The sequence below is a fragment of the Papaver somniferum genome, unplaced genomic scaffold, assembly GCF_003573695.1.
Source record: "Papaver somniferum cultivar HN1 unplaced genomic scaffold, ASM357369v1 unplaced-scaffold_132, whole genome shotgun sequence".
NCBI classification, from domain to species: Eukaryota; Viridiplantae; Streptophyta; class Magnoliopsida; order Ranunculales; family Papaveraceae; genus Papaver; species Papaver somniferum.
In genome coordinates, this window is record NW_020622381.1 from 17,326,899 (window position 1) to 17,398,987 (window position 72,089).

Sequence of the window (72,089 nt, forward strand, 5' to 3'; positions counted from 1 at the left end):
CTCCAGTATTCTATCCACACTTCCCATGATACCCGAATCATCTATGGTTTCCGGAGAATCTAGCGTGCGAGGATACATCGTGAGATGAAGACCGAAAACCGAAATTGAACAGGTTAATGATTGAATCAGACCCAAGATCTATCCTAGAAATGAGAAGATTGGAATGAATATTGAGAATTCAATTTTGCAACCGAGAGATTAATCTCTCACTGTGGTCGCTAATTGTTTATGTAAGGGTTCTCGGGAACAACACAGGAAATACAAGGCTAATAAAGCATTAATCAATAATGCTATAAATCCACAGAAAATTGGGATTGTTGCTACATGCTCCGTTGTGGGTGTATTTAATTCAAAGGGATTGTTTCCACATGCTCCATTCTAGGTGAATTAATGAAGTGAAGAAGTATTCATCACTCGTATGGCTATATCCTTTACAGGATGTCAGCCTATTAAAATTCGGCTTTTATAATTTTAGCCTTTAAACGAAAATCCACCATCAACTTTAAGTCCCCTGCCTAGCACACAATGGTTACACTATTGCGGGGTAGGCATGATATGGTGACATACGCATACAACGTAAAAAGAAAAGACAAAGGAAGTTTACCTGGAGGGACTCTGGCCGGCCATGTTGGCAATCATCTATGTGAGTACGCCAGGTGTTACCACGACCTTGGTGGGACCGGTTTCCTCCTTCGGGTATTTGAGCCAAGAAGGGAATAGAACCTGTATGTTCATCTTCCCATAGAAAACCATGCATGTAACCCTGGACGAATGTGGACCCCACCATGTATATGCTTCGACCAACCGTCACCTTGTTGCACCTGTGTGATAGGCATGTGGGCCCGCCTACTTCGCTCAACCGTGGGACTCATCATGCGCCTGCTTGATCAAACATGGGCTTGTTGTGCCTGCTTCGGTTAAACGTGGGTTCACTGCGTGTCTGCTTCGGTCGAACGTGGGACCCGATAACGCTTGCTTCGAACATGGGAAGTTGTGCATGCTTCTATCAAACATGGGTCCACCGTGTACATGTTTCAAACGTCGGCCATGTCCCGTTCCTGCTTTGCCCGTATGGTTGATGTGCTTGCTCGAGTGGCATCCTTGCTACTTCGACCAAACACCGACCTTGTTATCTTGACCAAACAACGACCTTGCTTCCTTGACCAAACACCGGCCTTGATGCCTGCTTCGCTCGAACGTGGGACCCACCGCGTACCTATTTTGCTAAAAAATGAACCTTGTATGCTCAAATGTAAATGTGGGTCCTGCAGAAAGCGTTGAAGCATCTTCTGGAGCGAGCAGGTCCCGGAGAGCGTTGAAGCAGCTTCTGGAGCGAGCAGGTCCCGGAGAGCGTTGTAGCAGCTTCTGGAGCTAGCAGGTCCCGGAGAGCGTTGAAGCAGCTTCTGGAGCGAGCAGGTCCTGGAGCGTGGAAGTGTTGAAGTGACTTCTTCTGGAGAGAGAGCTGAAACGCCTTCTTCTGAAGAGAGAGAGCATTTAAGCGGCTTCTGCTGGAAGGAGCGTAAAAGCAAGCTCTTCAGGAGCAAACTTGAAGCAAGCTTCTTTAGGAGAGAGCGTTGAATCAAGTTTCTTCAGGAGCAAACTTGAAGCAAGCTTCTTCAGGAGAGAGCGTTGAAGCGGCTTTTCCTAGAGCGAACATTGAAGCAGGTTTCTTCAGGAGCGAACTTGAAGCAAGATTCTTTAAGAGAGAGCGTTGAAGCGGCTTCTCCTAGAGCGAATGTTGAAGCAGGCTTTTTCAGGAGCGAATTTGAAGCAAGATTCTTCAGGAGCAAACTTGAAGCAAGCTTCTTCAGGAGAGAGCGTTTAAGCGGCTTCTCTTAGAGCAAACATTGAAACAGGATTCTTCAGGCGCGAACTTGAAGCAAGATTCTACAGGAGAGAGCGTTGAAGCGGCTTCTCCTAGAGCGAACATTGAAGCATGCTTCTTCCTCAGTTTGATTTGCCCTTGTGAATTACATGCTTCCTGACCATATCTATCGTGTTGAAGAAGTCTTTGACTCTGTCCGTAGTGGTTGTTGCTATGGTGAAGCTCGGGCATTGGCAGTCTTCATATAGTGGTAGAGCTTGTCTCGTCATTAGAGGGAGAAGCCGGAACCGATGGATTTCTTGATGTTTCTTCATGGAATAGAGAAGAGGGAGACCGTCCCCTACCCGCGAGTATCCACTGAGCCTTCGACTTGATAGATATTGTCACGTTAGGTTCATGAGGCTGTCTTTACGTCTGCGTTGCGTTTCATAGACGTCCAGGATTATCACTGGCCTTTGGAAATACTTCTCTCTTGAGTATATCCTCGTCTTTGGACATCTTAGAACGATAACATGCTTGCATCTCTCTAAATTCACCATCTTTAAGATGGGCAGTGCTAAGCAGTCCCCAGTCACACTCCTTTGCCATTATCATCTTTGGATCGTGTATTTGAGGAGTGGGGAAGTTCCTCTTAAGTCCTTGCAGCATCCGTGGAGCATCCATCACCTCTTCCTGTGGATCGTCGTTGTTGTAGCATTCCATTGGGCGGGGAGACTGGGTAACAGTCTCTCCTGCTCATTGCTAACAACGGCGTCAATATACGGTTTTCCTTTTCTGGTCACGACTTTCCACAAAAGTCCGTTCTCTCTTAGCGTGAGCGTGGGTTGCGGCTTCACCGGATGAAGAAGAACGCCTTGTCAGCAAAGATGCATTGTGGGGCTTAGCCCTCAATGATGCGAGTGGTAGCTGGGCAAAGAGTACCTAAAACTACAACCTATGTTTTACCTACAAGTATACAGGGTCTTGATGAAGCTAGTGTGCAAGTAGGGGAAAGTCCACAGGGACAAGGAGGGTGATATGTTGTTTTCTAAGTGATTTCCTAAAGAATTCTAAATGGCAGTTATATGGGAGGGACTAGGATCTTGAATCCACCCTTTTCCTAAGCTAAGTCCTCCTAGTTCTAATAGAGTGTTGTTCCTTGTATAGATATTAGTGAAGTTCTAGCCTCATGTAACTATCTATATGGCAGTTGAGGTTCTATGCCTGCTGCTCATTAAAGGATGGTCTTAGGAGAATGGTTCAGTGTCTCTAAGATGATCCTAATCCTAGTTCTAGCTGCCTTCTCACAATGCAACTAACTATGGATTAACCTCTTAGATAGCTAAACAATCCTGAAGGATATTCTAATCGCAACTAAGGTGTTCCTACAAATTACTAACTGTCTGATTAAAGTACAATTAGTCAAACTTATGAACAACAATCTGTTAAGCATGAGTTGCAACACATTCAACATAGAAATAACCTGACTACAATGGATACAAGGCATACATTGTGAAAGTAAAATGCTGACATGTTTAGATTATATTTATCCACAACATTATATCACAACAAGAACACTGTCTAGAATATGAACAACTTAACATCAGAATTGGGGTTTCATCTAAACCCTAGACATGAAATCAGAACATAACAAATATTGTGCAAAATAATTGAAAATAACACAGTTGAGGAACTGGCTAGTCCAGTCCTCTTGGGTGAAGCTCTGGCTAGCCCAGGCATATCTTCAACACAACACCCACAACCCATATTTATACCCAAATTAATCAATTAGGGTTTACAGAGAAAATCCCCAAATTACACAGTTGAAATTAGGGTTCGACTTTACCTAATTTGACGTGACAAATCACTCAAGAAGGTCGACCCATTTCTTCTCTGACTCTCCTGCTCCTCTCCATGCCTTCCAATTGCGTTTCTAACTCGACCTATTCTATTGATTTCTTACCTAGGGTTTCAGAGAGAAATCAGGGAAGAAATCGAGAGAATAGATGGATAGAAGTTTAGGGGAATGATGAGTTTCGGTGAGGGATAGCCATGATGGCTTTTGGAGGTTGATTGTGGTGGTTGAGGCAGTGGAGTTGGCGGAGTTGGTGGTGAAGGTGAGGCTGTTGCAGACGGAGTGGAGAAGATGGAGGTGGATTCGATGGAATTAGGGATAGGGGTGTGTTTGGTTCTGCGGGTATAGGTGTTAGGTGTTTGGGTGTTGAGCGGTTTTCATCAAGTCTCGATGATTCGCGAAGCTGAGCCGTGGGATGCGGAAATGATAGATTGATCTAACGGCTACAAGTGAAGAGGCTGGTATCGACCGTCGGATGCCTGATACAACGAAACTGACAGCTCAATATGGAGTTAGGTGTTGTAGTGTTAGACAGGAGCTTTAGACTTTGATGTACTGGCGATGCTGCGACCATTGGATTCAGATGTGATCCAATCTGACGGCTGACGAAGGAGACGGGTATGGATATTGGAAATGGGTTTGGGTAAGGGTTTTGGACCTTGGGTATGCCAAGCCCATATCTTCTTTAAGAACAATTCTTCCTTGTTAAGCCCATTTCTAGCCTTTTGGTCTTGTGCACAACATTCCTCGCGGCTTCCTTGCGTAATTCCTCCCGACTTTTCACTACTTTTCTGCTCTTTTCGCTCCGCAATTCATCCAAACTTTATTTACAACCTAAAAATGCAAAATTAATTAATAAAAATATTTATTCTTGAAAACAATGAAAATACAGAATATGGGATAAAATGTAGAATTAATGCACAAAAGATGAGTTAAATGCCAAGAAAAATATATAGAAATATGCAATTTTTAGCACTCATCAAATACCCCCAAACCTGAATTTTTACTTGTCCTCAAGTAAAACAAAACTAAGGAAATCCTACCTATACCACTGTCGCTGGTCTCTCGAATGCATTTAGCGTATGCACTAAGCCTTTTAAACCACTAAGTGTCCCTAGTGGACGAGTTGAAGTCTCGTGAAGGTTTGCTTAGAACGTACCTACAAAGTTCTAGGACAAAATATAAGCTCAGATTCCATGAAATGTGACATGTGCAAGACAGTAGAAGCTCACAGCAAAATGGAGATGTCAATCTAGCTATCAAAGGCACAATCCTAGCACTGATAACAACTAAAGACACGTGATAAGAGTTTAAAGTTTTTTTACACATGTTTCTAGAATGACCTGAAGTTATGACTACTAATCACCAAGAGATAGTTTTTAGGCTAAGAACCGAATTCTAAGCCAAGCTAGCTGTCCGGATTTACGAGAATTGTGAATGTTCACCCAATGAGTTGGTGATATTTCAGTTTACCCGCGTTATACATCGATGGCTGCACCCTCCTTGCTTATTACAAGACTATTTACAACAAAAAGATGACTCTTTACATGACTCTTATTTTCATTGATTACTCTCTTTTATTTTTGGAACAAGAGAGAACTATTGTCTTTAACATGACAAAACATGGAATAAATAAATACTTGATTTTTTATTTTTTATTTTAATATTTTTTTTGATTTTTCTGAATTTTTCTGACTTTTTTTTTTTTTTGAAGAAATAACTTTGATCTTTACAACATAGTGACACTTTTGATACATGAACAAAAAGAAAAACATAATTACATGACTCTTAGCAAGAGGTGGCCCTTATTGAATGCATCGGGTCAAATTCTATGGCTGCTTTTCTTAACGTATCCTCCAACTTCTATCCCAGCCAACCAAAGAACAAGCTAGTCAAGTCTCATTCAGTATTCTAAAGTGATTGGCAATCTAACTTCCTATCAAACACCTTGAAGATCGAGGCTATACATGTATTGGTAGATTGTGCGTGTGCAAGTTTCTTATCACATGTAAATTGTGCTAGAATCAGGGTGCCTAAATATCTAGACTAAGAATCCTTATGTTTACATACATGCACAAGAGTCAACATTTCAAGGTAAATGAGCTCCATTTTTATGATTTTTTTTTTTTTTTCAAAATGAAAGAGTTCTGTTTTCAATTATTGCATGCTATCGTGGTATCTACTCTTTACCCCCAAACCTAAACTGAACATTGTCCTCAATGTTTCAAAAGATGAACAAAATTGTAATACAACATACGAAGAGGATCATGCTGAGTAGAGAAAAAGGAAAGAGATTATCCAATTTGACGGCGAAAGCAAGATTAGAACTCCGTTATTCAAGGCTAGAATCCAACATTTTTTAGCCGAGATCATATTGGATTAGCACAATATATACAAAAGAAACAAAAGATTTATCTAGAATATTATCTACTGGATTATATACAAGAAAATTCACCATACACTAACAATCTAAAGAGTTGAGGATCAACCCAAAAGAAGGAGTGTAGACATTTCAACAGCTTCACACAATAATAATAGGAAAGAAATGCAAGTGAGGCTGTGAAACAAAATGAGCTACCCCCAAACCTGGATTTTTGAACAGATATAATTTTGGGTACAAAATCTCGCAGTTTTGGGGGTTCATCATGCCCAAGGTCTAACTCGAAATGGACTTTGCTAGGGACGGGAAAACATGCATATTCCAACTGTGGCTCCTTAAAGGTATTGTATTTGGATGCAAAATAGTCCAAAAGGACTTGGGAGGCACACAGTTCTAATCCTAGGTTGGGCATTCTCAGAAAAATTGGTTTGACAATATCGGTACAAACCAAATCTAGGTTGGGTGGAAGGCCATCAGATTGTGACTTATGTAGGACGATAGGCACATCATTATTAATCACATCAACATCTCCTAAGTCTTCTACAAGTGTCACAACATGCTCACCATGCTCATACAAATCAGAATCATCAACATCATCAGAAGAATTATTCTCATGCATCGGCAAATCAGTGGAAACATCACAACGTGACCCAGGTGGAGAATCAGACACAACAATTATATTTTCATGCATATTAGTGTCAACAGAAGATTCTATATTACCTAAGTCATCTTCATAGGATAGATGCACATGCTCAAAATCAGTATCAACATCACATGTATATGGAATACTAGAAGAAACATCATTCATGAAGGTCGAGGCAGAGAATCCTAATGTATTTGAACCCAAAGGTTCCATAACATTTTCAGTATAGACATGTTCTTCTAACATAACATCATAATCATCATCATCATCATGATAGGGATTTTGCAATCTAGGATAATTTTCAATCCTAAGGTCGGAGCTATCACAAGAATAAGACTCTAACTCATGGGGGTGACTCATACCATGTGGTGTTGTCCCTGTTTCCCTAACATATTCCCATTGATGGGTTTTCTCTGCAATCTCAGCTAAAAATTTCCATGCATCATCCACAGATTTATCAAGAAATTTACCATTACACATAGACTCAACCATGGTTCTAGATTTAAAGTCTAGTCCCTCATAGAGGATGACGACAAGTCTCCACTTCTCAAATCCATGGTGCGGACATTCGCTCAACAAATCATTAAAACGTTCAAAATAGTGAAAAACAGTTTCCTCATCCAATTGGACAAAACAATTGATACTTTGACGAATAGCGATGGTCCTATGATGTGGAAAGAATTTTTTGAAAAATAGATCTGTGAGTTGGTCCCAAGTGTTGATTGATTGTGGTCTCAAACCGTAAAACCATGTTTTGGCCCTTTCCTTTAGAGAAAATGTAAACAAACGCAATTTCAGAGAATCTTCGGACATATGATCAGGTTGCATAGTCCGACAAATTTGTTCAAACTCTCTTACATGAGTATAGGGGTTCTCAGAATCGAACCATCGAAATATAGGAAGTATTTGTATCATGCTTGCATTTATTTTAAAAGGGTTATTGGTTTGAGGTAAGACAATACATGATAATGGAATTTTTATTGTGGGATACATGAATTCATGGAGAGCACGAGGTTGGCCCATATTGAAAAGATACAAAGCCCACTATTTGGTTTTAATGGGTTTTCAAAACTCCTTTTGGTTTTAATGGGATGAGGCCCAGCTAACTGGTTCAAATTTTCTGTGGGACAAGCCCAGCGAACGGCCTAGAGATTTGAGTACACGGCCCAACTAACGAGTTCAGCGAACCAAGCCCAGGAATGCACGAGGCCTGGCTGGGTATTTGATTTTTGGCCTCTCAGTTATCCAAAATACGAGACCTACTTGGGCCTAAAACGTTTTTCAAATTTTTGTTGGGTCAAGCCCACAGTTCAGTTCAAATTACAAACCCAATAGAAAATGGAAGCCCACAATTTGGGTTCTCTTAATGGGTTTAGGCTTACTCTTTAAGCACAGCCTAGCTGCTCTGATTTTGGTTGCACAGCCCAGTTGGGATTGGTTCTCAGCAACAAGCTCAGACCAGCAACTCAACAATAGCAGAAGGAAAACAACAGCAGCACCAGAGGCTGGCTGTAGCAATGGCCCAAGCACCAGCAGCAGCAGGAAGAAGTAGCAGCAGCAGCAGGGAGAAGAAGAAAGTAGCAGCACAGCTGCAGCAACAACAGCAAGAGCACCAGAGGCTCAGCACCAATTAGTAGCAGCACCAGCAGCAGCACAGGTTCAGCAGTACCTGTCACTCAACCAAGTTCTTAGTTCCAGAAGTTTCAATAACTTGAGAGCAAGATATGCAACTGCTACAAGATAAACATGGACAGAGATGCTTGCACTACACAACAGGTTACAGAGCTACTAAGATGCAAGAAAACAGATGATGCAGGATGAATATTCAAATGCAAGATGAAAATGCTCCTAAGTTATGCAAATTATGCAATGATATGAAAGTATGACATGACAGTATGCAATGCAGCTAAGTTACACTACACAGCAGCTAAGTTACACAAAAAAAAAACATCAAAGTAAGATAAAAAGAACAACAACCACACAACGCCAAGTCTCCGGCAGCGGCGCCAAAAACTTGGTAGCTGGGAAAAGAGTACCTAAAACTACAACCTATGTTTTACCTACAAGTATACAGGGTCTTGATGAAGCTAGTGTGCAAGTAGGTGAAAGTCCACAGGGACAAGAAGGGTGATATGTTGTTTTCTGAGTGATTTCCTAAAGAATTCTAAATGGCAGTGATATGGGAGGGACTAGGATCTTGAATCCACCCTTTTCCTAAGCTAAGTCCTCCTAGTTCTAATAGAGTCTTGTTCCTTGTATAGATATTAGTGAAGTTCTAGCCTCATGTAACTATCTAGATGGCAGTTGAGGTTCTATGCCTGCTGCTCATCAAAGGATGGTCTTAGGAGAATGGTTCAGTGTCTCTAAGATGATCCTAATCCTAGTTCTAGCTGCCTTCTCACAATGCAACTAACTATGGATTAACCTCTTAGATAGCTAAACAATCCTGAAGGATATTCTAATCGCAACTAAGGTGTTCCTACAAAGTACTAACTGTCTGATTAAAGTACAATTAGTCAAAGTTATGAACAACAATCTGTTAATCATGAGTTGCAACACATTCAACATAGAAATAACCTGACTACAATGGATACAAGGCATACATTGTGAAAGTAAAATGCTGACATGTTTAGATTATATTTATCCACAACATTATATCACAACAAGAACATTGTCTAGAATATGAACAACTTAACATCAGAATTGGGGTTTCATCTAAACCCTAGACACGAAATCAGAACATAACAAACATTGTGCAAAACAATTGAAAATAACACAGTTGAGGAACTGGCTAGTCCAGTCCTCTTGGGTGAAGCTCTGGCTAGCCCAGGCATATCTTCAACACAACACCCACAACCCATATTTATACCCAAATTAATCAATTAGGGTTTACAGAGAAAATCCCCAAATCCCCAAATTACACAGTTGAAATTAGGGTTCGACTTTACCTAATTTGACGTGACAAATCACTCAAGAAGGTCGACCCATTTCTTCTCTGACTCTCCTGCTCCTATCCATGCCTTCCAATTGCGTTTCTAACTCGACCTATTCTATTGATTTCTTACCTAGGGTTTCAGAGAGAAATCAGGGAATAAATCGAGAGAATAGATGGCTAGAAGTTTAGGGGAATGATGGGTTTCGGTGAGGGATAGCCATGATGGCTTTTGGTGGTTGAGGCAGTGGAGTTGGCGGAGTTGGTGGTGAAGGTGAGGCTGTTGCAGACGGAGTGGAGAAGATGGAGGTGGATTCGATGGAATTAGGGATAGGGGTGTGTTTGGTTCTGCGGGTATAGGTGTTAGGTGTTTGGTTGTTGAGCGTTTTTCATCAAGTCTCTATGATTCGCAAAGCTGAGTCGTGGGATGCGGAAATGATAGATTGATCTAACGGATACAAGTGAAGAGGCTGGTATCGACCGTCGGATGCCTGATACAACGAAACTGACGGCTCAAGATGGAGTTAGGTGCTGTAGTGTTAGACAATATCTTCAGACTTTGATGTACTGGCGATGCTGCGACCATTGGATTCAGATGTGATCCAATCTGACGGCTGACGAAGGAGACGGGTATGGATATTGGAAATGGGTTTGGGTAAGGGTTTTGGACCTTGGGTATGCCAAGCCCATATCTTCTTTAAGAACAATTCTTCCTTGTTAAGCCCATTTCTAGCCTTTTGGTCTTGTGCACAACATTCCTCGCGGCTTCCTTGCGTAATTCCTCCCGACTTTTCACTACTTTTCTTCTCTTTTCGCTCCGCAATTCATCCAAACTTTATTTACAACCTAAAAATGCAAAATTAATTAATAAAAATATTTATTCTTGAAAACAATGAAAATACAGAATATGGGATAAAATGTAGAATTAATGCACAAAAGATGAGTTAAATGCCAAGAAAAATATATAGAAATATGCAATTTTTAGCACTCATCAGCGAGTCGGTCCTCCTCCTGAATTGACGGGAGTGGGTTGCAATGAACTTTGTCTGATACTTCCTGCGGAGCTTCTCTTGGTTCAAGCAATTCCACTCCACATATCGGTGTATAAGGAGACAGCGATGCAGGGATATGAACGACTTCTTTATTCAACATAGTCTTCAAGCACTGGTGATATGTCGAAGGTACAATCCTACTGTCATGAATCCACGGTCTCCCCAATATCATGTGGTATTTTGACTCTTTTTATATGACTTCGGATTTCACTTTTGACTGGACGTGCCCTACAAATAAATTCAGGTTGACCTACCCGTACGTGTTGGCTTGGTTTCCCTCTTGTAGTAGGCTTTCGTACGATCTTGCCTGGGCGAACCTTGGCTGTCCTGAGAGTCTTGAGAGTAATCATATTCTAAGACGCTCATGTCTCGATAAGATCCCTCTTGAACTCTGAATCCTTAATGCGTATGGTAACATGTAGAGCACGGTTGTGACCTTCCTCTAGTTGATTGCAGCAAACGTCTCCCCCCGCTGATTCTTCGAGAGGTGTAAAAGTTCGCATAAACTTTCCACTAGAGAAGCCGCTTCCTGATCCACCAGCCTATGGTTCATAGTGAAACTATTGACTTGAGAAGGATCGTTGTGACGATCAGTCCCCAGTGTAGGAGTCTCCATGACAGGACCGCTCACATCTGATGTCATCTTGATGAGGAGATCGAGTACGCTTCTTTGATCAGGTCCATATAGGCCCGCGCCGCTGAAGTACCTTCTCCGGGTGCGTTGAATGCGTTCCTTGTTGGCTCCAAGGGCTGTCGCGGCTCTTGTGACAATCGATCAGTTAATGTCTTAAGAAAAGTGAGTACATTTTTCTGAGTTGTAGCCATGTCCGTTTGGGCCCTAGCGAGAACTTCTTGTCTCTCCACCAAATCCACCATGGTAATAGGGGGTTGTACTCCTATGGCTCCTCCAGCTCCTCGTCTTGATGGAGGAGTGGCAGTTTCTCTGGTGACGGCTGGAGGCGTTACACTTGAAGAGATGCCAGGGTTTGCGGATGCTCTGGCTCTGGTGATAGGAGGTGTCACGCCCAATCTAATATCTCCTCCTGCTCCGCTGGTGATGGTAGTAGAGGAAGTAATTCCACAAGATACATTGATGGTATTGACTGGATGCACGGTGACACCACTGATTGGGATATCAACACCGAGAGTGTTGTCAGCGCTAGTCCCATAAGGATTGGTTGATGATCCACCATTTTCGAAATCAGTAAAATTGAATTGGTATTGAAGAAATTGACTTCACAACCGAGAGATTAATCTCCCACTGTGCCAATTGTTTATGGGTGAAAACTATTTCTGCTGGTTTTGGTAATTTGGGGTGTGTGGATGAGAAATGAATCTAAACCCTAAAAAAATGCACTGCACGGGAGTGCTTTTGATTCGAGAGATCAATCTGTACAATTCTGTCCTAAACCAAGAAATGGTCGTTCCGGACTTGCTTCGATCACAAAGTGAAGGAGATGGGGTTGATCTTAGGGAGGGAAGTGAAGAAGGTGTTGAGATCGTGAAGGTGTTGGCTGTTTTTGACTTGTATCAGAATACCGAAATGGCTTGCAATAACGTAAGCAAAGCTCTGTGTGTTTGAATATGTTGTATCAACACTTGGTTTCTGTCTTGTCTGTCTTGGAAATAGGGAGGAGAACCTATTTATACAAGTAATTGAGCCTAACCCACGTCTCTCGTGGGAAGTGGAAGAAGTGGAGTGATGGAGTAGTGGAGTCGTGTTAGTGATAGTCACACGATCAGGTATAAGCCCACTTCCCCCATCATCACTAACCGTCCATGTCTTCCTGACACGTTCTTGTGATGGCGCGTTGCACGCTGCACGCTGTAAACCGCCAGACCAATACCTCAGTATGTATCCCCCAGTTTGTGACATGCTTGATGTCTCGATTGTGTGGATCGTGGGATCCACAAAAGGTAGCATACAGTGCTAGGTCAAATAACTAAGTTATTTGTAAAGTCGATATTTATAAAATATCTTGTGTATTCTACGCATGTGATGCATCGAATATATTCAATATGCATGAAGCATTGATGTTGTAAAGCTTAACGAAGTAAGTCACGAATTAAGCGTCTTAAAATAGCATCACGTCCAGCCATGTTCGAGTGACCGTTTGGAGGATGCATGGGCGAGCCATGCCTTGGCCGATCACACCATATGGAAGAGTGGAGACGGTGATCATGGTGATGCCTCACTGGTCGCCTAGCTCATATCCTAGGCCGTCCGTCCAAGCTAGCGAAGTTGGACGGACGAGATGTCTTGCGACCCCATCTGCGACCGTTGGATTAGAGTTTGGGAGGTGCGCAAGCACCCACTTTCAGCTCAATCGAATTTGAGCTTAGGGGACCATTTCGGAGGGACCGATTGGTCCTGCATGGAGGCGACCCGCCGGTGCTCACATCCATGCTAGCTTGTCTCGCGAAGTTGCGATCTAAACCACTCGATTCGACCGGCGAAGAGGAGTGGTCGAGATCTGTTTTCAATAGGAATCCTGCGTCGCAAAGGATTCCTTAAGGAGGCGTGACATGCCACCTTTGGGCGCACGAATTGAGGCATCTGGTCCTGCCTTGCTCTGGTCGGTCGGACATAGAGGTAGACGGGCCCACGGTGATCATGTAGATACTCCCTGGACCTCCTTAGTCTATTCATGCACCCTTCATCCAGGCTAGCGAATATGGACGCTCGTGATCGACGACACATTTAATATGCCGCAAACCCTAATTAGGGTTTTGGATCGGTTGTGAGCTAGCAACTTCAACCGATCGGTTTTGAGAGTTGCGCTCCTCCTTTGGGGAGGCCGATTGTGTGGGGCCCACATTGGGCCGGCGGTGAGCATGTGTATACTTGCTCCACGGTCCTGGGTGTGATCTAAGTCATCCAATCATGCTTGCGAAGTTGGATGGTCGTGATCAATTTGGATTTCCACGGTTTCTTAAAGCATCACGCTAGCCATGTTTGGGCAATCGTTTATTGCTTCATAGCTTGGCCGTGAGAGAACAGATCAGGTAGGTGGAAAGTGGGCCCGCCAATGGGCGTACCAACACTTCACCGATAGATCGCGGGACAATCCAAGCCGCCCAACCGTGCCTGCGAAGTTGGACGGTCGCGACCTATTTTGAGACTGTTTTTTGACAGTCTTGCGTATGCTAGCCACTCCATGCCTGCTCGACCATCCTCTTCAGGGCTAGCGTTTGGCGGCTATTGGGGGTAAGACATGCGTTCGACCAGCCAGGGCATAACCGGTCCCGCTGGTGGTCATTGTATGATAGCCTGCTCCCACTGAGGATCGTCTAGGCTGGCACGGGCAGTCCAGATTATACTCAATCGGGCTAGTATAACACACCGAGAGGAATGCTCAATCGGGCTAGTATAACACACCGGGACTTTACTCAATCGGGCTAGTATAACACACCGAGAGATAGCCTGTACGGGCATTACGTGCACGCCTCACTATTGACACTTGGAGATTCGTGTTACTCTGTTAGGAGCAACACTCAGTCCTCATGCCGCACCAATAGTAAGGGTTCCCGGAAACAACACAGGAAATACAAGGCTAATAAAGCATTAATCAATAATGCTATAAATCCACAGAAATCGGGATTGTTGCTACATGCTCCGTTCTGGATGTATTTAATTCACAGGGATTGTTGCCACATGCTCCATTCTAGGTGAATTAATGAAGTGAAGAAGTATTCATCACTCAGATGGATTTATCCTTTACAGGATGTCAGTCTATTAAAATTCGGCTTTTACAATTTTAGCCTTTAAAGGAAAATCCACCACCAACAATGTTTTAATCATTGTGTTGGTGGTCTTGCCTTCAAATTCATGGAGGATTGATTTCTTTAGTAATATCGGTACGTACCCGCCTTTAGAAACCATGAATACTTCTACAACATTTTAGATTGATTAATTTCCTTTGGATTGTTCTTACATTTTTAGGTACTTTAAATTTTGAAATGAATTCCTTAGTTGATGCTAAGGTTTTTAATGTCAACAGAGTTATACACACGTTGATTCTTAATGTGTATATAATTGTACACATGTTGATTTTTATTTGTGTACATAGTTTTACACCTGTTGATCGTTAATGTGCATGTAAGTTTGATTATGGGATTATTTTTGTTTCGTTCGCTTGTAGGTCCTGATGATAATAGATTATTTAGGAGATATGAGAGATGAAATCCAGTTCATCCAACTACTTGAGCATTTTGGGGTATGGGATTAGGGATTGGATGTGGTGTTGGTTGGGTATTGGTTTTGATACGGAGGTTATTGGTTATGTTGGTGCTGGCTGCGGTGTTGGGTTTACTGTTGGTACAATTTTGCTGGTGTTGGCATTGGTCTTCCTGCTATTTCCTTCTTGAATCTACATATGAAGGTACATTTCTCTTCTTCGAGTTACAACACTTAGCTTGTATTTATTTTTCGAACTATAACATCAAAATGTGCATACAGTGTCACTCTAAGCATGTCGAATCCAGTGGACCAGTACAAAAATGCTTATGTTTATTAGTTCATGTAGTTAAAAGTGTAGCTAAAGTGTATACCAATGTAGTATAGAGCGAGAAGTAACTAAACAATCACTAAGTAATGATTACATAAACTATAATTAGGGTGTACAATCTGGTGCACATGTGAAAAAATGACTTCATAAGCTTGTTTCTAGGGTGCAAAAAAAATGCTTTCATAAACTATATTATATGAAAGAAAGCCATATTCACGCATCTTTAACATTATCACTGTCATATTTTACTCAAACTAGAAACAATCGATGTGTGTTGCATATGTGTGCATAGTTGTACACATGCTGAATATTAATGTGTACAACATGATACACCTGTATATTTTCAATGTGTATACAGTTGTACACTTGTTTATTGTTATTATCTAAATAGTTTGTTATACTTTCATCAGTAGTATTCGTTATTAACAACAAATGATGCTTACTAGAGGTTGACATACTCCAGACGTAACTTCTTTCGTTTTATCTTTTGGACACAATATTTTACAACATAAGATACATGAGAAAATCAAACTTTGGATAAGATTTGAATTAACAGAGATTTTTAAGAAGGAAAAGGCTAATGTGGTTGTCATCAGGTCTTCGGCGTCATCAGAAAACAAAACAATCCATCCCAAATGCTGAAGCTGCTTGAACCATGATTGCATGATGATACTGTAATGGTTGTGAAACGTCTATGGAGGGAACTTCTCATACTAGTAAAAATATTACAGGTATAAATGACCATGGCATGACATCCCCTGATCATTATTTCTTTCTTGTCCCTTTTTGATCATCTGATTGCTTGTTGTTCTTTCATGTCAATATACTATGTTTAATGGTTATGCGTAATCCTAATAGTAGGAATTAACTGGTGTATTTTCTTGTACACCAGTTATATGGGTGCACATAAAAGTGCATTGTTTTATGCTTGTTATACTAGGTGTATACTAGTTATATATAATGCATTTTTATGTGCATTTGTTTATTCTTTTGTATTTCCTATTCAATGTAGACACATATAGAAGGTAATTTCCTACCCACAAGATTGCAGTTTAGTCACTTTCATGTGAAGCAATCTTACAACAGATTAGCTTTTCTCATTAAGGCTAAAATATTTTCTAGTATATTGATTTTGGTTGATTCTTGATCGTTTTGGTTTAGCTTTTATGAAAATGTTATCAGTTATTGTGGCCCTTTATTTGTGCACCATATTTATAGAAATGAGTTGCTAGAATTAAAACATACTATGAGTCAGAGCATATTTATAGTCATCGTGATCTTTTAATATGCATAATATTAATTGTTATAATGATTTACAGGGTTTACACGAGTTGCAGTGATACATTATTGTTTAAAAGATTGTATGTGAGAGAATATTTAGTTGATTTTAAAGCAAATGAACGTCTTCATTTGGTTAGTAACTTCATTCTGAACTTCAGTTGATTTTTGTAGGTGTGTTCATAGTTGTACACCATGTTTATTCGTAGAAAAACTTGTGAAATGTCGTGTGTACTCTTTTTGACAGTACTGCACCTGAAGTAGCCCTCATGTCACAAGAAGGACAAACCACATATTTATGTCAGATTTATAAATAGTGAGTTCATGATGCAAAATACTTATTTGAATACTAAATATTTAGTTATGCATAATACTTATTTAAATACTACATACAGGGCAACAAGACGTACTTATCCAAGTAAGCACTTTGATAGAATCTTGAGTGCCTGAAATAGTAGATTATTAGATTCGGGTGGGTGGGGGGTGGACAACGTCCGCAAACAAAAAGTTTATTTTGGGATAAAATATTTTCATTATTGGTAGAACCTTATTTTACTTTTATTTCATATGATATATACCAAAATCATATGTACATTATTGTACACTGTAGTTGTTCTTGGTAATTGTTAATAGGCATATAGTTATACACATGTTGAAAATTTCAACATGTGTACAACTATTATTACTCGTATACTTTTGATTTGATTTAAAGTTTTCAATTCGGCATTCAAATTTGATAATGGTAGACTGGAATTTGTATCAACAGGTGAAACACTATCGTTGGACTGTAGAGAAGTGCTGGTAAGATTGGAAGGCTACAGAAACAGATGAAAAATTGAGTTGAATGGTTGAGGTTTCGTAGTTGTTTGCAGCGGCAGGGTTAAAAGCGGTTGAGTGTTGGATCTGGTGTTGGTAATGAGTTTGGGTTGTTAACCGGTTGTATTTTTGTAGATGTATACATGTTTATACACCAATGTAAATTATGTTTTTTTAAAAACGAGAATTTTATAGTCATATGGATACTCTTTTTGTAGCTCTCGGAAAGAGCTTTCCGAATATATAACGTTTGCGAATTTTGGACACACGGTTCGAAAGATAAATTGATTTTAATTTTTTTTATATTATTTAAAACTGCTGACATCATCATGAGTCACTTTGAACTAAACTGCATATATTTGGACTAAATTGTATATCAGGAAGGTTATTAGTGTACTTTCCATAAAAAAAGATTAATTTGTACCTAGTTGAATTGGTTAGGACTAATTAGCATATTTGGATGGGATTTTGGACTAAACCCTATTTTTCCCTGTAAATATACAAAAAAACGGTGCCCATATTACAAATCCAGGTGCAATCAACAGTAGACAGCAGTCATCTTCAATATCCCATCTTCTTTAGTTTTCCTCTTGCTCTCAAGGGCACAAAATCATCCCGTTTTCCCAATTCGTAGACACCGCCGCCACCACCACCACCACCACCACCACCACCATGGATCTTCTCAAACAGGAACTGATGAGGAAGAGACAAGCCTTATCAGAAGATGTTGGAGTTCGTAAAACCTTCAAACGTTCAGAACTCGAACAAAAGAAAATCCAGAAAATCAGAGAAGAAGAGAAAAAAGAGTTGGAAGCAAAATCCAAATCCCTCCGTGAGAAACAACTCGATACTAACAATTCATCTAATACAACTTCAGCATCAAGTTCTCATCAAAACCCTAAATCTGAATCATCAAAAACCCCTGAAGCTTTAACTGAAGAAAAGAAAATCGATGACCTAGTTTTACCTAAACAGGAAGTAAGTCGTCGTCTACGGTTTCTTAAACAACCTGTTACCTTATTCGGTGAAGATGATGGTATGAGGCTAGATCGGTTGAAAGAGACGCTTAAAACTGGTTGTTTTGAAATTGATAATGATATGACAGAAGGGCAAACGAATGATTTCTTAAGAGATATTTCAGAGTTGAGGAAACGGCAGAAGACTGGGATTTTGAGTGATAGGAAGAGAAAAACTAGAGAAGATGGAATTGAAGATGCTGATGGGAATGGTGGATGTAGAGAAGATGAATATAGTGGTGATGGTGGTGATTCTGATGTTGGTAAAGATTTGAAAAGATTGAAAGCGAAATTTGAAGATTTATGTGATGAAGATAAGATACTTGTGTTTTTTAAGAGGTTATTGATTGAATGGAAACAAGAATTAGATGATAGACCCGATGCGGAGAAGAGAACTGGGAAAGGTAAAGGGATTGTTGCGACGTTTAAACAGTGTGCAAGGTATCTGAATCCTCTATTCAGTTTCTGCAGGAAAAAGGTAATTGTCTTATGAAAATCACTCAACTTTGGTTTATATCAGAACTTTTATCACCAAATGCTTCCATATGTTCCGGTAATAGATTAATTATATGCATTTGTCTGTTGATAGTATAGTCATGTTAAAAGTAACATTTAAATGCTCCATTAGATCTGGTATAGGTACAGTGAAAATAATTAGACAGAATTTATGGATGAATCAGTCAACTTCGCAGTATGTCAAATGGTATTTTCTCTTGGACGAATGTACACGAACATGGCTGAAAGTTGTTTTAGCTCCGTGCGATGAATGTATATTGTGGGTTCTTTAGCCTCTTTTGGTTAAGAGTTAGCGGTTGTATTGGAATAGATATGCGACCACAAAATTAAACTAGAGAAAAAGAAATCTTGTTTCTAACTTCTCTTATGTCATCTGCCAATCTAGAACTGTGGTAGGCTGGTTCTATAAAAGATGTAGTTTGAGTTTGTTGATTGGTTTGATTGGAAAAGAGTTGATTAGTTTGTGACTGTGCCTCCCTGTTCGCTTCCATACATCCTAATTTGGAAAAAAAAAATAGGAAAAATTTGCAGCCAACTTGCTTAACCAAGTTTTCCTCAAAAATGCTACTGTAGTGGAGGAATGTGATATTCCCTTGTTGCACAGTAGTTGACTTTATCTGCACATAAAGGTATAATCTAAGGTAGAAGCTTTCTAGGTTACCCAATTATGTTATGTTTTTAAGCAGTTTGCGTGGTGTGTGAATCCACTCTTCAAGTTCCATGGGGATGTTGTCTGTTCCCATAGATTAGACTTAGGTTTACATCGGAAACTACTAATGCTTTCATAATGGGTAATTTTTGTAGCCTAATTTGCTCTATATCTTTGTTTTAAAAGGAGCATGCTTGGTGACAATATGAACTCATACCGCTTCTTAATTGGGCACTTTTGAATTCCGATTAGTGACATTTCGTTGGGTCGCACTTTTAACTGCGTGGGTAACATGCATCTGATTTCCATCAACCACCCCCACCCCCACCCCCACCCAAACACACCCACACCCCCATAGAACATAGATTGAAATTCACTCAAATGAAGTGGTGTACTGAAAGTGTATTACCTTATGCATTGATATAGTCTGGGTGAACAGTTAATTATTATGGATATGTCGCTTGATAGTAAAAGTAACATTTAAATGCTTGACGTCTGATATAGGTAGTCGGCGTACCATTTAAATTATTAGAGGTGATATGTAGATGAATCAGAAAATGCTCCATTATAGCCTAATTATCATGTATCCTAGAGCACAATGAATCATGATAATCCTGTTAGAAAGTTGCTTTAGCTCTAGGCGTTGAATGTCTAATGTGGGTTTTAGCCTCTTTTAATTCAGAGTTAGGAGCTGGAATGTGAATGTGAATGAATGCGTGCCCTCAAGTAGGCAAGAAGAAATGTTGTTTGTTCGTTACCTTTTGGCGTTTGCCGATCTTTTACCACGGTAGGCTGGTGGGTGTGGAAATACATAGTTGAACTTAGCTACCTTTTGATTTTAGGAGTTGTTCAAGTAGTAACCGTGCATATCTGTTCCTTGCCATGAATCACAATTAGGAAAATGTGGGAAAAAAAATATGTAGCAGACATGCATATGCTATTATGCTAAGTCAATAACTCATATGTGCTATGGTAGCGAAGAAAGAAAACATGATGCTCACTTGTTTCTTATGAGTTGACTTTATCTGCATGTAACAGAAGTAACCCAAAGTAGAAGCTTTCTAGGTTAAAAGCAAGACAGTATTTGAGCAGTCTGCTTGATTCTGAATCACTGTCAGTTTCGATTGGAAAAAGTAATGCTGCTGTACATTAGAGTGCTATCTAATCCTTGATATTGAATCCAGGTTTACATTGGTAGGATATGGCGGGTGAGCAGAAACCGTAAGTTGCTTGGTTTTAGTCTCTATCGTTGTGTTAGAACTTAGAAACGAGCATGCTTAGTAGTAGTATGATCATTTACTTCATCCTAGTCGGGTGGTAATCGCAAATGCAACCCTTGCTAAGTAATTTTTCTTCTCAAGAATTTAAAAGAAGCGAACATGTAGCTACATGAATTTTGTAGCATCTAGGTGCAATCCTTCAGAGTACAGAGAAGGAAATTAAGAAGTCGGGCAGTGCGATTTCTGTTTTCGTTCAACTTGGATAATGATGAGAACACAAAAATGGAGAAATATGTTCAGCTCCCTTACTATTAAATATCCAAGTTCTTTACCATTTCAGTTTCTACTGTATGTTTTATTATCATTCTTTTTTTTTTTTGTTTTGTTTATTTGGTCAGTACAGTTTTTTAAACCCATTATTTGATTCTAGCCATGAAGGAATTCGATTTGCTAATGATATGCTCCGTCTCCAACTGCAGGTTCTTCCCGATGATATCCGCCAATCTCTACTAGTGGTTGTCAATTGTTGTCTAGAGAGGGATTACTTAGCAGCAATGAGACAGTACATCAGCATGGCCATTGGAAATGCGCCCTGGCCCATTGGTGTCACTATGGTTGGTATTCACGAGCGTTCAGCTCGAGAGAAAATTCACACCAACAGTGTTGCTCATATCATGAATGACGAGACAACTCGTAAATACCTACAATCTGTGAAGAGGTTGATGACTTTCTGCCAACGTCGGTACCCAACAATGCCTTCAAAGGCAGTAGAGTTCAACAGCTTGGCAAATGGAAGCGACTTGCAGTCACTTTTGGCAGAGGAAAAAGTTGTTATTGGTAATCAAAATCAAGCGAACGAAGAACAGTAGAGTTCAACAGCTTGGCAAATGGAAGCGACTTGCAGTCACTTTTGGCAGAGGAAAAAGTTGTTATTGGTAATCAAAATCAAGCGAACGAAGAAATGCTGCGTCTAATGCCCGCAGCATCAAGGGAGAATTAACTTTTTTGTACTTATTCAACCTTTGTTGCGTTTTCTGTTGAAGTACCAAAAAGTTTTCATGACTCAGTGTTGAAGTACCAAAAAGTTTTCATGCCTGTACTTTCTAGACTCAGCTTGGGATGATCTCTCATATATCTGTGGCCAATTTGTTGCACCATTGATTATTCAGACCATTCATATCCTTCAAATGGATAATTAAAATGTTTATTGGTCGGCCACCTTTTTTTTGGAATTATTAGAAGTAAGTTCACCGATCATTTTAAGGCTTGTTTCTCAAATTCTGTAGAACTCTTATTTCCAGGAAGGATTCTTTGTGGAAATCTTTTGGTTCATTATTATTAGGTCCAAGTTGAAGAAAATTCTCAGATGAGAAAGCATTGCTATGTAAAATATTATTCGTAGGGAAATCTTTTGGTTCAGTATTATTTGGTCCAAGTTCAAGATTAAGGCTTTGCTAGGTAAAAAATATTTTTATCCACTATTCGGAATCTAAGGAATGAACAACTCTCTGAAGCTTTCTGTATGCAAACAAAGTAAAACCAAAGGACCAGATTAAGCCTCCGAACTTGAGAGAAGAATCAGAAAACAAGAAAATCTAGTGATTCAGAAAAGATGTGGACCAAGAAAGAAAACTACAAAAATATCAATGTGGTATGGGTAAGATTTCATATAAAAAACATATGCTTTTATTGGTTCAGACCAAATCTCACCTTATCCATCTAGTTTTTATCCACCACTCATCAAATTTCATAAAACACTCTTCTTTACATCTTCTCTGTGACCTTACCACACAACCTACTGCAGCTCGAGGAAATCAACTACCTCTTGAATATTCCATGGCCATGGCAACTCAAGCAGCTCTTTTTACCCCAACTCTTTCCACCTCAAAATCAAACAATTTAGCATGGAAACAATCCTCAACTGTGTCATTCGCTAGCCCTAAACCATTCAACTTTGCTGCGCCACAGCGTTCCATCAAGGCCTCAGCTGCTGAAGGAAAGGCAGAAGCTCCAGCGAAAGAAGCCCCAGCAGGTTTCACCCCACCAGAATTGGACCCAAACACACCATCTCCGATCTTCGGAGGTAGTACTGGTGGATTGTTACGTAAAGCTCAAGTAGAGGAGTTCTACGTGATCACTTGGGATTCTCCTAAAGAGCAAGTATTTGAAATGCCAACTGGAGGTGCAGCTATCATGAGACAAGGACCTAACTTGCTCAAGTTGGCTAGGAAAGAACAGTGTTTAGCTCTTGGAACTAGATTGAGATCTAAGTACAAGATCAAGTACCAATTTTACAGGGTTTTCCCTAATGGTGAAGTTCAATATCTTCATCCTAAAGATGGTGTGTACCCAGAGAAGGTGAACCCAGGACGTCAAGGAGTCGGACAAAACTTCAGGTCTATCGGAAAGAATGTCAGCCCTATTGAAGTTAAGTTCACTGGAAAACAAGCTTATGATTTGTGATGAGATAACTTTTTATGTGTTTTGTGTGATTATGTAATGAAATTATTGTTTGAACTTAATTTGTATTTTTATGTTCTAAAGCTACCATTAAACATGTGGATTACTGTATAATTTCGATTCAACTGGATAGTCTTAATCTTCTTAACTCTTAAGTATTTAGCTAACTTTGATCAAGACAAATGGTTTTCGCACCTAGGGGTGTGCTGGTTTGCGCTGCTCTAGGATGTCCCCAAAAACAAGATAATGGCTATGGCTATCGGGTGTCGCCGAAAATACTATTTTACCCTCAACCTTTTCTTTTTTTTCCTTTTTCTCTTTCTGTGAACAAGGCATTTCATTAAAAATTAAGACTCTTAAGAAGTCTGGGTTACAAAAATGAGTAGAGCCAATCTAATACGGAGGTTTGGCCAACTCACCTAACATTAAATTTATCTACTGATAAGTCATGTTGAATACAAGTTGGAGGGGTGATCTCCGGGTCTGAAACATAATTGGAAGTTTTGGCAAATTTTGCTAAAGTATAGGCAGCCATATTTCCTAAAAACCCAAAAAGCTGTTGCATTGCCTTGATATCCGATTATCTTTCGCTTGTTGTGGTGATTATCGATGCTTTACATGAGGAAAGAGAGTTTACAGAGCCCTCTAGACAAAGAAAGCTAGCTACTAACTGGATGGAAAAAAGTAGCCAAAGTTAAAACTCATTTTACCAATATCCCATTTTTTTTGCTGTACCACTTTCTCCTCGACCAATTTGTGCCTCAGAACCAGTACTTACATGGAGGCAAACAGTAGTTTGTTAATTAGAATGCCCTCGAGTTTACAAAGAGGGAGGATCCGTGGACACTCTTAGATGGACAAGGTCAGACAAGATTTACACCATTTTCTCCACAAAACCCTGAACGACAATGATTTTTTTTTTCTTTGATAGGCTAAAGCCGGATCCAGGCTCCTACCCAAATCCAGCCAGTTGGACTAGCCCCACTGCTAGACTCAACCCCGCCAAACCCCTCTATACAACTAATTTAAATACAAACCTCTACTAAGGTGGGGATCGAACCCCTCTAACGACAATGAATTTAAGTGTAATATTTTGATGATATGTTTCCTCTTATAAGACTCTACATTTCTACAAAAAAAAAATGAACGCAATTCGAGATAGCAAACCTGACCATCTACCGATCTTAATTTCAATCGCTAACTTTGAACAACTGATATTCAAAGGGGTAGATGGTCGTTTATACATCTCGAATTGTGTTCATTTTTTTCCCTAGAAATATAGAGTCTTATAATAGGAAACATATCATCAAAATACTACACTTAAATTCATTGTTGTTTGGATTTTGCGGAAAAAATGGCGTAAATCTTGTCTGACCTTGTCCATCTAAAAGTGTTCATGGATCCTACCTCGTTTACAAAAAGGTACTCTTAACTTGCACGATTGATAAAGGGGGATACCAGATTTCCTCTGGGCTGATACCATTGCATATAGGATAAAGAAATTTTAACAGATCCAGATTGTTGGATCGTCTAAATGGTATCAGACCCCAAAAACTAGTATCCCCTTTATAAATCATGAAAGGAAACATTCATCAAATGGACATTAAAAGAGATGCTCCATTCCAAAAGTATATATAAGCAATTGTGCAAATTAACATACATCTAATAGAAAAAATTAGGAACAGGCAACAACTAAAAAGAAAACTTACCAGGGGACTCATCACCTAACATAGTCTCGGATAATATATTAATTGAGCTTTTGTCTCGGCAAGCAATTGTGCCTAATATCCTTTGTCAAGCCATTGTTATGTTTATTGTTGTCTTGCCATTAAATGGTGTTATATATTTCCAATTTCGGCTTTACAAGAATTCCTTGTGTTTGGTTGTTGTTAATCTTTGCCTTCTATTCCTTTAAATACTACAAGAATTCAGTTGTTCTCATAAGGTTGGTACATGGCCGGTAAACAATGGTTTTCTTTATATTTCAGTTCAAAACAATCTATCGCGCTCTCTCCTCTTTCTGATAACCAACTCCCCCCATTCGATAGCTTATCCTTCTGCCCTTGCTTGTGATTCTGAAGTTTGTCTTTTGCATCTGTCCAAAAGTTAGTTTTGTGTATTTCTTTCTCTTCTTTCGACATCTCTATACTCTTCTCTATTCCGCTTTTAGGTTCCCTTTAGCTGAAGCACCATGAAACTGCTATCCTGGAATGTCCAGGGCATTGGAACTCCTTTAACCAAGGACCATTTTAATTTTTTGTGCCAATACTACAAGCCAGACATAGTGTTTTTAGCAGAGACAAAAGCCCCATTGTCTCGAATGTACTCTTTTTTCAAGAATTCTCCTTTCCATGACGGGTTCACTGTTCCATCCGTGGGAATAGCCAAAGGTTTAGCAATAGCCTGGCACAACAATATGGACATGAAATTAATATCTTCTAAGTTTAATGTTTGTCATTTTGAATCAAAGATAGGAGATACATATATCATGATCACATGTGTCTATGGAGCAGTCGAAGCTAACGATAAAATCGAACAATGAACCCATATATCAGACATCGGGCAACAAATAAATAAACCTTGGTTTCTGATAGGGGACTTAAATGTTATTTTGGACCCAGACGAAAGACAAGGTGAAAATAAATCAGGCTCCAGCAGTAAATCTTTCATCGTCAATACTATCAATTCGTTGGGACTCCAAGATGCGGGATATGATGGATCGCCGCTCACGTGGTCAAACAATCGAAAGGGAGAATCAAACATCTGCGAAAGAATTGAAAGAGCGCTTATATCCTTCTTGTGGTCTCAGAAATTCCCGGACACTAAGGTAACTCATCTCCCGAGGGTAGACTCTGATCATACGCCGATTTTATTAGATTCAAATCCTGACAAAACTAGGCTTCAGAAACCATTTAGATGTCTTAGATCATGGTTAAATCATTCCACCTTACCCACTGTCGTTGAAGCCTTTTGGAAATTACATTCCGAAAACTCCCGAGAAAGAAATTTTTCTGGGCTCCTTAAATTGTTATCCTCCGATTTAGCCCATTGGAACTCTAATACCTTTGGGAACATTCACAAACATATTAAGTCCCTAAATAATAAAATCGATAGTATTCATAGATCCGGAAACATATCGAAAGAGATAGAAAAGTTAAAAAAACCTCCAAGCAGAGCTAGGAAAATGGTACAAAATAAAAAACGATTATTATCACCAACTTTCTAGGGATAAGTTTTTCAAGGATTATGATCAGAACACGGAATATTTCCATGCCACCGCCTCAAATAGAAAAAGGATTAATGCGATAAATTCTCTTAGAGAACCTTTCGGGCTTTGGCTTTCAGATAAAGATCAAATCAACTCGTTGCTGGTCAATCATTTTCAACAAATAGGCTCGTCCCAGAATAGCAATTTCGACTTTGATCTATCTACTATCATAAATCCTTGCATCTCCTTTGAGGAGAATAATTCCCTGACTCTTATACCCTCTAAAGAAGAAATCTGGCTCACCCTATCTAACATGAATCAATGGGAAGCCATAGGGCCAGATGGCTTCCAGCCGGGTTTTTTTTAAAGCCAACTGGGATATCCTGGGTAAAGATATCATTTGCTCTGTCCAAGAATTCTTTCGTTCGGGCATCCTTGACAAAGATTTTAATCATTCTTTCATAACTCTCATCCCAAAAATTTCTACCCCTCAAACTCCAGGAGATTTCAGACCTATTAGCCTGAGTAATACTATTTATAAAATCATATACAAAATTTTAGCAAATAGGCTAAAAACCATTCTAGGCAAATTAATCTCCCCCAATCAATCGGCCTTTCTCCCTGGCCGACAAATCACTGATAACATCATAATTGCTCATGAACTCATCCACTCGATGAAAACTTCCAAGAAGAAAAAGGGGTTTCTGGCGTTGAAACTAGATCTATCTAAAGCTTTTGATAGGGTTGAATGGACTTTTATTAAAAAAGTCCTCCTAGCTTTTGGGTTCTCGGAAGACTGGACAAAACTCATTCTGCAATGTATATCCACAACCTCCTTTTCCATTCTTCTAAATGGTTCTCCGGGTCCTACTTTCAAAACTTCGAGAGGTTTAAGACAAGGGGATCCTTTATCTCCGTACCTTTTCCTGATATGCATGAAAATCCTTTCTAGACTCCTAGAAAAAGCCATTGAGGACAAGAGAATCTCTGGTTTTCAAATTAACAATAAGGCTCCCAATATATCACACCTTTTTTTCGCTAACGACTGTTTCTTATTCACAAAAGCTGATCTGGGGGAAGCGAAAATTCTGTTAGAAATCCTACAACTCTTTGGGAACATCACGGGCCAAATGGTTAACCTTCAAAAATCAAGTGTCTACTTCAGCCCAAAAATTCATCCGAAACATGGGAAGATTTTAGCTAAAATCCTAAAAGTTCTGATGATGACCAAAAATGATAGATACTTGGGAACCCCACTCTTCTTCGATAAGAATAGGAAAGCTAATTTTGAAACTCTCCCACAACGATATTATTCTACTCTTCAAGGTTGGAAATCTAAACTCTTGTCTCAAGCAGGTAGGACTATCTTGATAAAGTCTATCCTTCAATCTTATCCAACCTATCAAATGCAAGTTCTTGCTCTGCCAAAAGAAACTCTTGATCAACTCGACAGAATTCAGAGAAATTTCCGATGGAAAAAATATGGACAAAAAAGAAAAGGAGGATTTATAAAAGCCTGGAAGGGTATTTGCAAACCCATCTCCCAAGGTGGTCTAGGAATTAAAAACCCTCATCATTTTAACTTAGCTCTCCTCACTAAACTGGCTAGTAGATTGGTTACCGAACATGATCCATTATGGGTCAGATTGTTAAAAGAAAAATACTTCCCAAATTCGCACCCTCTAGAAAAGTCCAGAACTTCGAATTTGTCTTGGATTTGGACAAGTATACAAAAAGGATTAGAGCTAATAAAAAGTAACTATGTTTGGCAAGTCAAAAACGGAGCTTCGGTGAAAATTTGGGAAGACAGATGGGTTCTGAACTCAGATTTAATCCAAAAGGTCTTAAACGTGCAAGAGCAGGCTCCAACAAGAGTTCAAGAGTTAATAACGGAAGAAAATGAATGGGATTAGGAAAAGCTAAATCAATTCTTTTTCCCAGATGATAGGATTAAAATACTAGCTCTAAATCCAAGGAATCAAGAGCAAGACATCATCAGATGGCGCCATCATACCTCGGGTAAATTCTCAGCCAAAAATGTTTATAACTTTCTAGCCAATTAGGATCAAGACACTGTTATCGACCGAGATTTCCCATGGAATAAGATTTGCAAAATACAGGCAATTCCTAGAATAAGGCTTTTCATATGGAAACTGTCTCAAAAAGTTCTGCCAACTTCCTCTAGACTAGTCACACATAACAAGGACATAGACCCGATTTGCCAGTTATGCAATAATCAAGCGCAGGAAACAGAATCCCATCTTTTCTGTGAGTGCCCGTTTGCCAGAGCAGTTTGGTTCGGACTATCCCTTAATCATATTCTCTCAAATTTCTCTCCCAGTTCAATTATTTCCTGGGTTAAATGGTGGATTTCGGAGGCTAACCTGAGCCAATTTCAAGTAAAAATTTCTACCGTTCTTTGGTTCCTCTGGAAATATAGATGCTCGGTAGTTTTTGAGAAAATAAACCCAGGCCCGATCAATCTAATAGGGAAAATCAATAATTTCCTTCATTCTTCCTCGGTAATTACTGCTCAAAGTAAAGTAAACGCTCAACAGAAAACGTCCACCAACTGCTCTTGGTCCAGCCTAAATTCGGATTGGATAACCTTTATTGATGCCTCTTTTAAGGAAGAGGACTTGTCAATGGGATATGCTTTCATTCTATATTCAGTTGACGAGAAAGCCTTCATGCACCTATCGGCGGGCTCGGAGTGGGCGACATCAACGTTTCATGCAGAAGCAAAATCTTTACTAAAGGCGGTTATATGGTTAAAGGAAAACATATTATCCAACGTCTTCATAGTCACAGACTGTAAAGCTTTGGCGGACAACTTAAATAAGATAAGTACAGACGGTTCATGACCAGCGGAAAATACCTTGCAAGAAATTAGGAAAATACTGAGCGATCTTCCTCAAGCGAAAATGAAATATATTAAGAGGAAGAATAACTCAGCAGCGGACTATATTGCGAAGGAGGCAAGGATTAAAAAGCTTCAACATATGTCGGATAATATGCAGCTAAAAGTTCAATCAACTAGCATAGATTCTAATGTTTTCGATAAAAATGATATTGTAAATCTCATGTACTATATTTGATAGTTAATATATTATCTCTTTCCATCAAAAAAAAAAAAGAAAAAGAAAAAAGAAAAAATTAACATACATCTAATAGGAAAAAAGAGGAAATTTAAATAGACCCATTGGGGCCAGCAGGGTGTAACTACAGTCCATGGCACTTCAACTAAGCACCGAGAAAGTCAACCTCATCTGAGCTTGCATATAGGTCATTGCCCTGATCGCTGTTGTAACTACTCTCGGATGAAAACATAGACAATGAACTGTCCGATGTGGCACCAGTTCTCTCCAAATCCAAGTTGGCATCACTGTTCACCTCACTTTCGCTTATTTGTTCAGTATCCATGAAGCTACATAGAGGGTAACATAAAGCAGTGGTTATTATAACTTCCAAGTTATCATACAATGGTTTCACAGAATCACACAAAAAATTACAAGAAACTAACCTTCCTTCTGGGGGAAAAACAGCTACTAAACAGAGTCCAGGCCTTTCTTCCATGACCCGCTTAACAGGAATACTGCAGGATTTTTGACAAACTAAATTGGAAAAGAACAAAAGGAAAAAAGATTAAACATTAACATCAATCTCAAAGGAATACTCATATACCTTGGGCTATAACACCTGTCATACCAATCATGGTCTGATGCTAACCCTTCCTTGTTGGATATGTCCTATTTGGAGTCCAAGGTCAGAAAACTCAACTAGAAAACTAGAAATTCTGAATTCTATTATCAAGATGTTGAAAAGGATAAGGTTAGCAAAAAGTTCAGAGAAATCTCTTCTAAGTTCTACCCACAAGATGCTTAAGGAATTTAAAGCCTCCTGAAAGTACTGCCGTTAAAAGTCGACCCACTTCCACCTGCAAAAAAAGACATCACGCTATGACACATGACAGGAAGTAGTAATTCTATTCATGCTAAAAATTTAAGAGGACATGGATGATAGCTCTCACTTCTTTAAGATGCATGCACTCACGTAAGATCAAAACTTCCAGTTGATGTCCACTAGTGCCAGTGCCAAGGTTCCTACGAAATAAAGAAAATGAACTGAGTACCACCAACTCAGAGGAAAATATCCGAGGAAGTGATTGGAATACATGCACAATGTAAACATAAGAAATCTAAAAGGTGTACAACAATAGAAACCTCAAAAAGGTTCCAGTGATTGAATAAGATGTTGAAAGATCAACGAACTTCAGCTTCCGGAACCCCTAACAGAAAGATGGTTCATTCCAAGAAAAAAGAAGAGGGCAACATTATGTCAGCAGGCTATATCAAATACTTAAAAAAAATGAACCCACATTTAAGCTCCAGTTGCAAAAAGAAAACAACATATTGTGTATCCAATCTGTCAATAGGTTAATTACCGGCTTTGTTGGTTGGTCAACATTTTAGCCTAAAGCATGTTCGTTGGTAATGTGATTCAATTCATAATATAATTTGGAGAGTAAAAGACAACATGCAAGATATCAATCTGGACTTGTCATTAAGAACCAGTTCACCCTTGACATCAAAATACTAAGTATGCTACCTTCATGAGTATACGGATTTTGTAATCTTGCAGGATGAATCCTCTGAGGGCCAAGGAGGTCAAACGAGGACAGCTGTTTACGAAACCGACACAGGTTGTTGACTTCAAACTGTCATCTCTGCCTGATAAAAAAAGGTCTTAAGAAGTAAGTGGGAATTACTTGCAATGCAAGGAAATCCAGAAAAATGAAGGCAATATACCTGTTTTATAAGATTCTATGAGTAGACACTCTAAGTTAGGACAAGTTGTGCTCACAGATTCCAATGTTTGCTTAAGTTCAGTAACACTGTTCACAAGAAAAGAGGTTAAGGGATTGAACCTTTATGTCAAATACTCACTAAAGAAATTCAAGACACATGAGCACATCAAGACAACCAAGAGTATGTTCTTATCGTGATGATACACAGGCTAAGCATGGATGAAAAGCAAAACCAACACATGAAAGAGGAAAAAGATAGAAGCATGAGCCTACAGTATTTAACCTATTCTGATCATTTAACCATGGTCACGTTCAGTGCACAAAATAGGAACAACGTAGAGTTCCTAAGGAGAAAAACATTCTACCAGAGAACACGAGATGAAAACCAAAAGTATCAAGAAGACTTACAGGCCAACAATTTTGAAATCTGTAAGTGCTTGGCAAACTGATAAAGCCACGCGAAGTGCGGTATTGTCCATTTTATCAACATTGTAGAGGTGCAACTTCTTCAATAAAGCCCTTCCATCACAGCAAAACAAATGTTAAAAATATAATTTTTTCCCTTGAAAGCAAGAGGTTCTCGTTTATTGATCCATACCCGGAAGCCCCACCATCCAAGCTTAAAAATGTTAAGCAGGACCTAGATAGTACATATGAGTCTTTTCCCTGACAAGATCTCTTATTGTTCCGGGAAAAACCAGCATCAACAGAACTATCAATACCATAGACCATTGGACCAGAATTCCCTGAGAATGTTGTAGGAGATGACAATACACCAAGTTTAAGTGACCTGAAAATTAGAATACGATAAGAAAGTAACAAAACTCAGTAAGAAGTGTGGACAAAGGACTGATATCCAATGTACTATCACATAGCTTGGAGAATAAGAAATTAAAACATGATAAGAAGGAAAGCGACAGGTGAAAAGATAAAATAATTAGGAAATCCAAACTATTGCATGTAACGATCAAAAGCTAGACATAAATTTTATGGTACCCCTTCTAATCTTCATTGTGCTCTTTATAAGCTCCAGACAGCTTCGGTGTATATGATTCCATTTAGATTCCAAATTTTGGCAACCAACACACTTCGTGTAGTAAAACACCTATTACACACAGTGAAAACCTAAAGCATATCTTACTACGACTTGTTTCCAGTTACGGGGATGTTACTTACAAGCAATCAATGCCTTCTGATTATTCGATTGTTATTTGTTTTTGATTTTCTAGAGAAGTATACAAATGCCCTCTGGTTGGCCTCTTCTCGGAGTATTTAATCTTTTTAAACCCAGATATCAACTCCAAGTTTATCTACTGATAACACAAACTCCTAATATCCATCGTCATCTATGGCATAGCCAACTAGAGCAGAGATGTTCTGTATTAGGCGGATAATCATTTCATGAGTATCTATTTCATTTCATATAAGGTGTTCTTGATGATATTCAATACTTCCAAGGTCCTTCCAAACCTACTAGTACTTTCCCATTTATCTAGGCGCTTATGTATATCATAGCATGTAATGAACCACAAGTTTTAATTGCAGCACTTACAGAACCAACAGCCAGGAAATGTCAAATATGCATGATGATTATGTGTAGACACGGCACCTATATCATATTACATCACCGTACTTGCTCCTAACAGAACAAATAAACAAAATTAGAATACTATGTGTGGAAGGATTCTCACCGGAGCCTCTTCCCTGCTCGATGAATCATTGTGGCAACAACAGCGTTATTAACCCTTGGTACTACTGTAGTTAAATCAATATCAGCATAACACAATGGGTTCATAGCACACTTATTAAACATCCAACAAGTAGCTGCTGCAGAACAAAGGCTTTGTGTATCAAGCATAGCAAAAACCTTCACATCAATAAAACCCCATAACACAATTAGGTAGGTAAGTATCAAAAGCAAGAGAAAATGTTCAGAAAATGAAAATGAAAAAATTGAACTGAACCTACATACTTTAATGGTGAGATCATGAGAAAGAGCCCAGCAAACAGAATTATGTTTACTGAATCTATTACGTTGAGCTCGTTTCCCAACTTCCAGAAGAATAGAACCCATTTTAAGTGTATTTTCGATTAATTGATCTTGATAAAGTTCAGATACCCTAGATTCAAGTAAGCGTTCAAGAGAAAGCTCAATTGAAGCAGAAACTGATGTATTATAATTATCTAAAGAGGATAACCCTAGAAATTTTTCTAGGAGATTATCCATTTTTGAAGAAGAAGAAGAAACCCTACAAATTTGAGGTTCTATGAAGGAGTATCGTATAAAGTGGACTGTGGAGACAACAGACAAGAAAATGCTTTTAGAGAGAGATTTTTTTTTCTGGAACCAAATGCAAATTTTAAGGGGACAAATTTTAAGGGGAAGTTTTAATTTTACTTTTTATCTGGTCGGGTACCCGAACCGATGGTCTTACTTCATGTCTCTCAGCTACAGCCTACAAATAGTTGCATATGAAACATGAGATAAGAGGGTTAATGTTCAATTCATTTGATACACTAGTATAGATAGCTATCACTTTGTTGGAAGTCAGCATGCTGCTGCTAAGGAATGTTTATGATCCAAAGTATTTGCCAAATTGCATCTGGATTGAACCAAATTGGTCACTCTCGCCAGAGCTCAACTGGTTTAACCCTTTATGTAAGGTCTCTTTTCTTTATATTACCGTTCCGTAATGTTTTTGATATTCTAGATGACTATAATTTAATGAGAACTTCAGCATACCAGTACGAACATGTTCATTCATATAATTGCACTGCATACCAGTTACCTTACTTCCTCCCAACGGAACAAAGAAAGTAAAACCAACAAAAAAGATATGATAAACTCAAAAAAATAATTAAAATTACTACTAGATTAGACTTCTTAGGCCTTTCTTCTTTCACGGTTCCTTCATTCGATTGAAGTTATCCCATCCATCGTTCTTAAGTGCTGTGAGTTTTGAGTCCAGTTCCGTAGCCATATATAAACCTTGCTGTTCCTTCTGTGTATACTTGAGTTTCCTTGGCAAGTCTTGAGGAAAGAAAGAGACATATCAGATCTCAGTTAATAGGGATATGAATGTTGGCCTTAAACATAATGGATTAACAAAGAGAAAAAAACACTCACGACTTTCTAACGGCTTTGCTTAGGATGGAAGCCGACGTAAATGTCTTTCCATCGAGGTATCTGTTTTCTCCGGTCATTCTCTGTTTAATTCTAATGTCTAGTTCTTCCGCGTCAGCCGTAAATGGAGTATCTGACGCCTGCAGCGGTAGAGAATTTTTTTGAGCACCATGACATAACTTATTGAATTCACTAAGAGTGAAACAGAGAAAGAACGATTACCATGACCCATCCCCAAGTATCAGCATATGAAGGAATATGAGCTGAATAAGGAACAACATCTGCAGACAAACGAAATTTAGTTTACCCAAAAAAAAAATGCTTACTGAGGAGCCTCGCAGTTGCTTTATACAAGAAAGAAAATGAGATATCGCGTTTTGAATACTAACATTTAAAAACTTGTCTAAGAGTGTTGTAAATGCATGAGAAAACCTCTGTATGACTGAAAATTCCTGCTGGTCCCGCCTGCAACAGTGAAACAAAACTTGTTGAGAACTGTCAGAATCTCGCACGAACAATTGGAACTAATGAACCACAAAGAATGTATTGAAAGACTGATTTACCTGAGTGACAAAAATGCCACCTTCTTTGAGTCTAGTCTTGACAATTGACTCATAAAAGGACTTCGTGTAGAGTTGGTAACATGGGCCTCCTTCAATTGGATCAGCCAAGTCCCCTATTATCACATCAAAACCATCTTGTCTACTCTCAAGCTCTGCCCTAGCATCATTTATTATGAGTTGAAGTCTTAAATCAGAGAAAGCTTCTTTGTTTGCAACCAAATGTGATTTGCAAAATTCAACAACTTCCTGTTAAATGAGATAAAGAATGGAACATCATTCCCTAGAAATCAAATTAGTATAATTCTCTACTACATCCTGTTAACGAACAAGATTAAATGAGATGCAGTTGTAACTTTTCAGGGTTGCTATTACCTCATCAATGTCGCACATAACAACTTTGTCTACAGTTTTGTGTCTTAAGATTTCTCTTGCAGTAGAACCTTCTCCACCCCCCATGATGAAAATGGTCTTTGGACTAAAAGAAACATAAAAAATAGATGTTGAAGGCTTTATACTGAATACTGTCATTAACTAGTGAAAGTAAATACGAGCATATGAAATTCCCACTGTTATGACAAAAGTAGACATTTTAACATCCACAACCTCGTAAAATTGGATATGATTGTAAGTTCCTTGCATTTTGGTTCAAGACTTTTAAATGTCAAACGTGGACTTTCTTAGACAAGGGTTGATAGCTTAGGTGTTTGTCAACTATTCAGTATAAGAAAAAATCATCAAAATAAAGTGAACTAAAAAGAAGATCAAGAAATGTACTTTGAATGTTGAAGAAGAGGTGGATGAACAAGAGATTCATGGTAAATGAACTCATCAATTTCTGCACTTTGAAGCTTCCCATCAATAACCAATGCCTACAGTAAGATGTATACAAACAGATATAAGTGAAATGTTCTTAGAAACAAAAGGTAAATAAGAAGATAACTATGATATGTCACAAACAAACCTTTCCGAAGGGTTTTGTGTCCAACAAAGCAATATCTTGATACTGACTAGCTCCTGTGTGTAAGATACTGCACCGAAAAATCAAAACTTTTAAACCCCACAAAATATAGTACTCAAAATAAAACATAACAGAAAGAAGTTTAAAAAGAAAGCCTTATGTCTAGCTTTTACATGACCAAGATTATAAAAAAGTTGAAACTCCTTTTAGTTTTGGATATGCTTAGGACTTCCATCGAAGTTAAAATCAAGAAGTGTCTCTATTTTTACAGCAAAGTTAAACCCGCCTAAACCATGAGGCTCAGTGGAGATACCAGATAGGGACAGCATAAGTTAGCCCCAATGACTATGAGGGTTATTCGAAGCGGTGACCTATTGACCTATTGGGATCAAACCCAGGGTAGAATGACTATCCCCAACGACGCTCGTAAGTTAATGAGTATATGACATAAGCAGATATAACAAACACCAAGTGGGAACAAAATAAGAAAAAACATCTTTAACTTAACTTGTATGAGACATACAGATGAGGTGATGTGTTAATATATATACCTATTGAGTGCAAAACACCATCTCAAGTCTTGCTCAATCTCTTCTTCATACCAACAGCTTTTTCTATGACCGTTATTATTTGCACTATGAGCAACTCCATTACCATTGCTCCTGTGATGAACTCCATTGCCATTGCCATTGCCATTGACAATACCATTTCCGTTACCATTGCCATCAGAAATATCACCCATTTCCTAGTAGCTGAGTAAAATGATAGAGATATAATGTGAATAGCAGAGAAGAGGAGATAATTGGAGGAGTTAAAAAGTGGGATTTGTGAATGAAGTAATGGAGATGGAAGGGAATAATATATATATAACGAATCATGCTCAAGGTTGAGGCCTTGAGAGTGGCAGGCTGGTTGGCATGTCATGGCATGGCAGAGTAATCGAAGTGTTATGAGATAATTCAGCTTTGGATTATAGAGAGAGAAAGAGAGTAGAGAGAATACAATGATTTGAGTTTTGAAGCTAGTGGGAATTGAAATTGAGTAGAGAAATGAATGCAAAATTGAAGAAGAACATGGATTTTAGCAACACTACTCTAATAAAATTAAGCTAAAAAGTGAATGTAAAGAGAGAGAAGAGTGTGGTTTCTAAGGTTGATTCTGTCGCGGGGGAGTTCTGGTATGGACAGAGTAGTCATCATATCCTCTACATGCATATCATTGTTGCTTCCAAGTTTTTAACACATTATACTACTCTTCATATACTGTACAGCTAGCTAGCTAGAAAGAGATGTTTTTGGTCCCGATGATTTGGAAGCTGAACCACATTGCACTAGTGAAATTTGTGTCTATCTACAAACTAATAGTGTTAATCCAATTTGTTGTCCAGACTTATGCCTAATAAGAGTACTCGATCAACTTTAAAATGCTATCTGTATGGACCCTATTTAGCCCGCCGGTGTCAGAAATTGCATGGACATGAGGCTACCTGCACCCTCTTATACCGCTAGCAATTAGCATACAAATTTCTAAACAAACTAAATGCATCTTATTCTTAAGAAAAAGGCTTCATTTAACAAACTGTTGCGCACCCAAAAAAAAATTAGCAGCTAATTTTAGCCCTTTGAAGTTTAATCCAATTTCACCATTATAACCTTTTCATATCCTTTCATCCATTGCCTATTGTGGTCGAAGCCGTTCCAATTCAGTTCAGAAGGACCAATTCTAGACATATGAAATGTGAATATGTATGTCAGCAGTCAGTATGCGGGCTTGTATAGTTATGAACTTCTAAGGATATATAGAATTAGAAATCTAGACAAAAACGACAAGAAGAGATAAAAGAGAAAGAAAGACAAGTACCAGGGGGATATTTTGTGAGAGTGAGATCATTGGATTTCATTTCCTGTCTTTCTTGGTTACAGAGAGGGGCGTGCCTTGAGTATCGTCAAAACTTCATCATGATTCATATATACTCTCCTCTCTCTATCATTCTAAACGGCGTGCAGTGGCAGGCACACTCCCGCATCATCTTCAGCATCATAATAATCACTCGAATATCTCTCTTCCAACAAAGATTTCCTTCCCCCAGCCTTTAAAACCCTAGAATAGAAATCACTCAACTTTTACCACGTACGTTCATGATGCATCTTTTCATTTGTCTATTCATTATCACCATCGTCCAACACACCTAACCATCTCGATAGACACATGTCAAACAAGTGTGGCCCACGTTGAGTTATGCAGTGCAGCCCTCGTCTGATGAGACTGACCCTACTTTATTTTTCAGTAGGACCATCATGTGGCTTGAGCTGTTTGTGATGTAAATGGTGCATCAGCATATGGGTGATCTGTTGTGATGGTTGATAGACGCATTTATGTGTCTAATTTGTCCCCAATGTTTCGTATTGTTAGTATTTGTTTTCGTTTTTATTATGGTGTTTTGTGTGTTTGTAGGTATTTTTTGGAAATAAACATTTTCGAAAAATCGGCTCAAAAAAGTTTCTAAAGGCACCTCGGAAGACAGTTGTTAAACGGACTCTCAGTATGGTTAAGGGGAAACTCAATTGCTATGGGGCATCCCAGTGCTACTCACACCCCTACTATGGTTAGGGGGCATCTTCTTCAACATTTCAAACAAAGTATTTGGCGGGAAACTCTTGCAGACGGCTGGTGAATTTTTGGATCAGAGGTTGAACGTGATTTTATCAGATTCAGTCATTCAATTTGGTTGGGCTGGTCCTGTTAGGACTAAACAGGGTCGATATGTCTTCTTGGATCGAGTAAATTGGGCTGGATAATCGTTTCTCGACGAAACAAAGATGAGGATAAACTCGGATTTTCTGTATTGATTTTGGCGAGATTTTATCGAGATCTTCTGTTGGTTTTGGATTGATACCTTCCTGTGTAATCGAAACAGGGATGGTAAGTGTTTAAATACGAGAAAAAAGGCAAGTTATGAGGATTATCCGTAAACAGAGAGTGTCTTATTCTCGGAATATTTTTGTTGAATATATATGGAAGATACAAATTGAATTGATTGGGGAGAACATTATCTTTGGATGTTATTTTGCATTCACTAGGGGAAATGTGATCGTGTTGAATGGAGATAGGAAGCTGCAGACGCGTAAGAAGATAAAACAGGAAGGAAAATATTCTCGACTTAATGGTTTGGCAGCGAGAAGATTTGGGAGTTTATTACAAAGATTTTTGGTGCGGTGACTATATAAAGGCGTGACAGGACTCACAATAGGGATGGAGAGTGAGGGGTGAGAATACAGCAGAGAATCGGGAGTTGCAGAGATTGTCTCTGCTGCTGCCATTGAAGAACATACGAAGAACATAAGACTACAAGGAGCAGTCGTAATTGCTACAGTGGTTGCGAGACATAGTGACAGTCGTAGAAGCTACAACGTCAGTAACAGTTTATTGTTGTATCTGTAACAATTATAACTGTTACAAAGGCCCTGTTTTATATCTTTTCTCCTTGTAAACACCATTTTGAGCAATGAAAAATTCCTTTGAGTGTGTTTTCACCATGCGGAGCTAGACCTCATCACTGGGACAACGGAGGAAGCAACTTTTCATGATTGTGGTAAATGAATTAATTCTTTTATTGACTTTTTGCATAGATTTAATTGCTTTATGATTTCTATTAATTATTTGTTATTTTGTTAGATGCCGCATGCTTAGTTCTAAATACTTTAGATGCGTCATGCTTTTAACTTGCAAATAATATTTTACGAAATCTATTTTTGGCAAAGAACTAGAGCACAACTTCTTTTGTTTGAGCTATATTGTCTAGAGTTAATGACTGGATCATAACAATATGAAAAGTAGTGGAATCCCGCGTCTCAGCGTCTCTTCATCTTGTGACAAATTGTGTATATATATTTTTCCTTATTTTCTTTATTAAGTCTTAAAACAAATTCTCAACAAATCTGAGTGAACGAATCATCTTACTACGACATCATTGAAAAATACCATCAATTTTTGGCGCTGCCGACGCGGATTTGTTTATAAATTTGTTTTTAGTTTTTTTATTTGTTCCTTTTTACGCCTTTTGGTATTTCTTGTTTGCTTTCATATTTGGAACTGAGCTAAAGAAAAGGGGAGAAAGTGCTGAAAACAAAAGCGAAGCCAAAGAAAAAAAGAAGGAGGAATCCAAAAGGAGTGAAGAAGAAAATTTTTGTATATAAATACTCTATAATTTTTTTATTTTATTTTTTTAGAAACTGTAATTAAGGTTTTTATTTTTGTAATCTTTTATTTTTGGACATTTTTTTTTATTTTCGGACATTGAACTTTGGGACTTTATTATTTTTTTCTTAAACCCTAAGGGTAGTTTTAAATATAAACTGTGTGCAGAGAAGGACGACGATTACGATATCGTCTCGGCCCCTCGGGTTCGTACACGACATTGGAGTTGTGGCCCGAGTCGACTTCAACGGTCCATCCCCCGTCTGGAACGGGAGGTAAGAATTCTAAACACCCGCGAATCCCCTGTCAGCGGGTTTACTGGATGATTTTGTATGCATATATGTTGAGGACCTGAAATCGGATTTAATTTTCTAGTAAACGGCAAGGCATGGCCAAATCAAGATAAGGACTCGGATTTCATCACCGTTTCCTTCTTGCCCGTCTTAGGAACACGTAACCTACGCGAACCTAAGCTTAAAATACCGACTAGAACGAGACCGATAGGGTAACGAGCTTAATAGGAAAGTCATTCGAAAAATATTGGTTACTCTTTTAATCATACTTCAAAGTTCATGATGGTTTCTTTGATTTGAATGCGTGACTGAGTCGCCTTGTAATGCGGTGAGGCCTTGGGTATCAAAGCTCCATCGAGCTTCCCTCGCCTCTATTCAACTTACTTTGACTCAAATTGATTCCAGAGGGGTTTTCTTAAATTGTAACGAATTCCTTTTCGAAGAATAGAAGTTGATATATAAACAATCTAAGGGATCCATCATGCTTTTTGTTTGCTTGATAAAATAGGTTTGTTGTGGTCGAGTCAGCCTTCTTTGTGCTTGTTTAGAATCCCCTTGCAGTTAGGATGTCGAACTGGTATTATAATAGCCATCACAATGAATATGAATATCCAACTGAACAATATGGACATCACTCTTTTTATGACCATAGTGTGAATAGTGGTTGGGAATGCCAACCTTTCGAAGGTTATGGGACATACCCTGGTGAGCCCAATTACTATCCACACGTGCATCAGTATTACGAGCAAGAAGATTATAGTACTAGTTCTTTGTCTCTAGAGGATACAATCAAACTATTGAAAAGTAGTCCTTTTTATGATCCCTTTGTTCCTATTCCTCCTTTAGAAGAGTCCCTCAGGGAGTTAGCTGAGTCGACGCGTAAGTTAGCTGAGATGAATAGTATAATTATAGACAAAAGAACTACAATAATGAGTGAACCTTCTTTAGAAGACCACCTCAAGCGGATAGCTGAGACGAACGAAAGAATTGCTCGAAATTACTTGAATTGCCAATATAGTGTATCAAATAATACCCTTGAGAATGAAGATAGTTATTTACATAATCAAGATAACGAGGTTATAATTGGTAGCACTATTTGTTTAGATGAGGTTCAATTATTTTCATGTTATAATAAAGATGACTATGAAGAGGATAGTATTGATGAAGAACATGAAATATGTAGGCATAGTGATCAGGAATTTGTTACACCAATTGAGCTTTATAATGATAGTGTTGTTTTTAGTTCAAATCCAAATAATTTTAATAATTATTCACCTATTCAAAAGGATGAGGATTTGACTAGAGATACCACCGTTTTAGACGATGCAGTGCATGATCCTTTAGCATGCAGTGTGTTGGATAATCCATTATTTGATGTGCCTATCAGTGAATCAGAGGAAGTTATTATGATTAACACCTTAGTTAATGAGCCTTTACTAGAAAATTCCACTGATAATCCTTTATATGATTGTGATGATGGTTTAGAGGAAAGAGTTTACCCTGAGAATACTGTTTTAGAATCTAGCGATTTAAAAACACTAGTCTTAGAAAATGATAAACTCGTAGAAATGAGTGAGGATGAACCCAACTTAGAAGATCAATTTACCATTTCCAGGAATCTGATGACCTAGAAATTAGGGAAGTTGTGACTAGTCTTTATAGAGACACAGAAAACTCTAAGTTTGGGGTGATTATCATTCTCCGTGTTCTTTAACTCTTAGAAAGTTCCCTCCTGCAGAACTTGACATTTGTGCCTCAACCATCTTACAAGATTATCTTCATACACATTTTCCCGAACCTAATGATGTCCATAGAGAAGCTCAGTTGTTAGAAACCCATCCTTTGGTTGATGTGGTTAACCTAGGCTATGATACCAAGATTGACTTTGTTTTCCCACCAAAAACTTTTCAACCAATTGTGGGAACGTATGATTTTCAGATATGTCGGTTATTAAGTTTTGAGACTAAACCTAATTACTTAGGGTCGACACATTCTCTTAAGGAAGACCACCTCTTTCATTGTGGTCAGCTGTGTGACTCAAATCTGATTGACTTAGAGGATCCCCAGTTATTCAAGCTTTTGTTATGCGCTTCTAAGTTCTTACTTGAGTACTTCCAGACTCTTCAGCGTGATCTTCAGAATGCCTTTGAGGAAATCCAACCGATGAAAGCTTTTTATTTAGACCCTTTTATAGATCCTGAACCTGAACCACAACTAGATGTACTTAAGCAAGGGTATGTTCGGTATCTTCTTGGTCTGTTGCAGTTTCCTCTTCTTGTGGGTAACACTTTTTAATCCAGATGACCCACAATTATTTCGGCTACTGCTATATGGTTCTACGAGGTGACTAATTCTTCCAATGTCTGGCTGAAGACTTTAAACTTAGCACTTCTTGGGAGGTAACCTATGCTCATGCAACACGGTAATATCTTTCCTTGACTCTTTTGTTTCAAGTGGTAACGGTTTATCCTTGTTCATGCTTTTAATTTTATCTTTAGAACATTGAGGACAATGTTAGATTTAAGTTTGGGGGTATGGGAGAAACTTTTTAGTTGCAGTATAAATAAACTCCAGAGCCTAGAAATTTATGCCTATTAAGGATAGCACTAACCTATCTAAGTGGATGGAAACATCTTGGTTGTAGAAGTTGAGGAACCAATCTGATTAGATGGAAACATCTAAAGAGTTTATTCATAAAAGCACAGAGCTCAGGTGTTAGAATTAAAAAAAACATGGTAGTTTCGCCATATCTCGTTGAATCCTAATCCTTCTGTTTTTATTTTTTAAGTGATTTGGTGGGGCACACGATTCAAGTTGTTACCTTTGCTAGGGTGAAATAGGGTGATTGAGATACCAAAAAAAAAAAAAAAACAGACCATCAGACCAACCAGAATAAATTCAATAAAGTCGACCGCTGGTGCCCTTGTATATGCCAGCTGTGTTGATATTAGTCTAACCGGTATCTCAATCCATTAGGATAGGTTCATCCTGGCAGAGGCCTTAAGACAGATATGGGAAACACCGTTCACTTTAAACCATCTTTTCCTTATCCATCTTCTTAATCTTTCCATGTTATTGGTTGACTCGGGTTATGATTGATAAGCACGAAAGTGCTACATTTTATACCCATATTTATATTAGCTAGGACTCAATATTTTGACTAATTACACTATTTTAGTGCTTTTGCAGAAAGTACAAGTGAATTCGATCATCCAGCGAATAAACATCAAAATGTGAGACTTAATGGTGAAGCGAGTCGATGTCAGCACACTAATGCCACCTAAGATTGGTCAAGAGTGACTTTATTATTGTTAGCATAAGAATGGAAGAATATCACCTCCATGACCACGTGCAAATGAAGACAAAGGAAAGATTAATATATCTTGTCCTTACATAAGTTCTCTTGCTATATTTATATAAAGAATCCGAAGGAATATTTGAATCCAACTGACGTCATTTTGCAAATACAGTTAAGGTGGGACCCAGCACATGCAAGAAAATATCATGCTTTCTAAATGAAATTCATATACTATGGAAAGTGGAGATTCGGTGATACTTTACAATGTCTCGTCATATTATGACACGCGACACAACATCATTGGGTGAATTTATATTTTCATGACATGTGGCAGACTTCTATTGGGAGGTGATGTGGCGACGAAGAAGAAAAACGTGAATTCATTTGTGAGCTATATTTATGTGTTGTTTCAAAATATACTAGGGGGCGCCCGGCCACAGAGCTGGAAGAGAAACAGGAGAAGGATTTTGGAGTTTTGTTTTCGATTCTTCGTTTTTCTTTAGCTAAAGTTTGATTTTAATATGTTTATGGTTTTTGAGAAAGCCATGTCTAGCTAGAGTTATGTTAGGGTTTGGGTAGAAACCAATTTAATTGTGTAAACTCTACATTTATATGCTCAATAATGATTTAAATGAGTAGTAGTTTTTATTCATATATCTTGGTATTTTATTGTTCATGTGATAGATTTTTAAAGATTAGTAGAGTTTGCATAATTAATTGGTGGAAACCGAAAATCCTAACAACCTTCTATCATTCTGTTTTTCGTTAAAATTATTTATTGTTTCATTTTGTTCCGAATTTCTAAAAATCCTTAAAACATTATCTTGTTGATTATTTAATTTTTGGTATTAGTTGGTAGAGTATTTCACACTCCCTGTGAGAATGAACCGCATTTTCTATCTATATTACTATTGACCTGTGCACTTGCGGATATAACTGGGTTTCATTTAATCACTAATTTTGGTTATCTAAAATCAATAACAATGATGTCCAGAAACTATTTGAGTAGAGATCTGTCACTTTATATGAATTTTAGTATGCTTGAGTGCAAACTCGTGTACAACAATTGGAATTTCGCATCAGGGTACTTCTTCCTGTAGTCAGTGATTGTATGCCAACTAAGGAGATTCTTTAGTGCCTTCCAAGGTTCTGCATAGATAGCTAGGGTCTAGAGTAATGGTTTTGTGGGTACACCTCTGGTAAACCCTCCCGAGATTAACTCGGTTTTATTTATTTATTTTTTTAGTTTTGCTCGAGGACTAGCAAATAATAAGTTTGGGGGTATTTGATAGACGCATTTATGTGTCTAATTTGTCCTCAATATTTCGTATTGTTAGTACTTGTTTTCGTCCTTATTATGGTGTTTTGTGTGTTTGTAGGTGTTTTTTGGAAATATACATTTTCGAAAAATCGGCTCAAAAAAGTTGCTAAAGGCACCCTCGGAAGACAGGTGTTAAACGGACTCTCAGTATGGTTAAGGGGAAACTCAATTGCTATGGGGCAACCAGTGCTACTTGCACCCCTACTATGGTTAGGGGGCATCTTCTTCAACATTTCAAACAAAGTATTTGGCGGGAAACTCTTGCAGACGGCTGGTGAATTTTTGGATCAGAGGTTGAACGTGATTTTATCAGATTCAATCATTCAATTTGGTTGGGCTGGTCCTGTTAGGACTAAACAGGGTCGATATGTCTTCTTGGATCGAGTAAATTGGGCTGGATAATCGTTTCTCGACGAAACAAAGATGAGGATAAACTCGGATTTTCTGTATTGATTTTGGCGAGATTTTATCGAGATCTTCTGTTGGTTTTGGATTGATACCTTCCTGTGTAATCGAAACAGGGATGGTAAGTGTTTAAATACGAGAAAAAAGGCAAGTTATGAGGATTATCCGTAAACAGAGAGTGTCTTATTCTCGGAATATTTTTGTTGAATATATATGGAAGATACAAATTGAATTGATTGGGGAGAACATTATCTTTGGATGTTATTTTGCATTCACTAGGGGAAATGTGATCGTGTTGAATGGAGATAGGAAGCTGCAGACGCGTAAGAAGATAAAACAGGAAGGAAAATATTCTCGACTTAATGGTTTGGCAGCGAGAAGATTTGGGAGTTTATTACAAAGATTTTTGGTGCGGTGACTATATAAAGGCGTGACAGGACTCACAATAGGGATGGAGAGTGAGGGGTGAGAATACAGCAGAGAATCGGGAGTTGCAGAGATTGTCTCTGCTGCTGCCATTGAAGAACATACGAAGAACATAAGACTACAAGGAGCAGTCGTAATTGCTACAGTGGTTGCGAGACATAGTGACAGTCGTAGAAGCTACAACGTCAGTAACAGTTTATTGTTGTATCTGTAACAATTATAACTGTTACAAAGGCCCTGTTTTATACCTTTTCTCCTTGTAAACACCTTTTTGAGCAATGAAAAATTCCTTTGAGTGTGTTTTCACCATGCGGAGCTAGACCCCATCACTGGGACAACGGATGAAGCAACTTTTCATGATTGTGGTAAATGAATTAATTCTTTTATTGAATTTTTACATAGATTTAATTGCTTTATGATTTCTATTAATTATTTGTTATTTTGTTAGATGTCACATGCTTAGTTCTAAATACTTTAGATGCGTCATGCTTTTAACTTGCAAATAATATTTTACGAAATCTATTTTTGGCAAAGAACTAGAGTCACAACTTCTTTTGTTTGAGCTATATTGTCTAGAGTTAATGACTGAACCATAACAATATGAAAAGTAGTGGAATCCCGCGTCTCAGCGTCTCTTCATCTTGTGACAAATTGTGTATATATATTTTTTATTTTCTTTATTAAGTCTTAAAACAAATTCTCAACAAATCTGAGTGAACGAATCATCTTACTACAACATCATTGAAAAATACCATCAATGGTACCATTGAAAATGGATACGATTGCTAAAAGCGGGTACCACAATTAACAGGTGGACCCCGTTTGAGTGATCTGACGGTAAGATCAGTTTTAGTATTTTTGTCTTTTATAAAATGATCAACCTTTATTAGGAATGGTATCCGTCTTTAGCTCCTCTCTCCTCCCCTCTTTTCTCTCTGAAACTAAGAAAGAAAAAGAAAAAAAAAACTACTTCCTTCGTATCATTGATCCGCCCGGTTTGGTTTGGTTTTTTCAAATCTATCGGACGGATCAAGTTTGTATCCTTGTATATATTTATATTCCAATAAAAGAAATTTTTTATAGGAAATTTCTATGGTTTTCTGATCGGTCTCTGATGGTTTCACAATACTATTGGTATTTGTTTTCTTATTCCTTTATTAGGTATTTTTGTGGATTTGGAATTGCATTGTAATCAAACACGTTATGGATGAAAACGATCTACTTCGTGAGATATGGGGATCGTTTGTGAATAAATTAATTTGGGCATATTACTTCCCTTTTATGGAGGCATCTGATATCTTTTATGATCAAGAAACAAAATGGTTTGAAACCATTATAAGGATATCCAATCCTTCAACGGGATGCAGAAGTTCAAACGATTTTCATATCTCGTTTCTTTAAGTTTCGATTGTAAATCTTGTACTATATGTGTTGTCCTGTTTCTTGATATAATTGATCAATGTAATCCTTCAAACCTCAATTTGAATGAGGTAGTCTAATAAATAAAATTTAGGAATATTTGAAGCCCCTGTTTCCATAAAAAAAAAAGTATCCGTCTTTAGCAAATGTGAGAATTGGGTAATTTATTTACAAAAATGATTTATGTACCGGGCCTTTCCCTTAGTAAGTACCATGTGATACTAGATGATCGTTACCACAGTGAAACGGTCGACCGAAAAACTAACACACGTCATTTTTTGCATATATGACTTTTTTCGTTATCGAAACATTTATGTACAAAGAGATACCACCGTTGATTTTTTTCTATTTATTTCGAAAAGAACCACTCATCTACGAGGAAGTTATCGGTGGACAGAAGGAAATTGGATTCTGTTAGAAGTTTAAGTCATAAGTATGTTTGTCTAGCTTTCTAGCTTTGTGTAAGAGAGGTGTTAGCTGTTATCTTTATTTTCTTACTGTCTTTTATTCACTATGTTAGGTTTGTTATGTACTTTCCTTCACGTGAAGTTCCTTTATATAGGACAACATTCTCTGTATCTCTTACGTTCAATACAACTACTTTTCATCTTTACTTTACTTCTGTCATGGTATCACGAGGGTTGTTTGATTCTCTAAGACAACCTGTTTAGGGTTTGCTCTTAGTTATTGCTTCCGCCGCCTACCTTCACTACATCTTCAAGATCACTACAACCACATCTTTACTTCATCTTATACTTTACTCAAACTACTTCTCTGACACATCTTTTCTTCTGATACATCATTGTTACTTCTCACCCACTTGTTGTACTTCAGATCTCAATCTTTGTATCACAACACGAGTTCTGAGTCGTCACCTCACTATGAAACTACTACTGCCTTTCCGTTTCAGAATATCACTCAGCTTATCAGTATAAAATTTGATGACTCAAATTACCTCATCTGGAAAAATCAGATGGAATCTATATTTATTAGTATAGATCTGTTTGGTTATGTTGATGGTTCCATCAAATCACCATCAGAGTTCATTAAATATGGAGATTCTGAGATCTTAAATCCATCTTATTTTAAGTGGAGAAAGTGGGACAGATATGTTAATAGCTGTCTCAACTATACTTTCTCTGATTCTCTATCTTGTTCTGTGTTGGGTTGTACTACTGATGAAGCAGTGTGGTCATATCTTGCTAAGGAGTTTTCAAATCAGTTCTCTGCACGTCGATCTATGCTCAGAGGACAACTACAGACCATTAAAAAGGGAGCTCGTACTATTGCTGAGTTTGTTCAAGAGGCTAAAAGTATCTCTGATTCTCTAGCTGCTATAAATGAAAAAATTGTTGATTCTGATGTTGTTATGTATGTTCTAAATGGATTGGGGAGATATTATGAAAACTTTGTCATCTCTATTCACAATCGTGAAAATCCCATTTCTTTTGCTGATTTAAAGGCCAAACTCTTGACCCATGAGCAGTGGCTCAAGGCTCAACATCTAGAGACCACCTTAGCACTAGATTCAGTTAATAATTCAACCTTCTTTTCAAAAAGAACCTTTATATCTGGATCTACATCTGGGTCTGCATCTAGATCTGGGTCTTCCAGACCTCCAAATCCATCCTCAAGACCTGATAGACCTCCTTCTCAATGGATTGATTACTCAACTGTTGAGTGCCAGATATGTAAAAGGTTAGGTCATTCAGCTAGTAGATGTCCATATAGGTACACTGCCTCAAAGAATAGTGGCTCTCAAAATCACTCTCCAGCTGGTACTTCACACAAATGCCCTCAAGCAAATTCATCTATTCAAGTTAATACTTCTAATTTGTCAGAACATTCATCATTTCCTGCTGCAGTTTTTTGGTTACCTGACTCAGCAGCAACAAGTCATATGACTCATGATGCCTCTTTACTTATTAATCCAGTACAATACACTGGAACTGAACAAGTAATGGTTGGAAATGGATATCACATTCCAATCACTTTGGTGGGTAGTTCTGTCTTGCATACACCAACAAGAACCTTTACACTATCAAATGTTTTATTTGTACCAAGTCTCACTCAAAATCTGATTTCAGTGGGTATTTTTACAAGAGAACATAACTTCAAAATTGGTTTTACTCCTTGGGGCTATGAGATTACAGATTTTGAAACTCAGCATGTCTTGGCTGAGGGTGTTGTTAATCATAATCTCTATCCAATTGATTCAAAACCACCAGAAAAAGCCTTCACCTCCATTCTTGCTGCACCATCTCTATGGCATAAGAGATTGGGACACCCTGCTCACAATATTGTCAACACCTTATAAATTTCAAAACACATTTCATTTGCTTCAGGTGAATTTAATTCATTGTGTCACTCTTGTCAGCTTGGCAAGAGAAAGAAATTACCTTTCTTTCCCTCAGATAGGTCAGCCTCAGCATCTTTAGAATTAATTCACTGTGACATTTGGGGACCTTCTCCACACGTATCTACATTGGGCTACAAGTATTACATCTTATTTGTGGATGATTACAGCAGATTTCATTGGATATTTCCCATGAAGGATAGGACTGAAAGCTTAGCTTGTTTTCAATACTTTAAAACTGTGAATAAGAATTTGTTTTCTACCTTAATCAAATGGTTCCAGTGTGATGGTGCTCTTGAGCTTATGAAAGGAGTATTCAGGGAATTTATTGACAAAGAAGGGATCAGTATTTCTTGTTCTTGTCCTCATACTTCTCAGCAAAATGGATTAGCTGAAAGAAAGCATCAACACATAACTTCAGTGGGTAATACATTATTATTTCAAGCTTGTCTACCTAATCCTTTTGGTTTGACTCTTTTCTTACAACTACTTATCTCATAAATAGAATCCCCTCAAAGATTCTTAATTATGTTTCTCCATTTGAGGTTCTTTTCAACAAATCCCCTGATTATTCATTTCTCAAAGTATTTGGATGCACTTGTTATCCTCATTTGGGTGCCTACAAGAAAGATAAGTTGAGTCCCAAGTCTGTTAAGTGCACTTTTCTTGGTTACAGTCCCTTACACAAGGGCTATAGGTGTTATGATAACTCAACTCACAAGGTTTACATCTTAAGGCATGTAGTATTTGATGAAACAACATTTCCCTTCTGCACTTATTCTTCTACTTCTACAGCCAGTTCTATATCAGATTCTACTACTATTTTAATTGAATCTTCTTCAGAGTCTCCTACTGTTGAACCTGTTACAGCTACTGGTCTTGTGACAAACTCAGATTCTGATTCTGAGAATGAAACACTTGTGGAGTCTCCTATTGGTGATGATATTCCCTCATCTACTGCATCTTCTGCTCCACCTGTTCATACAATGGTTACTAGATCTAAAGATGGCATAGTTAAGCCTAAGTACTTACCAGATTATGTTACTCATTATATTGTACCACATCCTATTCACTCTGCCTTTGCCACAATAGTGACTCTTCCTAAGGAGCCCAAGACTTATAGGTCAGCAAGTAAGCAGCAAGAATGGATTGACTCTATGCATACAGAGTATGATGCTTTAATGTCAAACAAAACTTGGTCATTGGTACAACCTACTTCAGATATGAACATTCTGGGCAGTAAACGAGTCTATAAATTAAAGCTTAAACCTGATGGCACTATTGACAGGTGTAAGTCAAGATTGATTGCACAGGGATTTAGTCAGCAAGATGGTGTAGATTATAATGCTACTTTTAGTCCAGTTGTCAAGACTACTACTATTAGAGTTGCTCTTACTGTGGCTTTAACTCACAAGTGGTCTATTAGGAAACTTGATGTATCCAATGCCTTTCTGTATGGAGACTTGGATGAGAAGGTTTACATGCAGCAACCTAAGGGTTTTGAAGATACTTCTCATCCAAACCATGTTTGTCTTCTTCACAAGTCTCTTTATGGACTCAAACAAGCCCCAAGAGCATGGTTTGAGAAGTTTAGTAGATTTCTCCTTGATATTGGGTTTGTTATGTCTACTGCTGATCCTTCAATGTTTATTTATCATTGTGGTGTTAGACACTGCTATCCTTCTTCTTTATGTGGATGATATTATACTTACAGGGAGTTCTGAGTACTTTCTTACTTCTCTTATCAGTCAAATGGGGACACAGTTTGATATGAAGGATCTTGGTGAGCTTTATCATTTCTTAGGTATTGAGGATGCTTTCTCTTCTTCTAGGGAAACTCTGACTCTTACTCAACAAAAGTATACCATTGATTTGTTGGTCAAAGCAAATATGGTAGATTGTAAACCTTGTGCTACATCCACTGACAAGAGAGCTTCTCTATATGATGGTGATCTTCTTACAAATCCTTTGGAATTTAGAAGTTTGGTTGGAGGTCTGCAATATATTACTCTCACAAGACCTGAAATCACATTTGCAGTTAACTATATTTCTCAATTTATGCACTCTCCAACAACTACTCACATGCTTCTTGCAAAGAGAGTGCTAAGATATCTCAAAGGTACACTTGGTTCAGGTACTGTTCTTCAAGCTGGTAATCTTAATTCCATCATCAGTTACTCTGATTCAGATTGGGTTGGTTGCCCTGACACAAGACGATCTACTTCAGGCTTTTGTGTCTTCTTGTGAAATTATCTAGTTTCTTGGTCATCCAAAAAGCAACCAACAGTTTCAAGGAATTCCACAGAGGCAGAGTACAAGGCTTTGAGTTTCTTAGCTGCAGAGGTGATGTATCTATCAGGATTGCTTGAAGAACTTCATATTACTCCTACTAAACCACTTGTGATCTACTGCGATAACATGGGTGCTCAGTTTCTAGCTTCCAATCCTGCATTCCATGCTCGAACCAAACACATTGAAGTAGATTACCACTTTGTTAGAGATTTGATGAATGCTGGCACTGTTGCAGTTCAGTTCATCCCTTATTCCCGTCAACTAGCAAACTTGTTTACCAAAGGACTTGCTTCTACTACGTTCTACAACCTTGCTAATCAACTGATGCATTGCTCTTGCCCTCCATCATATTAAGGGGGAGTGTTAGAAGTATAAGTCATAAGTCTGTTTGTCTAGTTTTCTAGCTTTTGTGTAAGAGAGGTGTTAGCTGTTATCTTTATTTTCTTACTGTCTTTTATTCACTATGTTAGGTTTGTTATGTACTTTCCTTCACGTGAAGTTCCTTTATATAGGAAAACACTCTCTGCATCTCTTACGTTCAATACAACTACTTTTCATCTTTACTTTACTTCTGTCAGATTCATTAGTTAAATCAGCCAACTATGGATTGATGCACCATTTAATCATTTCATTCTATCGTGTGATGTGTTCAATACTCGTTTTAGGTGGATATACGTAACCTAAATATGTGATAGTCTCATGGTCCCATTCTGTGAATGTTTGGGCGGGGAAAGTATGCCAGAAGCGTGTTTGTGTGAGACACGCGTACGTTTAACAGGTGGCAGAAATAAATCGATATTTGGTCATTTACTTAGATTAAAACTTGGGAGAGTTTGAAATTACTCGCTAGAAATTGGAAAATTGGAGAATTTCTGACATGCAAATTAATACACTACACGGATTAAAAAAGATGAAAAATGATGAAAAAAGATACGGTTTTAGTCGAGTTATTTAAGTAATTGATGACTAAGACTCCCCCAAGTTTAATGCACGTGTTTGCACGTTAGCAAACAGTCCCATACACTGTCGAGCATATGGGGCTACATGGCTTGATCAGAATATGCTAATTAGCTAAAAAACATTGTTCTACGGAGTACGAGCTCCATGGCTCTATCGGAATATGCTCATTAGCTAAAAAAAGATGAACCCAATGAGGTAGTATTCCTTGTGAAAATCCCAGGATACTTGTTCCTTCAACGCGTGGGTTTGACAGTAAAAAGGAATATCATTGTTTACTCCGCGCTCTTGTTAACCTATGTCTCGCGTGTCCACTTGTAGATCCTAAACATCTTTTTACTTTGTCAGGAAATTTCGGAATCTCTATCCCACTGATTTCTTTCCTTTGATATCTGTATTTCAAAAGTTTCTTTGTCAATAGTAAAGAAAATCTTAAGCCTGAAATCGAAAATCACCACCATCTCCGCTTTCCCTACCGATTCATTAATTCAGTCACGAATCATCACAATTTCCGGGGTAGTGTATTTATTTACTTAGAAATTCTCCAATTTTCTTCTCTGTTACTGCAATTGATAGAATTTTCTCACTTTTTTTTAATACGTCGTTACTAAGCATTGTTTAGAGGCTTCAGATCACCTGTCCCGAACTTTCCTGTCTCTCCCTGTCCCTACCAATCAGAGTAAGCCACTTATTTTCGTTATGCTTCTTTATTAGTAATTCACAACAAAATTTGCGCAATATTACTGAACCCTAACGTCGTTATATTGATCATTTGTTAAAACATTTTGATAACTTCCATTCGTTCTTCGTCTTTTGGCACTTCATCTTCTTTAAGGATAATCCCCAATTTATATTTGATCTCTCTGATAAAGTTTAATTTCATGTCTCAAAGATCTCAAAAAGATTTGTATATAACCATTTCAATGTTGTGAGAAAACATAAAAAAGCAAAAACAAAAAGCTTGTTCAGATCCACAAACCTGGGTTTGATGATGCTGGTAGTGGTCGATTATAAATAAAATTAAGTTCATGGAAGGTCCGTTTAAGTTCAAAGAACGATTAATCCAAAAGAGGCGGAAGAGGAAGAAAATCAGTGGAGATATGATTAAGATTCCAAAAACAAAAGGGTTTTATATAATTAAGAAAACTCAAACCTGAAAAAGATAAGTTAGAGTTTTTATATCCAAAACTAAAATTATCATCCACAGATTTCTGCTCAAAAATTAGGTCCTAAAATCTACCATTACAATCGCGTAGTTATAAAATTCAGGAGCAGAAATGTTACTTTCAATTTCGTTAGCTATTTTTATCGATATAGATGAAACTATAATTGTTTGGCTTGGGATTTTATGTTAATAAGTTAGGAAAGTTATCATATATTTCCTAGACCATTACTGAAGATCGAAAATTCAATTGAAATTATCTCACCAGAACGACGATGAAAATCAGTTTCATATTTAATGCCGTTAACTATTATTTTTGCATTTTTAGATAAAAATAGATGGCGTACTCTGATTGGTAGGGACATGAAGAGACAGGAAAGTAGGGGACATGTGATCTGAACCATTGTTTATAACATAAATTTCATTTTTGTTAGCTCAATTTGATGAACTAATTTGTTTTTTTGAGAAAAGTCGATTTCTGGTGTTGGTGGTGTCGTTGGTCATGGCAGTGATGGTGGGGATTTGTCAGTGGAACTGAAATTGGAGGAGGGTGGCGGTGGAGACTTCAATTACATGAAAAAAATATCAGAGGTGTTGGTATAGGTGGCGGTCATCGATGCGTTTAATCTCGATTTTTTTTAAAATTTTCATGAAATTTGAGGGGGGGGGGGGGGGGGGGGGAATTACGGAATGGTGGTGATGCTGGTTGCGGTGGTCATGATGGTTGTGATGGCGTTGCTAGCGAAAGAAAAATTATGGTGGTCCTGATGGTTGTGTTTAAGGTGGTGTCGGTGTTGATGGTATATGGGTTATGGTGCTGGTTATGACGATATGGTGGTGCTCGTCGATGGTATTGCTCGTGGTGGTGGTGGTGGTGCAGGTTATGGTGTTGTTGTGTGGTAGTTGTAATCACTGAATAAGATAGAGATTTGGTGGTGCTGGTTGTGGGGTTTTCCTGCTGGTACTGGTTATCGGGTTATGGTGGTGGAGGTGTTTTCATTAAAGGTGGTGGCGGAGCCGCTGGTGATTATGGAGGTGTTGTTGTCGTCAAAGGTGGTGGCGGAGCTGCTGGTGATTGTGGAGGTATTGTTGTCGTTAGAGGTGGTGGCGGAGTTTCTTCCCTTTATAGATGAACGACTCCCATCAAATCCGTGTTTTATAGTCATCTTATCCAACGAACGATATTGAATCTACACATAGAAATCTTCTATCAGATGAACGGCTTGAATTAATCCCTTGTTTTTAAGTTAGTGATCCAACGGACCATATTGAAATTGAACACAAAAAATTTTATTAATATTTTTATCAAATTGTTAGGGTCCATTTGACAAAAAAGTGGCCATAAAAGGGATTCCCTCCCTATGACCCTTCGGCCCTCCGGTCGATCGGCCCAATAAATGATGGGTCCCACTTTGATTCATCATATGCCAATGCTCGAATCATTAAGGATAACTCTGTGATTCTCACACAGGATTAATCCCGGTAGAATATGTTGTCAACGTAGAATCATGTGCTAAGGAAATTCCCAAAGATTTGTCAATTTTGCTCTCATTATGGAATGGGCATACAAGAAAAACAGACGGGAAACTAATAAATTTATGGGTCTGCCATTGCAGCGGAATAAGGGCCGTGTGTTTCATCTTGGACTGTGAGGCTGGAATAGAATCACCAGCGGTTGAAAAGAATCCGCACGGTACAAGTTAAGCCACCCAACGGATGTATTTGAACGTCTAAATCCAACGACTCTCTTTGAATTCTATAAATATTTAATTGTCATTTATTTCAATCACATCTTCTTTACACAATCTAACGCCATCTTTAATTATCAGAAAATTTCCTAAAATCATATTCGCACCTAAGATGGCGAGCAGTTCGTAACCATCACAACCAATATTATTAGAGTTCATAGTGTCAAGTTTACAATGGATGAAGAAGAATCAATTTGTAAAAATTATGTACACTTACAAATAGTTAGTATTGGATTAGCTTCTTCTTTGTCTCGTATCACATTTATTTTTACTTATTATTTTTTTATTTTGGCGACTTCCATTTGGGTATAAACTTTATAAGAAAATTTGGACTAAATCCTATCTCATAATTATGTTTATAACTAAATACAACCTTCCCAACTTCTGGCAATTGTTTTGTATCCTCCTTAACAATTTGACGGAATTTTCCTAAACTTCTTCTTGTTTCTAATTTAGGAGACGTTGAGACTCCAAACAAGTAAAAAACTAACTTGTTATACAAACCAAATAGTAAACAAAAGTGTTTAGAAAATCTTAGTCTAACGGACTCAACACCCATGATAAATATGAACGACTAAAAAAACAAAACAAAACGAAACAATACGAAATGATGATTCATACGAAATCTGGCATTTTTGGGGCGATCCTGAAAGAATTAGGGACGACTAATAACAAAATAGGATCACGCAAACCTAAATTGAACTCACCCCTTCTCTCTGATTTTTCGAAATGGCTGATATGTCCTTCTATAATCGGTAGCCAAAATTAGAATCGGTTGTAAATGAAAATAATCGGTAATTAGTGTATATATATAATATGCAGTGTTTGGAATTTTTTTTGAGTTATGATTTAGTTTTACAGTTTAGTGTGGCGGAAGAAGAAGAAGTGAGAGTAAAACCATTTTTTCTTAAATCCATAAACATGGATGGGTATGAAAAAGAAGGTGAGAAACATCATGAAGAACATAACGTTGAAGGTTCACTACTGTTTAGAGAAGACAATTTGGGGTATATGTTGAATGATCCAAACTCTTGTGGAGGAGAAGAAGCCATAAAAGAAAATGAAGAATCACACGGGATTAAAGTTAATAATGGATCAAACATACAAGTACGTTGTTAAGAAACTAAAATACCCATTTTGAGTGTGTTTGTATGAGTTTTTAAATGAGAAAATTTGATTTCTGCATGCATTGAATGCCATGAAAATCGACAGATAATGAAGTAATTTATCTACCGATTATGAGATACTGCATCCAAAATATCTACAATTGGTAGTTTCGTGGACGTATAAAACTACCGATTATGAAAAATCCCCAAATTGAAAGTTTAAATTTTATAATCGGTAGTTTTAAAAATTTACTTTACTACCAATTTTCAAAGTCGCCCTAAATACGAATTTCTACAAACTTATAATACTTGGTCTGTTTCATCTTTTACAATCGGTAGATTGGAAAAAAAATATTTAACCTCCGATTATGGTAGTCGCCCCCAAAAACAACTTTCTCCAAAATTGAAAAATTTGTAATTCTTCATATTTCATATTTGGTAGTTTGTAAATTCATTTATATTCCGCTTATGGTTGTCGCCCCAGAAAAAAATTACTTAAAAACTTCGCATTTGACAACCTGTAATCGGTTCTACTTTATTCACATTTATCTACCGATTGTGTTCGTAATCGGGTGTTGGGGAGCGAATAAAACCTCCGATTATTCAAGTTTTTTATACAGAAGCCGTAAACTTTTCTATATAAAAATCGGTAGTGTAGGGTCGTATATTACCACTGATTGTCTGATAATCGGTTGTTTTGAGTCGTTAATGATTGCCGATTACGTATAATCGGTAATAAAGATTCTATATCGGTCTTATTTTTGTTGCTTAACTTGTTGTTATCATTCGTAGGCTATTGTAGCGGTTGATGACGATTTCTATTTGAGGCCTGACACTTCCCTACACTATGCAAACGATTTCATGACTACTCTTTTCTTTTTCAAATAATGTATGTTAACGATAGAGAATGAGGTTTGTTTTGTTATATGCGCATTTAGGTATTTGGAAGTAAGGATGAGGCAAATGAATGGATTATGAACAAGGAAAAAGAGAAGATGTGTGTGGTAGTTTAGAACACTTGCGTGAAGGACATTCGGTTTGAAATGATCTGTGAGCGAGGTGGGGACAAAAAGAGTCACGAGGGAAAAATAATAAGTAAGTAAGGAAGAGGAATAGGAAATACCGAAGTAATACAAAGAAGATTGGATTCCCATTTAAGGTTGTATTTTATAAGCCCGACGGTAAGGAAGGTAAAGAGTGGAAAATGTTTAAAGTTGCTAATGGTTGTCACAACCCCGATGATCCGAATAGTTTTGTTGGGCATGTAATGGTTGCAAAGTTAAAACCACATCAAATGGATACGGTGAGGTCTATGAGGATTTGTAAAGCGAGTGCGATCTTAAGTAAGATAAAAGAGGATGATCCCAACAACTCGTCTTCTTTGTATATGATCAAGTCGCCCATAGCTACGATCAAAATGACGAAATGGTATGGTAGAACGATTATGCAACAATCAGAGTGGTTAGCGGAGTTACATGACTACATATTGCGAAAGGAAGAAAAGGATGGTAAAGTGGTTCGTATTTTCTTGGCACATCCTTTAATGATCCAATTGGTACAATGCTTTCATCAAATTTTGTTGATAGATTCTACTTATAAGACAAACAAATATAACATGCCGTTGTTGAACATTGCTTGCCACACTTCGGACAAAAATAAGTTTACGGTTGCATGGGGTTTAATGGATCATGAGAACAATGCGAGTTTCATTTGGATGTTGGAGACATTGAGGTCCATTTATAACTGCGAGAATTTTCCAAGGGTTATTGTACCGGATAACGATCAAGCCTTAATGAATGCAATAGAGGTAGTGTTTCCGGAAGCCCAAAACTTGCAATGTACGTGGCACATTCAATGCAACCTCCTATCCAATTGCAAACACCATTTCAAATTTAAAAAACCAAGAAAGGGTGCCAAGAGGTGGAAGGAAGAGGATGAACGCATTAGCAAATTAACCGTGGAAGAACGAGAGGAAGAGAAAAGTGGAAAAAGGATGGAATAAAGTGGAAATTATTTATAAAATCATCGGACAAGATCGTTTGGTCGATAACCGAGGAAATTTATGAGGAAAACTTGAAGAAATTTGAGGATGAATGGGGAACGAACTATCCAAAACCTATTGAGTATTGTAAAACACAATGGATGGCATCGTGTAAGGAGAGGTTTGTGTTTGCATAGACATATGAATATCGAAACTTCAAGAACGAGGCGACAAGAATTGTAGAGAGGTCTCACGGCCGATTAAAGAAAATATTACTCGGTAGTCAAAATGGAGTTATATTGATCCAAAAAACAATCCATGAATACACCAATCGTGATCTCACAAAGATTAGGAGTTGTATGGAATTTAGTAAACATGGATTCCCTTTGGAAAATAAAGAAGAAAGAATGCTTCTAAGGGCATTGTTCACAAAGTTCCGAAATGGGCAATAGATCACATGATGAAACAATTGAAGCTTTATAAATCTTACGATGACGAGAATACGGTTTGTGTTTGTAAGGATATGATAGGTATTGGACTCCCGTGTCGTCATAAGTTGGGTTGTTATATTGAAGTGATTGACATCAATGATATTCATCCATTTTGGAGGCGATTAACTTTTGACCCAAGCACCCTGGTAGTTAATGGTCCGTCGTTTTTGGAGACGGAATTGTGTGCAAGAATCGTCGAGCGTTACTCTAAAAAGCAAATATTGATGCACCATTTGTAAGAAGCCCCTCACCCTTGTTTAAGGGAGGTTGATGAACCTATTAAGCAAAAGGGGATTGGTAGGCCGAGCACCAAAGCGTCGAGGACCATCCAAAGAAAAGAGTTGAAGGAACATTTGTTGTCTAACAAAAGAGATTGGTCTAGGCACGAGCATGCGGAAGCCGAATTTCAAGATGAGATGGAACCTAAGAAAAGAGGTCGTCCTAGAAAAGATCAAGGTGCACCAACCGCAAGACAAGTGAAACCAAAGGTCTCTACGGAGCCTTCTCAAGTAAGTCAAGACGAGGCGGTGGAAGAAGTTGTTTTGGTGGAGACCCAAACTAGCTTAGAAGTTGTTGAGCAAATTGGCACCTCGCAACAAACCTAACTAATGTAAATTGTGACTATAAAAGAAAAGAATGACACCCTTCGTTATCCTAGGGATCTTCATGGAATACCAAATCGATCCATGCATACAATATACGAAGATTATTTGGAACAACTCCCCCCCACTCGTTGTTCCATTTGTTTTGTCCACCAACGAGGTTGATGGGGATGGCAATTGTGGGTATCACGTCACTATGGAACAAATATGTCACTTTGACGAGGCGGTTATCGAAGATGTCACCCAATGCCAATACTTAAGAAATAAGATGGCATCACAACTAATTAAGGACTAGGATTTCAATATGGAGATGATGAGGCAAGGAGATAGATACGACAAAGAACAAGAATTCAAAGAATTATGTGCGCGTGTAAAGTGCCGAAAGGGATTGAATACAATCAGAGCCAAGTATTTGGATGACAATGCCTAGATGTGGATATCTCCTAGCGGACGTATTGAATTGCGTGGTACATTTTTTTTTTCCCTCCAAATTATGGAATTAGTGTTACGTTTACCCCGACTAGGACGGTTTGTGATGAGTCGGTCAAAGATAGAATAATCGTCATAGCATTTGTCAACGACATCCATTTTATCGGTTTAAGGTTAAAGAAAGATTGTCCATTTCCTCCATTGGCTGGTTGGGTGGAATACTTCCCAACGAATCATTGTAAGGATTGGGTGAAATAATATGAGTCCAACATGCAGGATTGGGATTGCGTCATGAACAATTTTCCGGAAGGCCTAGTCAAATTGATCCCCTCGTATGATGACGACGTTTGATCGTTATGTTTGGAAGATGTATTTTGAACCGCCTTTTTTGTACATGTTTTTGAAAATCTTGTGAACATATATAATATAATCGGTAGTTATATCATATGATATATTAACCGATTATAAAAACTCTTGTAAAGAAATTCGAACAATCATTCAATCGGTTATTAATTTTGCAAACTTAACTTTCGATTATGAAATCTTCTGATAACTTTTTTTAGATGTTCCCAGAATCGGTAGATAACATTATATATTAACTTTCGATTATAACTAAACTCTGACAAAAAGATTGGAAGATATTCCAACAATCGTTAGATAGAATAGTATAATAAGTTTCGATCATAACAAAACCCTGACAAAAATATTGGAAAATATTCCCAGAATCGGTAGATAGAATAATATGATAAAAAAGATTCCCAAAATTGGTAGACATAATAAGATAATAACTTCCTATTATAACCAAACTCTGACAACAAAATTTAAAAAATTTCTCAGAAGCGGTAGACATAATAAGATAATAAATTCCGATTATAACCAAAATCTGACAATGAAATTTGAAAATATTCCCAGAATCGGTAGATAGAAAGATAGTAACTTCTGATTATAAGAAAAGTTGAAAATTTTCCCAGAACCGGTACACAACATAAGACAAGAATTTCCGATTGTAACCATTATTCTCTATACTGTGACCACGGGCTTCAGGAATTCATAACTTCCATCATATATGAATTCTTATCCCTTTTCCTCTAAGTAGTGCCTTTTTGCGAGTGTCTCCTACATAAACCAACAAATACAAAAGAATGCTAAGTTCGTATTATTTAGTAAGAAGATATAGCCACCCGGTCTTATGTAAAAGAAGTATGTAAATACTTACAAATTGTTGGATCGACAATCTTAAGTGGCTAGTGTTAAAGATCCGTTTTTGTATCGTTATGTAATAATTTACTCCTTTTTGGATACGTTGGTACCGATTTTGAACTTGTTGGAGGGATTTTTGCTTTGAATTTCCATACTCTCGCACAAATTGGCTACACACCCTCCCCCAAAAGGTTTCGGGTGCGATCCTTCCGGCTATGACATCTTCAAGTCTTGTTTCTTGGTACCATGTTTTGACAATGGCCAAATTTTCAGCTGCGTCAAACGTTGCCATGCTTGTAAGTTGAGATATATAATGAATTAGAAAAATTAGACGACACTATATTTGTGTAGTTCGGTGCATACCAAAGAAGAGCTTACCCTCTTTATATATATGAGAGCCCAACGTCTCTTTTCTTTGAAAATATGGCCGTTGATGCATACTGTTACAAGAGTGTACTGATATTACGTACAATATGGTTACAATGATTGCTTATAATCAGTAGAAAAAGATTTAAAACCGATGCCTGATTAAACAATCGGAAGTTATGTATTGTTATACGTTACCGATTAATTGGAGTTTTTCAACAAATTTCTCAGTTTTATTCAACACCTATAATCAGAAGCTTATCAATATATATTATTCACCGATTGTGTGTGGTTTTCGAGGCACGACTAGTTTATTTTGAAAGAAATATCCGTTGGAGTATAATCGGTAGTCGATTAATAACATTAATTCCTGATTGTTGCTAAAAATTTGAATATCATAATATTACATAACGATTGTACTTCGACAATTCTATTATAATGACTTGTAATTAGCGCCATGGACGTCTTGGACTATCCCTAAACGGATTAAATTTATCCATCTCCTTAAGGATTCTGAAATGAGCTTTGTAACAGTAGTTTGATCTTTTCCATCTCCGCCATTCCCCGAGAGACCGCTCTATAACCTCATCATTGGTTTCACCTCTCAATCGATAATGATTCACAAGATAAGTTAAATGGACGAATTCTTCGACATATCCGTTTATTGAACCAACTCAGCATAAAAGATCACCTACGTGACGATTATTTGGGTTACCGGTGTCGACACAGATTTTTCGTGAATTCTCCCCAAATACTCATACTCATTACAACTAGTTGCCTACGTTGTTCTCCTTGCCTCAGATAGAATTGAACATACCGCCTACATAAAGATAAATCTTCTTCCATCGTAAACTCTGTAGGATTAATGAATGTGTTAGAGCACTGCTCGGTCGAACTCGCAAGCGTTGTTATCTCAAGCTTGTTTGTCAAGTTTAGTTTCCAAAACTATAAGTCTTCATTTCTAGTCTACTTATAACTAAGTCTCGGACTAGGATAGTAAGTGTAGTTGAGATCTAGACTCCACGATGTTCATCATGCAAAGACGAAGAACTACTCAAGGAACTGGTGGAACTTCATCGACAAAAAGGTATGTGGAGACTTGAACTTATCTATCACTCAAAAGTCTATCTATTCTATTTCCGTATTAGTAACAAAAATGGTCGTTACGAATTGGTTATAACAGGATGTCACCGTTACGAATTTTAGAATAATTTGTAACACGAGGAAGCTGTTACTAATTTTTTCCCAGGCGTGCCATTCCCATGCTTGGTCACAGTAAGGTCGTAACAGATGAGTTTCTGCGTGTGCCATTCACATGGTTGTCACACTAGGGTGATAGCACAGGAGTTTTTTTTCCACCCAGGTTAGAATCACTATAGGATAATTTATCCCCAAAGATGTATCTATCTAACTCTAAGCTTCCTTTCTTCATCCTCTTTCATTTCATTCTTCGACAGCCTCAATCGCTCCCTCTTCTCTTCTCCATAACCCATCACCATGAATCATCTCAATCAAACCTTTTTCTCTTTTTTTTTTCTGTCGATCGCTTGATCAAACCTCCTTCTCTTCTCTTTTATCTCCTCTTTCTCTTCCAATGATTTTCATTAATTAATATATGTTTTTCCAGTACACAGAGAGACAAAGAGAAAGTAAAAAATTAGGGTTTCAGTAGATTGATGGATCTCAGAGAAATTAGGGTTCGATGAAAAGGGTATTGGTCCTAATATTTGGGTTCCTCTTCACTTCAAAGTATTGATTTAAGAAATTCGATCTATAGGGTTTTTTTTTCTGCTGTTTTTGAATCTGAATCTTCTTTTTCTCTTTTGGTTTTCTCTTTTGATTTAAGAAATTCGATCCATAGGTTCTCTTTTTCTTCTTCTTGTATTGCTCTTATTATTACAATTTTTCAACTATGAACCTAGGGTTTAAACAATGAGTGTTAGGGTTCTAGACCTTTTAACGCTGGAGAAAGCTGTGAAGATAGTCTTCACAGGAGAAAAAGTTGTAAAGATAGTCTTCACAGGATTGTATTCTAACGAAGAAGAAGAAGAAGAAGAAAAGAACCAGATAAACCCTTTGAGTTGGGGGTTAGCCACCATCTTTGAGAAGAAGATGTAGGATCCAAATATCGTACAACAGTAAGAGTTTGTGAAAATATAGATAGAGCCTGCGAAATTATAGAGAGAGTTTGCGAGAAGGTAGTGAAGCTTGCGAGAATGTAGTTTGGGCGCGAGATAATATGAGATGTACTCCACTATATGTGAGTTATCATTCACTATGTAAACACCTATATAAAGAGAAGAGCAGGAGAGGGAAAGGGGAGACACATTTTAGGATGAGAGATAATATGCACTTTGTAGAGAGACACGTTTTGTAAAGAGAGGTCAACCTTATCTTTTGTATTCATCTTCTTCCCCAAAAACTAGATCTAGAGAGCTCCAAATACTCATTAATGGAGTCTCCATGTAATCAAGATGTAATTACAAATAATCATAGTAAAACCTAACCCCGTGGATGTAGATCAAATTGATCGAACCACGTAAACCTTGTGTCTCTTTACAATTTTAGCATTCTTATCATCATTTTTATGTTTAGATCTACAAATTATTACAAGGGGTGTGTTGTAGGATTTCCTACAACTACATAATGGCGCTGAAAACAGGGACGAGTAAAGGATTTATCCTTCCTGTAACTTGTTGATTCAAGAAATTTTCATGAAGATTAGGTATTGTTCATATTTTTCTAGATCTACAAAATTTAGGTTCAAAAATGGAAATTTTATGGAAGAAATCACACTTTCAGGGAGTAAACATCATCAACAATTCAAAGACATGAAAAGAGTGAGAGAAAAAATTAGTTGTTGTGGTGAAATTTGAGGAGAAAATGGAAGTTTCAGTGGAAGATTTTCATGTTCAGGAGAAGAAGGCAAATGTGAAAGAAGTTAAGGAAGGACGAAGAAAAGATAAGAGGCAGATGCTGCAATTTCTATCACAAACAGAAATTCGCATATATGGTTTGAGCTGGAGCGAGTAAGCGATAGGTCACGGGTTCGAATTTCGCAGAGACACATATTTTTCATTTTCTTCTCATTTGCATGGGAGAATAAAAGAATAAGAGAAAAATATTGTGCGTTTATTTCGCAAAGAGATTCTTGAACAGTTGGTCAAGAGAACAATATGTACGTTCGTGGTCGCAAGTTCGAACTTCCCTGCGAGCATAGTTTTCTTCTTTTTACATATAGCGAAAAAATGAATAATTTCACAATATTGTTTCATTAGTTCGCAAACAAGAGGTAGCACAGTTGGTCAAGCTTCGCTAGAGTGAGTTGTAAGACTCGAGTTCGAATCCCTCATCAAGCTTAATTTTTCGCACATTTTTGAAATCCTAAAGGTGAATAAATAGAATAAAGTACAGCATTAATTTTTCGCACATTTTTGAAATCCTAAAGGTGAAGAAATGGAATAAAGTACAACATTGTGTGTTTCTTTCGCAAGCAAAAAGTAGCGCAGATGGTCAGAGAAGGAGTATGCAAACTAGAGGACATGGGTTCGATTCTCCCTGCGACCAAATAGTTTTTGCTTCGCAAATATTCATTTCGCAGAGTTGATATTTGATTACTTCGCACAGTCTTTGATTATTTCGCAAGAGAGGGTTAGCACAGTTGGTCAGGAGGCATGAATGCAAGCAGCAGGTTGCGGGATCAATTCTTGCTTCTCGCATGTTTATTTTTATTATGCGAAATTTATAAAGAATTGCCTCTTGCACAGTTGGAATTTGATTACTTCGCAAGAACTTTGATTATTTCGCAAAAGAGGATTAGCACAGTTGGTATGGTGAGAGAAAATCCAAGAAGCAGATCAAGGGTTCAAATCTCACTTCTCACACTTCTTTTTGCTGCGCGAAATTCATACATTTCAAGGCATTTATTCACTTCTTTGACAACAACAACGACTCACATGAAAGATAAGTACCACTTCCTTGAACATTTTACTTTATACTAAGAACGAATAAAAAGGTTTTTGATTTGATTTACAAAAAATCGATTCAATCGCACAATTACAAAGATTTCAAGATTTCAAAGAATATAAAGATTACTAAGATTTCAAGATTACAAAGACTTCAAAATTACAAAGATTGCGAGATTTCAAAATTACAGAAAACTGAGAAAATTTAATTTATATGTTTCTCTAGAATATTTATTTTACAGAGAATAAAAATATTTTTAATTTGATTTATGAAATGCGAAACAATCGCAGAATAACAAAGATTTCACAATTACAAAGATTTCAGAATTATAATGTATTAGAACTTCTCTTGAATATTTACTTTGCTTCAAATGATATGATATTATGAGAATGAAAGAATGAAAGAATAAAAGAACAAAGAAACGCAAAAATTTCGCAAGAGACAATCTAAGATCCATAAAAATATAAGATTAGAATGGGGCGAACCTTTATGGCGTACACCCTAGTTTGCGAATAAAATTTCGCAAGAGGCAAATGTAAGACCTAAAGTACGTCATAGAAGGGGGTACCTGTAGCATGACTCAGGGAAAAGGTTACACCGCCCCTGGAACCTGAGTCATAGAGATTTGAGGTTAATAAAACCCATCCGGGAGAGGCACCTTGGATTCTCATCCTAAGCATATGACTTAGGTTGGGAGACTAAGGTAATAAGGACTCTCCCAAGGAGTGCAGAATCTGATCAAGGCGCCGAGGTACACCGTTGAGTCAAGAGTGTCAGGGGAGTTTGAAGCGTCCTTTCCATTCTTGACAAGTCTTGGCTTATACTGCACTCGGCCCGAAGAAAACCCCACTTAGGTTGCAGTCTCGTAACCATAAGCCCTATAGGTAAAAGGGATAAGAGGCTGCGAAAACAACTGGTTGTTGTTAAGACCGGATGGGAGGAACTAACCTTGTATGGTAGAAGTACGCCTCCTTGAAGGGGCAACTAGGGGGGAGATAAGGGCGGCACCCTCCATTAGGGAGCTGATAAGTGTCTTAAGACGCAAATGTCATGAGTCTTTTTACTCGCAAGGGTATTAAGGCTAGTCATATTTGTGTAACAATCCTTAAGAGGCAATAATACTAGAGAAAAAGATAAGACGAGATCAATGAGTCATTACATGAAAGTGTAAAGACGTCCTGCGATTTCGTCGCAAGACGACAATGCTATGGGGCTTTATTTTCGCAAGAATATTTAGGCCTGTCATATTGCCGCAACAATCCTGAAGAGGCAATAATACAAAAGAAAAAGTTAAGGCAAGATCAATGGGTTTTTGCATGAAAGTGCAAAGACGTCCTGCGATTTTGTCGCAATGACAAGAGGTGGAAAAAATAAGACCTTTAACTAGGAAGGCAAAATAAGACCACATAAGAAAATGAGTAAGCAAGTAAGCTTGCGAGAATGATTATATGTAAGCAAACAAGCTTGCGAATATGTACATGGAAATGAAACTGAGGCAGTGAAAATGCCGCAGACTTGATATTATGATCATACTGTTATGAGATACTAATAGTGCAGGAAAAAGGAAAGATGAAACACAAGTAAGAACTTGTGAGGAACAATAACTACACGAAGAGGAACGCATACACTAAAGAAAAAGCCAGAGAAATGGAGAATGGAGGCAATTTAAATCTACATCAATTTTAGCGTGCAAAATGAGCTAAGTAACACAAACATTAGCTATACATTGCAATAGATAAGCATTCTCATCATACTCGCATCATAAAAGTATTGCATAAGCATTTCATAGCATAAACATGGCATACACATTTCATAACACAATCATCACATAAGCATTATATTCGCACAAGTACTTTACAAAACTGTACGGAATAATATTGCAGAATTTCGCAGAATGATTCAGAATTTTGCGGAATTATTCAGAATTTTGCAGGATTATTCATAATTTCGTAGAATTATTCAGAATTTCGCAGAATTTTTCAGAATTTCGCAGGATTATTCAGAATTTCGCAGGATTATTCAGAATTTCGCAGGATTATTCAGAATTTCGCAGGATTATTCAGAATTTCGCAGAATGTGTCAGAATTTCGTAGGATTATTCATAGTTTCGTATGATTATTCAGAATGTGTCAGAATTTTGCAGAATGTGATTATTTCGCAGAATGTGATTATTCCGAACGATATGATTATTTCGCTCAATTATTTCGCACAATTATAAGCAACTTGAAGAGATTATACTATCGCATGAGCACAAAACATGAGACAGAGGCAAGATAAGAATGAGGAAACAATTCACACATTCAACATTTTCTCAAGGATTATGCCCTCATAGATAAAGAACAGAGGCAACTATGGATTACCAAGAAAACATTTTATGTTCTTTATCTTCTCGGCAAGAATCACCAAAAATGGAGTAATAATTTCGCATGAATAGTGGCAATACTTATTATTCTCATTCAAGGACGGATACTTCTTATATTTCGAGAATTAAGTACTTCTTATACTTCTTCAAGGATACTTCATACTTCTTATACTTCAAGGGTTAATACTTCTTATTTACTTCGCAACGCTCCGGAACTTCCCAAAAGAATAGAGGCAAGTACGTACTTTTCAAGTCCAATATTCGTTCGCTCGTTCGTCCAACAACTACAACAAAGTGGATTTTTCCTTAAAGATCGCTCTTCAGACAATATTCAAGGAAAAAGAGGCAAGATGTAGGATCCAAATAGAGCCTGCGAATTTATAGAGAGAGTTTGCGAGAAGGTAGTGAAGCTTGCGAGAATGTAGTTTGGGCGCGAGATAATATGAGCTGTACTCCACTATATGTGAGATGTCATTCACTATGTAAACACCTATATAAAGAGAAGAGCAGGAGAGGGAAAGGGGAGACACATTTTAGGATGATAGATAATATGCACTTTGTAGAGAGACACGTTTTGTAAAGAGAGGTCAACCTTATCTTTTGTATTCATCTTCTTCCCCAAAAACTAGATCTAGAGAGCTCCAAATACTCATTAATGGAGTCTCCATGTAATCAAGATGTAATTACAAATAATCATAGTAAAACCTAACCCCGTGGATGTAGATCAAATTGATCGAACCACGTAAACCTTGTGTCTCTTTACAATTTTAGCATTTTTATCATCATTTTTATGTTTAGATCTACAAATTATTACAAGGGGTGTGTTGTAGGATTTCCTGCAACTACAGAAAAAATAAAGTAAACTTGAATTGTTATTGATTGATTCCCAAAACAACTTATGCCCAGGCTATTTATAGCTTCAAAGCCTTGGTAAACAAGAAAGAATTAGAGTTTAAACTAAACAAAGGAACTAATATAGAGAAACTAAATAAGTAAACTAATATGAATAGATGTTGGTACCGTAACATCCCACCCTTCTCGAAAATGGATTGTCCTCAAGCCTGAAATTCTGGAAATACATCTCGACACAACGAATGTGGCGTATCTTGTATTCTCCATATAATTCTCTTAAGCTAGTGATATAACTTACCACGATCAAACACAAATCTCATAGCTCTAGAGATCAAAAACTGAAGTAGCCAAAAAATGTGTCTCAAAGCATCATAGGATTTGTGCTTAAATTTCCCACGATCAAAGACAAAAGTCACGTCATTAATGTTAGTAATGAAAATCATGTCAGTGACGACTTCCACGAGTACAACATGCATGTCTTCTAACTTCTGAGCCACGTCTTCGAAAGCATAATCAATTGACTTGTTCCGCCGCGGATCTAAGAAATGAAATAGTTCCTTTATGTTAGGGTTCTAGACCTTTTAACACTGGAGAAAGCTGTGAAGATAGTCTTCACAGGAGAAAAAGTTGTGAAGATAGTCTTCACAGGATTGTATTCTAACAAAGAAGAAGAAGAAAAGAACTGGATAAACCCTTTAAATTGGGGGTTAGCCACCAGCTTTGAGAAGAGAAAATAAAGTAAACTTGAATTGTTATTGATTGATTCCCAAAACAACTTATGGCCAGGCTATTTATAACTTCAAAGCCTTGGTAAACAAGAAAGAATTAGAATTTAAACTAAACAAGGGAACTAATATAGAGAAATAAATAAGTAAACTAATATGAATAGGTGTTGGTACCGTAACACTTTAATTCACCATATATATTTTTGTTTCGGCATGGAAACGACCAACCAAGTCTTCTATCTGAACATAACGTCGTCAATTGTGTTATCTAACATTTTTTGTACCTCCACTGTGACTGTCCCCTTACGAACAAAGGAGAGGTCAAAAAGATAAATCTGATAGGGTACATACCAAATTAAGATGTCCTCCCCGACCTTTTCGTGAACAAGGACGAATGTAGCCCTCTTGTCCAGAGTTCTTAAACTCCATGAAGTATATACACTCTAATAGATTGTATCCCACAATTGAGTACATGTCGAGAACCGTTACTGCAAATAAAACCTTCCCATATTAATGCGTAAAATAGATAACCACATGTCACGCCTCTGTATGCTGCCAAAGTTGGTGATGTTTACATAGCACTCTCTTAAGATATCAACTCCAAGTCTTTGTCACAAACTTCATCACTGCTTAGAGATTTAATGTTAAACCCCTGGGATAAAGAAATAATTATTTTTTTAACGGACTAGATAAAGGATTCCAAGAGATCAACGGAATTACGTACACCTTGGTTATCACCACGATTCAAAACTTGCTTTCCAAACAGCTTCTTACTGGAATTGATCAAGGTCGGCAGGTATACAATAACACTAGTATGAATTACATACGTTCTACGACCGAGAAGAGCAAATTTCTCGCAGCTTCCAAATTGCAATTTGGTAACGGAACTGTATGCATCACCTGGTGTCGATAGTTCCGGTTCGAAAAAATATGCATAAATTCCATATGAAAGTACTTGATGTTCAGCTGTCCACAATATTATATAGTCTCATGATTCAACGACGACGACTGTGAAATCATTTTTCCTCTTTCGTAGTAATTACCAACGTTATTATCTTTATTGCATGTCTTCTGAGATGACCATATAAATTCAATCATAGCAACACCAAACTTGCCAAGAGCATGACCAAGAGAAGCACCCAATACGGCAAGATAATGTAAGTGACCTTTAATAGATAAAGTATCAAGGTTAGTGTATACCTTCTTGTCACCATCGATACTTATTGAATAATCCAACCAAATTCGAAAATGCTTGAACTCATCAGACCACCATGCATCAGTTTCAATTTCGAGGAAAAATTTATGGAAGTCCGAAAAGCATACAGGTCCAAGCCATACTCTGCCAAGTAAAGATTCATCGTTATATGTGATGCAAGCATAATCTGCCGCTTCTTTTTCAAGTAAAAACAACTTCTTTACAAGAGAAAATTTCATGAGATCAAGAGTGAAGTCCGTTGTTGCATCCATACAAGCATTATCCACAATTGCTTCAATCACTGGCACAGTCTTATAACTTCATCCCAAATTTGGTAATTCTAATTTTGCAACTTTGTAAGGCCTTTGAGAGATACAACTGCACAGATGTCGTCAAAGGCTAACATGATATTTCTCAATGTCTCTAATACCTTTTCTGCCATAATCAATTGCTCAGTTTTTGACAAAACTCGACCACGAATTCTTCCAGCTGAATGTTCAATAGTGATATCATATTTACAAACATTAACAGATTCATGAAAAGATACCAAGAATTATCAGATGATGAATCCATTGGTGTATTCCGTTGCACAAAAGCATCAAGAACAATAACATCACGAACAGGAAATCCAATGTCATGTGTATTTCGTTGAACATCATACAGCGACGATGTCACTGTGGTAGAAGAAACTTTAGGAAAACTCCATCCAATACCCTTCGATGTAGACCAATGCAAAAATATTTCTTCAATGCAGAACTTATCATCCGAAAGCACAGTGCATATGAGGCTTTTCAAATCCAACAATAACCTTTCAGATAAAATTTGTCTACCAATGTAATCTTCAATATGTGCATATTTCAGAAACAGATGTTTATGCATACCAACAAATATATGAAACGACACCAAAGAATTTTCACTGTTTATCCCAACGAGTGGAGCCTTACTAGGGCTTGTATGCAATACTATTTGTGTATCCAGTTGATCAATAACTTGATTATGATCAACAAAAAAATGAAAAAACATATCAACATCAGAAGTTAAGCCAAGATCAGATGACTTACCATTAAGTTCATGTGATTCTTTAAGGACCAAGCTGACTTGATTTTCTTCCTTATGAACATGATTTACTTCGTCTGTTTGAGAAGTAGTTT

The 72,089-nt window shown here is 37.7% G+C and overlaps 4 protein-coding genes across 6 annotated transcripts; 2 read left to right on the top strand and 2 right to left on the bottom strand.

The window, feature by feature from the left end:
- Positions 1-17,845: 17,845 nt before the first annotated feature.
- Positions 17,846-21,904, top strand: LOC113333146 (pre-mRNA-splicing factor 18-like). The gene is made up of 3 exons (XM_026579651.1): positions 17,846-18,762; positions 21,149-21,506; positions 21,605-21,904. The coding sequence occupies exons 1-3, from the start codon at positions 17,941-17,943 to the stop codon at positions 21,667-21,669; spliced, it is 1,245 nt and encodes a 414-aa protein (XP_026435436.1). The 5' UTR covers positions 17,846-17,940; the 3' UTR covers positions 21,670-21,904.
- Positions 21,905-22,412: 508 nt separating this feature from the next.
- LOC113333147 (photosystem I reaction center subunit II, chloroplastic-like) lies at positions 22,413-23,277 on the top strand. Its single transcript, XM_026579652.1, has one exon. It carries the CDS (start codon positions 22,506-22,508, stop codon positions 23,130-23,132), a length of 627 nt encoding a protein of 208 aa, XP_026435437.1. The 5' UTR covers positions 22,413-22,505; the 3' UTR covers positions 23,133-23,277.
- Positions 23,278-29,352: 6,075 nt separating this feature from the next.
- On the bottom strand, positions 29,353-33,602 carry LOC113332675 (F-box protein At4g02760-like). Its single transcript, XM_026579198.1, has 12 exons — positions 33,117-33,602; positions 32,836-33,011; positions 31,743-31,934; positions 31,553-31,663; positions 31,146-31,231; positions 30,946-31,067; positions 30,561-30,625; positions 30,368-30,440; positions 30,212-30,274; positions 30,022-30,086; positions 29,861-29,932; positions 29,353-29,764 (listed from the first exon to the last, which is right to left on the bottom strand). The coding sequence occupies exons 1-12, from the start codon at positions 33,369-33,371 to the stop codon at positions 29,581-29,583; spliced, it is 1,464 nt and encodes a 487-aa protein (XP_026434983.1). The 5' UTR covers positions 33,372-33,602; the 3' UTR covers positions 29,353-29,580.
- A 292-nt stretch (positions 33,603-33,894) lies between these two features.
- On the bottom strand, positions 33,895-37,863 carry LOC113333302 (thermospermine synthase ACAULIS5-like). 3 transcript variants are annotated; one of them, XM_026579813.1, is made up of 11 exons: positions 37,650-37,863; positions 37,442-37,511; positions 36,341-36,541; positions 35,793-35,859; positions 35,606-35,700; positions 35,204-35,306; positions 34,832-35,077; positions 34,658-34,733; positions 34,491-34,549; positions 34,272-34,408; positions 33,895-34,175 (listed from the first exon to the last, which is right to left on the bottom strand). In XM_026579813.1, exons 3-11 carry the CDS (start codon positions 36,529-36,531, stop codon positions 34,088-34,090), a joined length of 1,062 nt encoding a protein of 353 aa, XP_026435598.1. In that variant the 5' UTR covers positions 36,532-36,541; positions 37,442-37,511; positions 37,650-37,863; the 3' UTR covers positions 33,895-34,087. The 3 variants fall into 3 exon arrangements, with proteins under 3 accessions (XP_026435598.1, XP_026435599.1, XP_026435597.1); XM_026579814.1 differs by lacking the exon at positions 36,341-36,541; XM_026579812.1 differs by lacking the exons at positions 37,442-37,511; positions 37,650-37,863 and having other exon boundaries at positions 36,341-37,402.
- Positions 37,864-72,089: the final 34,226 nt, after the last annotated feature.

What these genes read in the sequence shown, in the direction of transcription:
- LOC113333146 (XM_026579651.1), top strand. Translation starts at nt 17,941, where the DNA reads ATGGATCTTCTCAAACAGGAACTGATGAGGAAGAGACAAGCCTTATCA. An exon ending in TCAGTTTCTGCAGGAAAAAG is followed by an intron (nt 18,763 to 21,148) that starts GTAATTGTCTTA and finishes CTCCAACTGCAG; the next exon opens with GTTCTTCCCGATGATATCCG. An exon ending in AGAGGAAAAAGTTGTTATTG is followed by an intron (nt 21,507 to 21,604) that starts GTAATCAAAATC and finishes AAGTTGTTATTG; the next exon opens with GTAATCAAAATCAAGCGAAC.
- LOC113332675 (XM_026579198.1), bottom strand. Translation starts at nt 33,371, where the DNA reads ATGGATAATCTCCTAGAAAAATTTCTAGGGTTATCCTCTTTAGATAAT. An exon ending in CTCATGATCTCACCATTAAA is followed by an intron (nt 33,012 to 33,116) that starts GTATGTAGGTTC and finishes ATTGATGTGAAG; the next exon opens with GTTTTTGCTATGCTTGATAC. An exon ending in GTTTTTCCCCCAGAAGGAAG is followed by an intron (nt 29,765 to 29,860) that starts GTTAGTTTCTTG and finishes CCCTCTATGTAG; the next exon opens with CTTCATGGATACTGAACAAA.
- LOC113333302 (XM_026579813.1), bottom strand. Translation starts at nt 36,531, where the DNA reads ATGGGTGATATTTCTGATGGCAATGGTAACGGAAATGGTATTGTCAAT. An exon ending in CCTCTTCTTCAACATTCAAA is followed by an intron (nt 35,307 to 35,605) that starts GTACATTTCTTG and finishes TGTTTCTTTTAG; the next exon opens with TCCAAAGACCATTTTCATCA. An exon ending in TTATGTGCGACATTGATGAG is followed by an intron (nt 35,078 to 35,203) that starts GTAATAGCAACC and finishes CTCATTTAACAG; the next exon opens with GAAGTTGTTGAATTTTGCAA.
- LOC113333147 (XM_026579652.1), top strand. Translation starts at nt 22,506, where the DNA reads ATGGCCATGGCAACTCAAGCAGCTCTTTTTACCCCAACTCTTTCCACC.